This window comes from Talpa occidentalis, unplaced genomic scaffold, assembly GCF_014898055.3.
Source record: "Talpa occidentalis isolate TD23 unplaced genomic scaffold, MPIMG_talOcc4v2.1 talOcc4.13, whole genome shotgun sequence".
Classification (NCBI taxonomy): domain Eukaryota; kingdom Metazoa; phylum Chordata; class Mammalia; order Eulipotyphla; family Talpidae; genus Talpa; species Talpa occidentalis.
In genome coordinates, this window is record NW_023601322.1 from 56,552,619 (window position 1) to 56,624,707 (window position 72,089).

A 72,089-nucleotide genomic window follows, 5' to 3' on the forward strand; every position below is an offset into this window, starting at 1 on the left:
AAGGTGGGATTCAGGTCAAAATAAGGGGGGTGAAATTTTATGGGGATTATAACCAAAAATGAAAATGCATACATTGTGCAAAAATGAAAAATGATGTAAGGATTATATAAAATAAAATATATTAAATACAAAATTGAAAAACTGCAATGATTTAATCTTTGTAAGAGAAAATGTAGAGAAAGTTATTTTCATTTCTTAAGAAATGTCAGATGTAAGTTATGTCTACTGATATTTTTTTTTAAGATTTATTTATTTATTTATACAAGCACTGGGTATAGTCAGAAGTGCGGGAGGGTGAGAGAATTCACCAGAGTCAGAGCGGGTTGCAGAACAGGCAGACTGATGAAGCACACTGCTGAGGGGAGCAGCGGGCATGGCAGGAGAGGTCTGCGTGACATGTGGGACCCTCCCTGGTGGCTGGGGATCGAAATAGCGATGCAGAGGCTGCGGGCAGCTTCACAGCCCAGTGCTCAACTGCTGTGCCACCGGGGAGGCCCTCTACTGATCTTTCTTATTTCTATTGGAATTGTATTAAATTTCTACCTTTAACATATTTATGTGATACATGTATATATGATATATACACATATATATTTGTATGTATATAGATATATATCATATATACATGTATCACATAAATATGTTTATATATATGTATGTATGTGTGTGTATGTGTGTGTGTATATATATGTAGATATATAAAGTTTCTCCCTGAGTAGATGACTGTAACTCCTTAAGTATAATCAAGTCTACTATGACTTTGATTTTTTTCAGTGTCTAACACAGATGCAGGCTACAACCACCATAGAGGAGTCAGGAGAGAATTGGAGTGAGAGATATCTCATTGTGGTTTCGTTGTGTTTTCTGCACCTGATTTTCATGAAAGATTAATTGCTATGTGCATTTAAACTGATAGCATTCGGAGAAATAATTAGTATTGCCTGAAAACTATCAGTGACCATATAAATCCAAGTTTCACCCTGATATTTAGATTGATAAGAAGATAATTCATATACTGGGCATGAACAAGATGAGATCGTCTGCCTGAAACATGGTTAAATAAGAAATATGTATATTGTTATTTATATATCCATGTATATATTTACTTAAACTATATATTTATATAAAATAAGTAAGTATACACCTATATATACATATGTAAATGCAACAAACTATTGGGGAAATTAGAAATGATCATGTTCAAATACCAATATGTTTAAGTATTCAAATAAATACCAAAACTGGAAAATTAAAGTAATATATCTCATATCATAAGACAATTATAGTACATGCCATCTCTTACATACATTCTGCACAAAAATTCAGGTAGATATTAACTCTTTAATTTAATGGGATATGTATTTATTTTCTGTAACTGAGAAGGTTCTAAGCATTTTCAACATTTTTCCCTAAATAAACTTCACTATACCTGACAGAAAGAATTATTTTTATCCTCTTTTTAAGAAGACCAGATAATAAAACCTTGGACAGTGAGTTTTTTCCACGTCTGCAGTCAGTTGAGATTTGGGCTCCTTACCATATGCCCCTCAGGTCTCAACAGGAATAATCACAATGTGAGGAACCTGGCAAACTATTGGGAGTGTGTGACTTAAGCACACCACAATAGAGCCTCACATACCAGTTATGAAAGCTATGATTTAAATATGTGTGTAGATTTTTGTCCCAATTGTATATCAGTTGCTTTCTAAATCCTTCTTACATTGATACACACTCAAGATTTTTATAAGATTCCAGTTGGGTTCTCAAAATAAGAGGTTAGTTAAATTTGTATTTGTAGAACAAAAACTTTGGAAATTAAATTTTAATTTCTTTTTTCATTATTTTTTGTGTTTCTTAAGTAAGCACTCTGCAAATACATATTTTCAATATATATGTTGATGGATGATATATTTTATTAAGTTTTCTCATGACCTTAGCTTGGCAATATCAGTATGTTACACACTATTTTGACACAGTTGTGGTATATTCAACCTGGTAAATTTTAAATTAGAAGTGGTTGATACTCTCAGTGTCCCCATGGATATGGAATGTCTCCTGATTAGTACAATCAGTTTGGTAAATTCAAAAACTATGTACATACATATTCACATGCAGCTCAGTGAACATTCATTCATTCATTTCAGGGGGAAGCATGCCCTGAATGACAATTATCCTCAAAGCTCTCCTTGGAAATCTAGATGAAACGTCATGGAAAACATGAATTCGGGGGCCAACAACACTGGACAGTCTGATTTCATCCTGGTGGGACTCTTCAGTCAATTCAAACACCCAGCTCTCCTTTGTTTGATCATTTTTGTGATTTTCCTGGTGGCTTTGTGTGGAAACACCATCCTGATCCTACTGATATACACTGATGTCCGCTCCACACCGCCATGTACATTTTCATCAGCCAGTTATCTCTCATGGACATGACATACATTTCTATCACTGTGTCTAAGATGCTCATTGACCAGATCATGGGTGTGAATAAGATCTCTGTCCCTGAATGTGGGATACAGATGTTCCTCTATGTGACATTAGCAGGTTCAGAATTCTTCCTTCTAGCCACCATGGCTTATGACCTCTATGTAGCCATCTGCCACCCCCTTCGCTACCCTGTCCTCATGAACCATAGGGTGTGTCTCCTCCTAGCATCTGGCTGCTGGATTCTGGGCTCAAGGGATGACTTTTTGTTCACACCCATCACCATCACCTTCCCCTTCTGTCTATTCCATTAAATTCATCATTTCTTTTGTGAAGTCCCTGCTGTACTGAAGCTCTCCTGCTCAGAACCTCCCTCTATGAAATTTCATGTACCTGTGCTGTGTCCTCATACGCCTCATACCTGTGATGGTCATTTAAAGCTCCTACTACTTTATCCTCCTCCACATCCACAGGATGAATTCAGCAGAGGGCCTGAAGAAGGCCTTTGCCACTTGTTCCTCACATATGACTGTGGTCATTCTTTTTTATGGGCCTGTCATTTTCACTTACATGGTCCCCAACTCCTACCATACCCCTGAAAAGGACATGATGGGGCCTGTCTTTTACACCATTCTCACTCCTGTGCTGAACCCTTTAATATACAGTATCTAGAATAAGGATGCTATGGGGGCTCTGAACAAAATTTTGAATGTGGGACCTGTCTTGCAAGAAACTATAAAATAGAAAAATTCTGATATTAATGTGATTTTCCTTCTTTCTACAATCTTACAGTTATAATACTATACTATGACAGCATTGCTCTTTATTCTTCAATCAAGGTGCCTCATCTCATTTTACAACTTTTAGGATTTACTTACCTGTGCTAGAAAACTCTTCAATTGTCTAATCTTTCTCTATTCAAAATTATTATGCAACAATATCTTATTAGAATTTCAATTACTGAAGTTGATAGCTGCACCCAGACTCTGTAGAAGAAGATCCATTAGGAAATTCATAATGAGAACACTTAGAGGAAAAGGTCATGAGATGCTATGAAACTGATTTAAGAGAGAGAGAGAATGACTCCAGGAACATGATTCAATAGTTGGTGTGTGCTGTCTTACTCTTGCTAATGTTATGTAAGTGTAAATTATTTCACATATACAGAAAAAGCATCAGCTTTCCCCCATGTTTGAATTAGAGATTTTATTGTATTTTATAGCACTGTAAGCGACATCTTAAAAAAAAAATTGCTGATTTCAATGTGGTTGTGAATACTGAAATGATCCCATTATCTGCCTACATTTACTTGGGGCTACATTGCTCTACATAACCAACACTGAAGATCAGTGGAGGATAATATTCTGCGCTGTGATATTATTAGGGTACAGAATTTTATAAGGAATTTTAGAAAATATAAACTCAGAATGGACGGTAGATTTAGAGAAGACACCTTGCATATTGACATCTGACTTGAGTTTTGAAGAATGTAATTAGACAAAAGAGGCAGTAAATCAATTATTAAATATTTAATTGATTACATAAACTTATGTTATATTCTAGCCAAAAATTATAGCTAAATAAAATTAAACTATGGATGATATACAGTTGTCATTCCCAAGGAATTCGAGTTTGTGTTTTACTTGTATATACAATTAGATGCTACAAAAGATACAGAATGGATATAGCTTGATACTCATGTACAAAGATAAGGTACAGAGATAAGGACATGACAATTCATCAGATGTATTTATCTCATGTGTGTTTCATCAAAAATAAGGTCTAAGAGGAGACTCAGAGCTCTGTGTTAAAAGGTGACTAGGCATTATTTTCAAATGAGTATAAGAGGTTGGGGCTAAAGTGACAAGATGCCATGGAAAGTGCATAGTATAATCAAAAGCCAGGTGATTGATCAAGTAGGACAGGTGTATTTTCCAATCACTCTTCTTTCCTGCCATGTCTTGTCTTATTGTGACCCAGAGTTTTATAAACTGACTGAAATGATCAGATATTTCAGAATTGTTATATTGGTAATAACCATGGGGGAAGTACACAACTGGAGACAGTGAGATCAGGTGGGCAAGGATGCTGAGCTGAACAATATTAAATTAAATGGAATGGACATGTTTTAACACCAGAGGGGAATGAGGTGGAGTAAGAGGTAGGTATTTTGAATAAGTGAGGGCTTGTTAAGCCTGTTTCCTAAAATCACAGAAACAGTTGCAGATCTACCATTTTCTAATGGACTGTGACCAACTTGGAAAGACTCATTTTCCTTCTTGACATTATGAGCTCATGGTTGTAAAACAAGGCTCATGTAGTATTTTGGTAAACTATGTTTGCATTACATAAAACATAATGAATAATATATGTTCCGTATACATTTAAAGCAAATGACAGTAGTGCATATCATTTGTTAATTTGCTGGACCATAATACAACATGAATTTTAAGGTTATGTTGTAACACCCAAAATATAGGAAAAATATATAAAAATAAAATAAAACAGGAAAAATGAAAATATGGTGTAGGACTATATTCTCCCAAAGTATTTTTTTAAAGCATTTCTTTTTTCTTTTATTTATTTATTTATCTATCTATTTATTTATTTATTTATTTATTTATACAAGCACTGAAAACAGTCAGAAGCACAGAAGGGTGAGAGAATTCATGAGAGCCAGAGCAGGGAACAGAACAGGCAGACCGATTAAGTACACTGCTGAGGGGAGCAGCGGGCGGCAGGAGAGGTCTGTGCGCCATGTGGGACCCTTGCCTTGCAGCCCGGGATCGAACTGGCACTGCAGAGGCTGCGGGCAGCTTTGCAACCCAGTGCTCAACAGCTGCACCACCAGTGAGGCCCCTCCCAAAGTATTTTTAATCAATGTATTTAAACAAATTTTTTTTAACATTTATTTATTTATACATGTAAGAGATGGGGTATAGGCCAGAGGTGTGGAGCATTCGAGTGGATTCACCAGACAGAGTAAGGAACAGATCAGGTGGACTGGCTGAAATACACTGCTGAGGGTGTCAGTGGGTGAGACAGGAGAGGTCTGCTGAACCATGTGGGTTAGCTCCTTGGCCAGGGATCAAAGTCGTGATGCAGTGGCTGCGAATAACTTCACAGTGCCAAGACTCAAACACTTCTTCCACCAGGGAGGCTCCATATTTAAACAAACTTTTAAGAAAATTAATTTATTTTTACATAATGTGTTGAAATTATAATTTTCTATTACCTCCACTAACAAGAATTAACAGTGATGATGCAGTTGTGAAGATTATTTGCCAATTCCATATATTTTCTAATACTGAATTCCTAAACAGGACCTCCCTGGTGACATAGCGGGTTGAGCGCTGCAATATGAAGCTGTCCGCAGCCTCTGCAGGGCAAGTTCAATTCCCTGCAAGCCAGGGAGAAACACACACGGTGTGGCAGACCTCTCCTGTCTCTCCTGCTTCTCCCCTCAGCAGTGTCTTCGGTCCATCTGCCTGTTCTGCTCCCCGCTCTCTCTGGTGAAATTCTCTCACCCTCCCATGCCTCTGACTTGTACCCAGTTCTTGCAAAAAATAATAAAATCTTAAAAAAAATTCCTAAACATAAGGTCTGAGACATCAAGGAAGTAAGGAGGAAGGGGAGGGATGCTAGGGAAGGAGTAGGAATGAGGTGAAGAACACAATGGTCTATGGTGGATTATGGATCTTTGGTGATGGGAGAGTTACAGTGACCACACCTGAAGAGGAAAATCCTATACCATCAAAATATTAACTAGGATGTAAAACAATGGTATTTAATTAAATAAACAAAGAAATAGAACAGACAAACAAAAAATACCTATACATAGAGAAACAGTTACTGCTTGAAATTTCTTGTATCTAAAGTGGAAAAAAAAAGAAACGGAATAGCTGCCGACAATTAGGAGCACTTGCTTAAAGTATCAGACAAACAATACTCTTTCAGGTATATCTGTTCATTGGAGAGAGTAGGTGTTGATGTCTCATACCACATATGTATTTTCTCTAATGTCTGTTTACAGAGAGGATAGGAATTGTCTTATGTATTTTGTTGCTTCCTCATTTGATGAATGCATTTTGATGAGTGTTATGTCTGGTGTATTGTTCCCTTGATCTTTATAAAGTGTCTATCCATGTCTTCTGTCACCTTTTTTAACTGGAAGTCTGACTTCTTTTGGTGGTCATTTCCTTGTAGAATTGTTTTTCAATCCTTTATGTTAAATATGTTTATATTTGGAAGTTAGATGTGTTCCCCAGAAGCAGCAGAAAATTGGATTCTATTTCCTAATCCACATGCTACTCTATGTATTTTCATTGGTAAGTTTAGTTCATTAATTATTAGGGTGATTATTGATAAGTGGAAGTATTTTATTGCCATCATGTTCATCTTTTTGTAGTTCCATTTAATTCCTAATTCAGTCTTTGAATTCCCCTCTTGGTTTAGAGCCTGAGGCTCCTTGTGATATTTCTTGGAGTGTGTGTTTAGTAGTGGCAAATTTCTGAATATTTTTTTTTTTTGAGGAGGTCCTCATTTTTCTGTCAGATAGGAAGGAAAACCTTGCAGGATAAACTAATCTTGGTGCACAGTTTTTGGCTTAGAGTTTTTTTTTTCTTTTTTTTTTTTTTAAATTGTCACGCCATTCTCTTCTCACCCATAGTATTTCTTCAGAGAAGTCTGATGTTATCCTGCCTTTCCTTATAGGTTATCTGTTTTTTTCGTTGTCAGCTTCATCATTGTATTTTCTTTTTTGGACTCTTGGAAACTTGCCATTTTACTGTAGAGTTCCTTTAATTAAGGCAGATTTCTGTCTGTTTAGTTTCCTGGTTGTGTATTTTAATGTGTTTCTTCTAGTGTCGGAAATTTTCTTCAATTATTTTCTTGAATAGCTTTTCAGCTCCCTTCTCTCTCTCTTCTCCTTCTGGGATCCCTTGATTCTTATATTTCCTTTCTCCATTGTATCAGATAGTTCCTAACATGTTTCTTCATTCTTTTTCCTTTTTATCTCTGTCTTTCATGCTTTTTTTTCATATCTTCATCTTTGATATTACTGATTCATTTTATCATATTCTATTCCTGTGGCTTTTACCAAAAAAGTTTACCAACACCATGGAGCTTTTTGCATCCTGCAGTTCCTTTATTTTCTTATTTAAAGTTTCATCTCTATCTTCTGTTTGTTGGTTATGTTTATCAGCATTCTTTCCCTTTCCTATATTTTTTCAGATATCTCTGATCTGTTTTTCTTTCTTTCTTTTTTTTTTTTTGATTTTCTTTATTATGGCAATTCTGAGTTCTTCATCTGACATTAAAAAAAAAAAATTCTTCTGTTTCAGTGTTGTTGGTTCTGAAGATTGACTTTCTTCTTTGGTGTACTGTTTTTCTTGGTGTACTGTTTTTCCTTATTTGACCATTTGTATTTTTCTCTCTCCACTGTTTGCTTTCAGGTTTTCTATGCAATATATGAGGCTATGGACTAGAGTAGCTGTGGCCTTTCCCAGTGCAGGTCTGGGTGAGCATTCTGGATATCTGGTCTGTGGGGGCAATTGGGGCCAGTGGGTGGAAGCTTCAGGGGGCTTTTATACAGATGAGGGTAATACACGTGGCTTACCCTATATTTGTTTTGAGATAAAAAAAGTATGACTTCAACCTTGAGTTATCTCAAACAAAACAAACAAAAGAAAGAAAAAAGATAGAAGGGAAGGAAGGAAGGAAGGAAGGAAGGAAGGAAGGAAGGAAGGAAGGAAGGAAGGAAGGAAGGAAGGAAGGAAGGAAGGAAGGAAGGAAAGAAAGAAAGAAAGAAAGAAAGAAAGAAAGAAAGAAAGAAAGAAAGAAAGAAAGAAAGAAAGAAAGAAAGAAAGAAAGAAAGAAAGAAAGAGAGAGAGAGAGAGAGAAAGAGAGAGAAAGAGAGAGAAAGAGAGAGAAAGAGAGAGAGAAAGCAAGCAATTTACATTTCCTGAGATTGAAAAGCCTGGGAAATTGAGTCCGCAGTTTAAAATATATAAATTTGAGGTGTCAACTTGTCATGAGGCAATATTGGGAAAATTCAAGTCCTGATAAGGGCAATGGAGAGAGCTGAAGCATCTGTTTGGTGGTTTCAGTATGCACTTGGCATTCACAGCCATGATACAGAATGAAGTCCCCATGGAATGAGAGTTTGAAGAGGAAAATTCAAAGACATTTAGGCAAAGGGTAGAGGCCAAGGGGATGGAAGACTTTCCAGAAAGGGTACCAAAAGAACAACCTCTGGTGAAGAAGTAGTAGAAATATAGTAGTATTCTGGAAATTGAATGATGTAGGGTGAAGTAATCCATGATACACACTTCTGATTATTGATCAAGAAAGATAAAGACTGAACATTAATCATTGGATTTGAAAATGCTAATGTCATGTTGGCTTACAGGGCATGTTTGCAGAGGAGCAAGGGGGGACATAGTCTGATGGGAATATATTCAAGATAAAACTGGGAGAGGAAATGTCTCATTAAAAGTGTTTTTTCGGGATCAAGGACTATCAGTGATATTTCATGTCATCCCATATACCCAGAGAGAAATATGTTTCTGTTTTCACAAATTTACTTAAGGCCTGTGGAAGGTCAATTCAGAGGAAAGATTCTGGTGGTTCAACAAATTAGATCCTAATTTTACTAATGAGTTGATTTCCTTATCCTGCAAATTTCTCCTCTGTTCCTTTTCATTGCCACTCTCTCCCCTCTCCTCTAGTGACAAACTCATTGCCTCCCCCAAATTCCTGGAATACATCCACATCTTACTTTCTGGACCTCTATTGCACCCTGTCATGACCATCACTCTACATCCATTCACACACATACTTGTCACAGATGCTAACTATTCCGCATTGTCAGCTTTGCATCCCTCCCTAGAGAGCCCTTTATTTTTTTTTATAGAGGCATGTTTGTTTATTTATTTATTTCTTTATTTATTTACTTGTTTGTTTATACATGCACTGGGTAGAGTCAGAAGCGTGGGAGGGTGAGAGAATTGAACAGAGCCAGAGCGAGGAGCAGAGCAGGCAGAAGGACCCAAGTACACTGCTGAGGGGAGCAGCGGGCGGCAGGAGAGGTCTGCGCGCCATGCGGGACCCTCCTCCAGTGGCCAGGGAGCAGCCGGGGATCGAACCAGCGCCGCAGAGGCTGCGGGCAGCTTCGCAACCCAGTGCTCAACCGCTGCGCCAACTGGGAGGCCCCTAGAGAGCTCTTTATTCTCAGTGTTTTCTTAGCCAAATCCTCTTCTAAAGTCTCCCTTTCCAGGCTGCTCAACCAATTTGTTGTACATCTTCTGACTTGCTAGCAAGACATTGGAAGGCAGAGATGGTGTGGGTCATTTTCCCTCACTTTGACTCCAGCTTTTGCTGGTTTGTCAACTTCAGTGTTTATTTAATGAATGAAGGAACTGCTTTCTCTGGAGCAAATTGTTTCTCTTAAACAGTACAACTCACTGCTATTATGAGTGTTGTTATGTTAAATTTGTGTCAGTCTTGCTACCCTGAGAATAGTCAGAGAGATGAGAGCATTGAAGAATAGCTCTTTATCATCATTTTGTTGATGATGGAGACCTTGAAGCCAAGATTCCAGGCTCTGTATCCACTCACTGGCGTAGGTCAAGACATACCTTCTGTTTCCATGTATATTTCCAGTGGCCATTTGTGATTCTAAACTGTGGAAACACCCTCAGTGGCTTCATAGATGACTCTCTCCTGTCCAGATTTTATCCTATGCAGCCAAGTCCCCTGTTAACATAAGTTGGTTCTCTGTAGAACAACAACTCTCAGCTAAGTAGCCTGGACAGGGTACTTGCTATTCTGGGGTTTCATTATTTGTCCCAGTCATCATTGTTCCTGCTGAGAAGTTACCTCCAGATTTTTTCTGACTGATGCACCTGGAAAGAACCCTGAGATCTGTGATCAGTGCAAGACACTGAGTATCCAAAGCTTTCATACAGGGCAAATGCATGTGTTGGTTTCCTATGTTCCTCCTGCAGCACTAGATGAGAAGAGGTCTCACTCCTGCCTAGACTGGAAAAGGTATTTTTAAATGCCTTAATTATTCTCCTCATTAACCCAATAGTTATTCAGCAGCATGCTGCTCAATCTCCACATGAGGTTTATTTTTTTCCTGTTGTTGATTTCTAGTTTAATGCCAATAGGCTCAAAGATCCTTGATATTATTTCAGTCTTCATTATTTTATTCACACTTATTTTGTGATCCAACTTGTGTCTATCCTGGAAAATTTACCATGTCTATTCAGTTATTTGGAGGGTGCATCCTTCCAGTAATGCCATGTGATCTTATTTCTTACTTAGATTATTGTTTCATTGTTGATTTTATGACCACTTGATCTTTCCGTTGATGTGAGTTATTGAAGTGTTCTACTTCTATTTTGTTGCTGTAAATATCTGCTTCGTTTTTGTTAATAGTTTTATTTTAGTGCTCCACTTTTATCTATAGTTTATATACAAAAGAGAGTATTCCAGGATATAATGTTATTTGCTGGCAGCAGTAACATAGTCAAAATACTCCATTATAAAAACTGCCAGCAAATAACCTTATATCCTGCTGCCTGGTGGGAATACCTTTATAAGTTACCAGATTTTTCCTCTTAGCCCTATTCAGTTTACTTTCTTTATCTAGAACTATTTCTTTTTCCACTACTATTTGTCATGGTGAAGGTCTCCTTACATTTAGGTATCCAGGTGTTCTTTTAACTCCATGGACTGGTATACTTGCTGTCCACACCCCTCCCCTTCTGGGATAACCTTTTTTCTTATGTGGCTTTCTTTTTTTACAAAAAAATATTTATTTTATTTATTTATGCATTCAATTACTGGGGTGTAAGCCAGTGGTACAGGGGTGAGAGGATTCACCAGAGGCAGAGTGAAGAACAGAACAGGAAGATTTACTGAAATACACTGTTGAGGAGAACATCAGGAGAGCACTGTTGGGCCATATGTGGGTTAGTTCCCTGGCTAGGGATGGAACTCAGGTCTCTGCTGTGATTGCACTGAGGCTTAACCTCTACACCACCAGGGAGACCCTTTGTGGCTTTCTTAATTTTGTTGGATTGTTCTCAAATTGTTTCTTCATTTTTTTTTTTAAATTTCAGTTCTTTTTTTTTTCCTTTGGGTCTTTAGTATATTACCACCTTCCAGGTCACTTATTTTATCACCCAATCAATCTCTCAGAGTTTTCTTTTGAGTTTTTTATCTCATTCATTGATCATTCATTGAACTCTATATCAATTGAATTTACTTTTTATTGAAAGTTTAAATATCTACCAGCATTTTTATTTCTGGTTTCACTAATTTACTTTTCTGAATTCTGTTGTATCTCTTTGATTAGCTTTCTCAGTTCTCTTGTATTTATTTGACTTGCCTTCTGAATTCTCTTGTGTTATACGTTGACTTACCATTAAGAGTTTTCTTCTATCTCTTTGAATATTTTTCTGACAACAGTTTTGTATTTTTATATGGGAAAGTGTTTGGAAGGGTCCAGGTGTGGTGTGGATGAGTTGAGGTAGAGCTAGATTGTATCTGTGGCACTTGCAATATCCCTCCTCTTTGGGGTTTGGGATGCAAGACTTGCAAAGAGACAGTGAAAGTTAGAATGCCTCCTCTGCTATAATCTTTATAGGGGACTCAGCCTGTGTGGAATATCCCACGTCCTCCACAATACTTACCCCTCTTTCAAGGATTTGTGCTTCCACACAAACTCCACTCCCCTGTTTCCAGAATCCCTGACTGAGCCACCAGTGTCACCCTACTCCAGATCACAGCTTCCTCTCCCCACCCACCTCCCATTCAAAGAAGTGTCAACCATGTTTAGGTCTGCAGTGGTTTCTACTGTCCAAGAGATAATCAATCCCATTCCTATTTGCAGGACTTTATCTTCAGTGTCCCTCTGCTTTGTTTCTCTATTACCTCACTAAATGGGTCCAGACCCTGCAGTTGCTTCTGCCGGAAACTGTCATATCTATGCCTTTTGATGAGGCCTGACCCACTGCTTGCCAGGGCTTCCCACACCTTGGCTGTTTTATAGGTCCTGTGCTCACTGGGGTCTGTCATACCCTACCACAACAGGGCAATTTACACTTATATATTGTTTTTTGGGTAGACTGCTATGCCACCTGTGGATCACTTCACCTACATAGATATTGGCTTGGTCTATTCCACAGCTCACTGGGCCCACCCCTCTGGATATTGCTTCTAGCATGTGTTATAATTGTTTTTACTTCAGAACGTATTGGCTTTGTTCTGGTGCAATCTAGCTGTGACTATGTGCAAAGATGAGCCTGACTTCTTCATGCTGCCACCAACTTGCCATTCTCTGTCTTGTAATTTTGAAGACTGTCCCTCAGTAGTAGTTTCTCTAATTGTTCCCTCATGATTTAAAATAAGACTATAATTTTTTTAAAGATTTATTTATTTATTTATACAGAACTGGGGTACAGGCTAGATGTGCGGGAGGGTGAGAGGATTCACCAGAGACAGAGCAGGGAACAGAACAGGCAGACTGATGAAATACACTGCTGAGGGGAGCATCGGGCATGACAGGAGAGATCTGCAGTGCCATGTGGGACCCTCGCCAGTGGTCCAGGATTGAACCAGTGCTGCAGAGGTTGGGGAAAGCTTCACAGCACCCCACCCCAAGACTATAAATTTTTACAAGGAAAATAAAACAACTAACTGATGGTGTTTTTGTTCTTTTGTTTGTTTGTTTTGGAACAGGAAGAACAAGATGTTAAAGATGTTAAATTGTTCCATTTTGGTGATCCAAGTCTTGATCACTTGCTTAGGTGTGATCTTTCCAGTTTCTTGCTCTATAGGTGGTATAGCTGTATATGTATGTATGTATGTATGTATCTATCTATCTATCTGTTTATCTATCTATTTATCTATCTATCTATCTATCTATCTATCTATCTGTCTATCTATGTATCTACGCATCTATGTATCTATCTATCTATCTCTCTGAAAGGAATATTCCTCTGCTTGCTTTTATGAACTAGGTCTAGTTTGCTTCCAAGACCCTTCACATGTGTTACTGAGGTCCATTACAGCCTATTTGTGACAGTTCTGACTGCTGGTCCTGTCCAAGGGCTTGCTGAGTTCTGCTTAGGTGCCTACACAGTGAGGATATTCCCAGTTCCTTTTCCAAAGATCACTAAGACCTAAAAAGGCCTTATGTGGTGGGTCTGCATTCAAGACCCTCCCCAGAGCTTGCTGAGGTCTCTGGGGAGTTTACCTTGGTAGATATGCTTGCAAGTCCCATCATGGAGTCCTCTGAGGTCTTTTGAGGTATACTGTCCATGGAAAAGCTTCCAGGAACTATTCCTCTGTCCATGTTTTCAGAGGCCCACTGTGGTGTCTGCTTCCAGATCCAGTTTGTGGCTCTCTGAGGTTTGCTGAGAGCAAATTCTGGTGGGCCTTCTTCCAGTGTCAGTCTGAGAAGTCGATGGGGTCTGCTCAAAAGCTGTCTCATACTAACTTTTAATAGAGAAAAAAGTACCAGTTTCTCTAAACCTGCTCTTTCCTGACCATCATTTATTGATACAATGGTCTGAGATTTCAAGATTGATTTCTGGAAGTAGAATTTAATAATCATAGACTTTGTAAGAAAAAAAAAAACCAAAGTGTATGTAGTATAATAATAATGATAACAGCCACTTGAATACATAAATTCAAAATCTTTATCACAATCAGTCAAATTTATATTTTGTTTACTAATGTGTACATGGTTCCTATTGTAATAGTAGGCACTTAAATTTTTGTGTTGAATGTTTCAGATCAGTAACCTCAATTTTCCAAATCAAATTATGATGTTTATTATATGATATTTAGATGACACGTACCATTTTCTAAGGTCAAAGGAAATTTATCTCAGAACTCATAGCTTGATGTCTGCAGAGAAAAATTGAACATACTAGAAAATGCCAATTGTCTGGTTATATACATGGAGTATAGCATCATGAAGGTAACTTATTGCACTTCTTATCAATATCTACCTTGACTATAGTTCTGTATTCTAATTACTCAAAAATACACACACAACAAAACAAATGAGTGAAAATTTAGATTGTAGTGAGGAAATGATGATAGTGGTGGAGATGATATAGGTCATTTTTTACATATATATGACATATACACACATTTATATATATAAAACAATATACACATGCAATCATACATATCAAAAGAGATAATTTACATAAAGGTATGAAATAGACACATTTCCATAAGTGATATGAAACTTGTCTTGGATGTTATTTGGCAATATAGATTTTTGTGTTTTGATATAGAAATCCCATCTTTTTGAAAACTCTCCCTAATAAGTAGAGTTGCATACACATGTATCTGTATATATCTACTACATTGCTACTCCTAATAGCAAAATATGGACTCAACTAGGGAATTAGTTGCACTTGTTTCTGCTTGTAATTATTTACCATGTGATTATTAAAATCACATTGCAGGACTGTGAAGTTTGTTTTGATATATAATGAAGTAAATATACTAAATAATATAATCTAACTCCCTTTCACTCATAAGCATATTGTCTAAATGTAACATGGTTATTTAATGGGTGAAATGACATGTGGAATTGATATTTTAATTTCCTTTTACTGATCGTTACTTTTTTTTTTTTTAAAGATTTTATTTATTTATTTATACAAACACTGGGCACAGTCAGAAGTGAGGGAGGGTGAGAGAACTCACCAGAAATAGAGCAGGGAACAGAAAAGGCAGACCAATGAAATACACTGCTGTGAGGAGCAGCGGGTGCAGCAGGAGAGGTCTGCGCACCATGCAGGACCCTTGCCGGGGCCAGGGGTCAAACCGGAGCTTCAGACGCTGTGGGCAGCCCATCCTCTGTGCCACCAGGGGAGGCCCTGATCATTACTTTTACTCTTTCAGGTAGTCACAAGAAGTGTTCATTACAGATTTCAAAGTCCGATGTCTCCAACCCACCCAAAAATTTTAAGTGTATGAAGCTTTTTTATTAACTGACACATGTTTTGCTTTCTGTATTAATGAAATATTTTCATTAGTTTTAAAGATTTATTTTTATTTATTTATGCATACAAGAACTTGGGTGTAGGCCAGAGTTATGGGGGTGAGAGAATTCACCAGCAAAAGAGTGGGGAACAAAACAAGAGAATCTACTGAAATACACTGCTGAAGGGAGCAACGGGTGAGACAGAAGAGGTCTGCCACACCATGTGTGTTAGCTCCTGGGGATCAAACTCTTGCTGCAGTGGATGTTTGATAAAGCTGAGAGGCCCTGAAGTATTTTTCAAATGAATTGATCCCTTAAAAAATAAGACAAAACTTGTTTTTCCAATCAAAACTGTCCTGCTCTTTGTGAATCATTAACTTCCAAGCTCAAGCTAGGATAAATCACTTTCATCAGAGTAATTTCTGGCCATGCATTCAAAGAAGGTTTAATAATCATTTCATAAACTGGATCTTTACACTCATTATAGTGTAAGCAATTTCATCAAAAACTTTCCTGATATATATTTTAAGAATTTGTTTACCAAATATGAATGATTTTATTCATATAAGAAATAAAACAAAGGGCCAGACAAAACCAAACAAACAAACAAAAAAAACAAACCTCAGAATGTGAAATCAAAAATGTCAGAGACTGGGCCTCTCTGGTGGCCTAGAGGTTAAGTCACAGCACCTCAATGGCCCTCCAGAGTTGTCTGAGTTGGCTCCCCAGCCAGGGTTTTCAGCCATATGGTGAAGCAGATCACTCCTATTTTGCCCGCTGCTTCCCCCAGCAGTGTATTTCAGGAAATTTGCCTATTCTGCTCCCCACTCTCTCTGGAAAATCCTCTCACCCCCTGCACCTGGTCTATACCCCTGTTCTTTTTTGTAAAAATAAAAAAAAATCTTTAAAAAAAATTTGAAATGGAAGGGGAAGATGGAGACCAAACTGGGGAGGGTGTCCAGGGAAATGTGATGGAGGATTATGGATGCCTTGGCAGTGGGTGTAGTGTAGTGAAGAGTTGTAAATCTATGTGCCAATGTTGACTCAATTAAAAAAAAAATCACCATGGGCAGACCGGGCACACAGGGATTACGTCCCGCATCACCACTTTAGAACAGGGACATTTCTTCAGTAAAGACTGCTTGAAACCGGCAGAAGGCTCCTGGAGGAGCCAGAGGTGAGCTGGGAAGTTTGCCCATGCCAGGCCCCTTCTGGCCTGCAGTCCGAGCCCAGAGGGGGAGCGGGAACCCACTGCTGGGGCAGACCAGACTCGCAGAGAAGTGAGAACTCTCATCGCCTTTTTAGAACAGGGACCTTTCTTCAGTAAAGCCTGCTTGAAACCGGCAGATGGTTCCTGGAAGTGCCAGAGGTGAGCTGGGAAGTTGGCCCAAGATGCCTGCCAGTAACAGCAACACAGTGTCCCAACGTATATGGCAAATTAGAAAACAGACTGTAGGGGGTAGAAAAACCACACGCAACCCAGCAACTCCTCAGGAATAAAGCACACCACAAAAAGAAAACAACCCCCCAGACTACAATAACAGTAACTTGGAAGACCTCCTGAGCCTTCCAGAAAGAGAAATTAAAATTGCCATGATTAAAAACTAACAGAAGTCATAAAGGAAAACAATGATAAGGGAAAAATAATCAACAATCAGAAGAATGAAATTGAGTCCCCAAAGAGGGAAGTAAAAGAAAAGCAGGAGATCAAAGAATTAATGGAGGCACTAAAGAACTCTGGGAAAAGCAATGAAAGCAGAATGATGAAATGGAAGAACGAATAAGTACTCTTGAAGACACAGGAAAAAAAGAACCAAAACAGAAAAGGAAAGAGAAGTACGAAGGAAAAAGACCAAAGAAAGACTTCGGGAACTATCTGACTCCATGAGGAAAGGAAATATAAGAGTTATAGGAATCCCAGATGGAGAGGAGAGAGATGTAGGAACAGAGAAAATATTCAAGGAGATAATTGAAGAGAACTTCCCAAATGTGAAAAAGGAGCTGAAAATTGATATACAAGAAGCAAAAAGAACACCAAACTTCCACGACGAAAGAAAAAATACAGCAAGACACATAATAGTAAAGCTCCCAAGAATGCAGGACAAGGAAGAAATAATGAAGCTGACAAGAGAGAAGAAACAGATAACATTCAAAGGAAAACCAATCAGACTGACATCAGACTTCTCCAAAGAAACACTACAGGAAGGAGAGAGTGGAAGGACATAGTCAACAGACTTCAAGAAAAGAGATGCCAACCAAGAATACTCTATCCTTCAAAGTTCTCCTTCCTCTATGAAGAAAGAATAAGGACCTTTCCAGAGAAATAGAAATTCTGGAATTTCATTATGACTAAACCCACTCTCCAAAAAATACTACAAAGAGTCCCAAAGCCAGAACTTCAGAGGGATGGATAACAATGAAAGAAGGTTAAAAAAAAAAGTTATTAAAAGAATAAATAAAATCAAAGCAAAGACAAACACAATAGCAAATACAGATGTTAACATATCAATATTAACTCAAAATGTAAATGGAATAAACTCTTCAATAAAAAGACACAGAGTTGCAGGCTGGATTAAGAAACAAAATCCAACCTTTTGCGGTCTCCAGGAAACCCATTTAGCCACAAAAGATAAATATAGACTCAAAGTTAAAGGATGGAAAACAATCCTACAAGCAAATGGACTAAAAAAGAAAGCAGGAACAGCTATACTTATATCATATAAAACAGATTTCAAACTCAAAAAGATAAAAAAGAGACCCCAACGGTCACTACATTATGATCAAGGAGACAATACTTCAAGAAAAAATAACAGTCATTAACATATAGTCACCAAACGCAGGAGCACAAAATATATCAGACAACTATTGTCATCTCTGAAAACAGACATCAGAGAAAACACATACATAGTGGGAGACTTCAACACACCACTATCAACAATGGAGAGATCAATGAGACAAAAAATAAGTAAAGACACTAAAGCTCTAAATAAGGATCTAGAGCGCTTGGGCTTAACAGATATCTATAGAACACTAAACCCAAAAAAAATCTTACTACACATTTTTCTCAAGCACACACGGATCATTCTCCAGCATCAATCACATACTGAGACACAAGAAAAACATCAACAGATACACCAAGATTGAAATCATACCAACCATCTTTTCTAACCATGAAGGCATCAAACTAGAAATAAACCATGAAAAGAAGGCAAGCAACTCTCCTACCTTATGAAGATTGAAAACCACACTTCTGGAAGACCACTGGACTAACGAGGAGATCAAAGAAGAAATGAAAAAAAACCTTTGAATTGAATAACAAGAGGGCACAAATTTCCTAAATGTATGGGATGCAGCAAAAGCAGTAATAAGAGGAAAATATATAGCAATAGAGGCTCACATCAAGAAATAAGAAAGAACTCAAAGAAACAACCTAATCTCGAAGCTCAAAGATCTAGAAAAAGAACAACAAAAAAACCCCAATACCAGTAGAAGAAAAGAAAAAAAACAAAGCAGAAATAAATGAAATAGAAACTAATAAAGCAATCCAAAAGATCAATGAAACCAAGAGCTGGTTCTTTGAAAAAATAAATAGAATAGACAAACCCCTAGCCAGGCTCACAAAGGAAAAAAGGGAGAAAGCACAAATAAACAGGGTCATAAATGAAAGAGGAGAAATCACAACGGACACAGCAGAAATCAAAGAATAATCAGTAACTACTATGAACAGTTATATGGAAACCAGTTCAACAATCTAGAGGAGATGGACAAAATCCTACAACTCTACAATCACCCAAAGCTAGATAAAGAAGAAATAGAACACCTAATCAGACCAATTACAAGCAGCGAAATTGAAATGGTAATCAAAAACCTCCCCAAAAACAAAAGCCCAGGACCTGATGGATTTACAAATGAATTCTACCAAACATTCAGAGATGAATTAGTGCCTATCCTTCACAAATTCTTTCAAAAAATTGAGAAGGAAGGGATAATACCAAACACGTTCTATGAAGCCAACATTACACTAATACCAAAACAGAACAAGGACAACACAAAAAAGGAAAACTACAGGCCAATCTCCCTAATGAACACTGATGCAAAAATCCTCAATAAAATTTTAGCTATCAGAATCCAACAATGTATCCATAAGATAATTCACCACGACCAAGTAGGATTCATTCCAGGGACACAAGGATGGTTCAATATCCGAAAATCAATCAACGTTATCCAGCACATCAATAAAAATAAATATAAAAACCATATGATCATATCAATAGATGCTGAGAAAACTTTCGACAAAGTGCGACACCCATTCATGATAAAAACACTTGAAATTCTTGGGATACAAGGAACATACCTCAACATCATAAAGGTCATCTATGACAAGCCAACAGCCAGTATCATTCTCAATGGTGAAAAGCTGAAAGCAATTCCATTAAGATCTGGAACAAGACAAGGATGTCCACTCTCACCACTGCTTTTCAATATAATACTGGAAGTCCTAGCCCTAGCAATAGGACAAGAGAAAGACATACAAGGAATCCAAATAGGAAAAGAAGAAGTCAAACTATTACTATTTGCAGATGATATGATAATATACATAGAGAATCCCAAAAACTCCACAGAAAAACTAATTCAACTCATCAATCAATTCAGTAAAGTGGCAGGATACAAAATCAACATGCAAAAGTCAGTAGCCTTCCTATACACAAACAATAAATCTAAAGAAGAAATAAAAAAAATCCCTTTTATTATCAAAACAAAAAAAAATCTAATAATTGGGAATAAATATAAAAAAAGAGGTAAAGGACCAATACAAAGAAAACTATAAAACACTGTTAAAAGAAATAGAAGAAGACACAAAGAAATGGAAAAACATCCCCTGCTCATGGATTGGAAAAATAAACATTATTAAAATGGCCATCCTACCAAAAGCAATACACAGATTCAATGCTGTTCCAATAAAAATTTCAATGTCATTCTTCAAAGAAATACAACAATTATTGATGAAATTCATATGGAATCACCCAAAACCCCGAATAGCCAAAGCTCTCCAGAAAAAAAAAAGAAGGAATGGAGGCATCAAACACCCAGACTTCAAACTATACTACAAAGCCATAATCATCAAAAGTGCATGGTAATGGAACAAGAACAGATACACAGACCAATGGAATCGAATAGAAAATCCAGAAATAAACCCACAGATTTATGGTCAACTAATCTTTGACAAAGGAGCAAAGAATATGCATTGGAGCAAAGAAAGTTTGTTCAATAAATGGTGCTGGGAAAACTGGGTCGCTACATGCAAAAGAATGAAGCTTGACCACTACCTCACACCATACACAAAAATCAACTCAAAATGGATTAAAGAACTAGACATAAGATCTGAAACCATAAAATACGTAGAAGGAAATATAGGTGAAACACTATGTGATATGAATATCAAAGACATCTTTACAGACACATCACGCAAAGCAGTGATAGTGAAGGCAGAGATAAACAACTGGGACTACATCAAATTAAAGAGCTTCTGCACAGCAAAAGAGACAATAAGAAAAACTAAGAAAAGCCCCAACTACTGGGAGAACATTTTTGCACACAACACTAATGATAAAGGACTGATCACAAAAATCTACAAAGAGCTGATGAGACTCAACAAAAACAAAGAAAACAATCCTGTCAAAAAATGGGCAGAAGAGCTAAAAATAAATTTTTCCAAAGAGGAAATGCAAATGGCCAACAAGTATATGAAACAATGCTCAATATCACTTGTAATCAGGGAAATGCAAATCAAAACTACAATGAGATACCATCTTACACCAGTGAGAATGGCACATATTAAAAAAAACTAGCAACAACAAATGTTAGCCAGGTTGTAGAGAAAAAGGATCTCTCCTGCACTGTTGGTGGGAGTGCAAACTGGTCCAACCACTATGGAGAGCTGTGTGGAGATTTCTGGACCTACTAAACATAGAGCTTCCATATGATCCAGCAATTCCACTCCTAGGTATTTACCCAAAGGACACAGAAACATCAACTCCAAAGAACACCTGCACCCCTATGTTTATAGCAGCACTGTTTACAATAGCTAAGCTTTGGAAACAACCCAAATGCCCAAAAAGAGATGACTGGATCAAAAAGATGTGGTACATATACACCATGGAATATTACTCAGCATTCAAAAAAGATAAACACATGCAATTTGAAGCAACATGGATGGAGCTGGAAGGGATCATGCTCAGCGAAATAAGCCAGAAAGAAAAAGAAAAATACCAGATGGTCTCACTCATAGCAGGAATCTAGAAAACTTAAATAAGGGACCAGGAAAAAGAATATCTATAAGAAAGTAAAAATCAAAATCAACCAAATCAACAAACAACTATGAACCAGAGACATTCTTTGGGGAGTGGAGGGGGGAGGGGAGGAATTGGGGTCAAAATAAGGGGGTCTCAATTGTATGGGGAATATAAAAATAAAAAAAAATCACCATGTAGTCTCTATAACTGTGTGTTATCAATTTTATACCATTTTTGGTGGAGAAACTATCAAATTTGATTTATTTTACAAGTTAATGAAAATATAATGTCAAATATTTTTCAAATGTTTCTTAGCCATTTAGATTTCTTGTTTATGAAAGTATTATTTATCCTTTTTATTTATAACCTAATTCAAAATTGCATGTATCCATCTTTTCTTAGTGATTTATAGTAACTATATATGGATAACCTGTCTAGAATAAATGGCCTATTGTAGCCTAATGAGTTCCCTTTTTTATTTTTAAAAAACAATAGAATGTTAGTTTCTGGAAATGGAATTAAATTCCTCAAAACACACCCAAAAAGTTATTTCACACGCTGAGTGAAGAAGAGCACACCTGCAAATGTTTGATTTCATTAACTTGAGTGGTTAACTGAGTTGAAACTAGGGATATTCTGTCGAGTTAGTATCTGAGCCATATTTAAAATAGAACTACACCTCGTGACTTAGCTCCTATGACCTCATTGTGGTGTGTTATTTTGACCCTACTGACAGAAAAAAAGTTTTGTATGTATTAGGTGCAAGATTTTTTGCTATGACTATAAGAACATTAAGGACCTTATTGGAAATTTCTCCACACAGTAACATATCAAAATATGTAAAGAGTCACTAGATAGACCGGGAGAAATAGATAAAGATGAAATGAGTCTAACAAACTGTTGGGAAATGCATAATGGGAGGAAAAGTATGCAAAGTGAGCTGAAAGAACTGACTGATTGGGGCCTCCCTGGTGGTGCAGCGGTTGAGCGCTGGGTTGCGAAGCTGCCCACAGCCTCTGCAGCGCCAGTTCAATCCCCAGCCAAGGGTCCCACATGGTGTGCAGACCTCTCTTGCCACGCCTGCTGCTCCCCTCAGCAGTGTACTTCGTCAACAACAAAAATATACATTACACAAGACTATAATAAAGTATTGTGAAGTTTACTGCTTTTATTGATGATTGCACAAGTTGTTTTGTGTAATTTAGTGAATGCTGCCTATTGAGAAGTTTCTTCGTGAAAGAGAAAAACGAAAATATTAGAACTCATGATTGTTGTTGGAGAAATTAAATGTACACATGAAAAATTGCTCTTTCTTTTCTTTGGTGTTATTACTAATTTGCTCTCTAGGGTAATGCGAGACATAAGGTGTCTGATGATGAAACATTCAGAACACAGATGTTCTCAAGCTGTTAATTAAAAATAACTGGAGAGAAATCAGTCTAATCACTTCAGTTTTAGAGTATATTCTTAACTTATCATTAGGTAGTTTGTGTAAAGATTTCAGTATCAACCCAAACAAGTTTAATCAATATCTTCCATGAATTCTTACACTATCCATAAGAAGTCTCAGGATGGTTATGATGTAATTCTCTAGGTTATTTAAACTCTCCCCACTCTGGTCCCCCTGTGCTGTGTGCCCCCAAGTGTTTGTGGCACAGAGTGTGAAATCCATGACTCTAGTTAAGTGGTCATCTTGAAATACTCCTAAATAACATTCTTTTTTTTTATTGTGTGCCTTTCAATCCAGATCTTCTTTCATCAATTCAAGGAAGGAAAGAAGCCAAATGCATTACATTTGATTAAGGAAGACAGGAAAATCAAGGAGGGTCTATCTTATCTCTTTACTTGCTAATGTTTTATCTCCTACAAAGTTCTTCATAACCAATTTTGATATAACTGATATTCCTCATTCTAAATGTATTATACCTATAAGTGAACACCTGTCATCAGTTTCTTCTGCCTCCACTTTCAGGGTAAGAAAGCCATTTAAATTTATTGGATGATGTATATGGTCTTGGGAAGAAGGGATAAGAAAGATTATTAATTTGAGATAATTCATATATTTTGTGCAAATCTATCTGCCACAAATTTGTTATCTTAAAAGTTTAAAGTGCAGGAACATAGTGATGAAAAAATAATTGAGTTGAATAGGAATGGAAAATAGAAGTATTGGTGGAAATGTGAGAAATTAGGATGCATTCACTTAGAGAAGATCAGAAATGTATGAAGAAAAACCCAGGAGTTCAGAGGCAAATCATTTTGACTGAATTGAATAAAGTCAAAACAATGAACAAAAACTTAGTTGTCAAACCTAAATATACAGGCTACTATTTGAGATATTACTAGTATCGTTGTATTTTCTTATTACACTGAAAGATTAAATTTTCAGGTAAAAATATAATATTTCCAGTTAAGTGGGGTTAGTAGCTGGGCATAAATAATTATAAAAATTCTTGAGGAAGACCTCAAATTTTCTGTTGCTTCAATTCTAAAATATCTGCTCACTTACTTAAACATCAATTTCTTGCACAAGTGCTTATATGAGGCTAACAGGTAAATGTTCCTGCCAGCATTGTGATGCAGCTGGTCATTTTACCATGAATGATTTTATTTCTTATATTTTATGAACAATTTTGGACACATAGGAAACATCATCTGGAAGATGAGCACACTCTTCATGGGTGGTTGTGGATGTTGGTTGGTCAGATATTCAGTGGTTACAGTGTAAGCATAATGACCATGTTTGAAGTAGGAAAATATTCAGTTTAGGAATCATTAAATTCTAGGAGTAAGCTATTGATATGTAGATCACCTAGTATATGCACACCTGTATTAAAGGTTGTGAATATAAAGATTATTTAGAGATACCCTCAAATAGCTCACATTGTAGTTGGGAAATCAGCAATAAACATAAATGAAAAGAGCAGGCAGACTTCCACGAGTGTGGAACGTGCTGAAGATGTGTCACAGAGGCAAAGGGAACAGTGTCTCCTCTGATCAGAATATCACAGAGAGATTGACAGTATCTTTATGGAACTCTGGCCATCAAAGTCTAGTCTCTTTATTTGGAAAAGCATATAAACCAGTTAGTAGAATGCTCATTCAATTCAGTACAGATTTTCCTTTAGCCTAACAGTGATCTCAGTGTCATTTGTTTCTATCTCATTGTAAAACTTGCTAAACCTACTCCAGATGATTAGAATTTTCTAATACACAATATATTTCTGTAGAAGAGGAGTAATTTGTATTTTACTCAAAAATACATTACATAATTATGATCAATGGATTGAAGGTAAGTTGCATAATGTTTAATTTAGTCAATGTGATACTATTGATTATTTAGTTTATTTCCAATTTGTTTTCACTATAAAATGCAATGGTTATGGTTCATTTATTGTACTTGCATATACTCACATCTGCATATTATTTATTTGCTTAGAATAAATTCAAATAACTAGCTAAATTGTAGGTGTTTATAAAATATGTTTCATCAATATTGTCAAACTCTTCCAGTAATTTGCACTCACACTAGCAATGCATGACAGTGCATAATGAGCTCATGTCCTCACATTGAATAATCTATTATTATCATCCTTTAAAATTCTCCTTTCTGTTTACAAAAAACTCTATTAAATTAAATTCAAACACTTAGAAGTGCAATAATTTATTTAAGATTTTTAGTCACTTGGCCTAAAGATTGTGAGTTTAAAAGGAAAATTTCTTTTTTTTATTTTATTTAATTTTTTTTTTAAGATTTATTTATTTATACAAGACTGGGAGTACAGACCAGATGTGCAGGAGGGTGAGAGGATTCACCAGAGACAGAGCGGGGAACAGAACAGGCAGAGCAACAAAACACACTGCTGAGGGGAGCAGCGGGAGAGACAGGAGAGTGCTGCCTCGCCATATGGGATTCTAGCCAGCCGGTCGGGATAGAACCCACGCTGTAGAGGCTTCAGAGAGCTTCACAGTGCGGCGCTCAACCACCTGCACCACCAGGGAAGCCCGGGAAAACTCTCATTCTTTATCTCTAAATTGCAATTGTTTTCTTTGTAGGGGTTGAAAAGTTTCACTGCTATTCATGTTAGGTTGTCACCTAGGGCTCTAACAAAAGGAAAACATTTTATTAACATATGCAATGTACATACAACGTACAACATAAGGAGACACTGCAACGTAAAAGTGACTCGAAATAGCATCTTAGAACTACAGCTTGCTTAGCATCTTCAGTGCAGAATGATAGGTTAGCAAAGAAATGACAAGAAAAAGGAAAATGCTCTTAGACTCCAAGAGCAACAAGTTGGAAAATTAAATATATGAGGGAATGAACTGATGGTGTATATTCTCTGATCTTGTTTCTGGACTGATAAGAATCTATCTCCAGGTAAAACAGAATTTATTTTATGCCGTGGGCAATAAAGGGAGGTCTTTTTCTGAGTTTGCTGTTCTTTAATTGCCTCAGTTCAAAAATAACTTATGTCAAAGAAGACAGTTTAGGATGACATATTCTTTGTTCTTCACCTCCATATACATATGTGAAATTTGTCTTTCTGTTTATTTGAACTCTTATCTTATTGCTGCCTACACTTATGTGCTATGATTTTTATGGGTATTCTTGGGAGAAGAATGAGAGGGAGACTCTTTATTACTAAACAACCTTTTACTACCCAGTTCCTTAGCCTCTGTAATTTACATTGGTTCCACAGGAAGTACTATCAAATGTTAAAATTTTCCCACTCTGAAAAATTAATACATATTCATTCTTTCAGATCAAATTTAAAAAAAAAAAAAACAGGTTTCTCCAAAAAACTTCCTATTGGAATTTCATTCAGAATTCCATTTTAACAGTTTTGTGCTTTTCTCCAAATTTGGTACATTACCCCCTATTTGATCATGTGCATTGATGTTATATACATATTTGATGCATTGGTTGATATTATTTGGGCATCATGAACAAATAAGTCTGATGACCACCAGAGGGGGTTCCTGTAGGAAATATATGAAGCTGAGAATGGAGAAGAGACTAGGCTTATGCTTCAGGAAAGGGGCACTCCTGAGTCAAGTTATTTTCTGGGAGAGAAGTGACAGGAATTTACTAAAAAGCAGAAGCCTGAATGTCCAGGCCACCTGAAAACCAATTTAGAACTTTTATCTTTAACTAACAAACAATACAGAGCCTCAAAAGGTTTGTGAAGAAGGAAAGCTGGTTTATATGAACAGGTTTGCAGGTGTGTTGTTTAATGAGCTGTTGAATTTAATCACAATCTCAAATACTAATAGTAATATAAAAGTTTTAATCTACAATTATGAGTTAGATTGGTTTATAATTATGAAGGTTGTGTTTTGGAAGTTATACAGGATTATAAAATAAATTAGGATTAATTTTATATCTTTCTCCACATTACAAACACTTTGAAATTATCTGTTCTTACGTTTTCCTATAATGCTTTCTGAACTAGGAATTTTGGAGGAACATAGATCTATTAAAATCTTTTAATTTTTCAAATTCTGGGTTATGGTTAAGTGTAATTTTAGTGGTTTAATTATGTATTTTATAACAGATAAAGCTGTAAATGTACACATAGTTATCTCTACTGAAGTTTCCAACTATATTAATGTAATAGTCAATACCAAAAATATTTTGCTTCTCTTCTCATACATGTATTTAGATAAATTTTCTTATTCTTAGTGATGTTTTGTCCTCCCCCACCCTCAGCTGTCATTGCAAGAATCAGAAGTTGGTCTATTTTTTTGGTTTGTTTCAATTTCAAAGACTCAACTTTTTATATATCCAGTATACTTATTTTAGAATCCATAAACACTAGCTTAATTTTGTATAATCTCTTGCATTTATTTATAATGACTATTGTTCTAAGTTTAAGTAGTCACAACACATTTTTCATTTAAAATACATTATTGAGTATTGAGTACTATAAAATTTTGTCTGTGTACCTCTTTGGCTATATCCAATAGATTTCATTTCCACTCGATTTAATTAGAAATATGAGTTTCTCAGTCTTCAATAACCAATACAAAATACTAATAATAGTAGCAATTGTCTTCTGAGAAAAAAGTAGAAGTTACAATTTCCATAAATGAACCTTGATTGAGTCCTAGATCCAAAAACAACCAAAACCAAATTTTGGAACAAAAAAAAAAAAAAGAAAGAAAGAAAGAAATGTGAGTTTCCTATTGGCCTGAATAATATTTAGGCATATGTTTATGTATTTCAATTTTTTTGAATTAGAATAAAACTGTTATTATTTTAGAATTTTAGTATATTTTACTAAAAAAAAAGTCCTTTCAAAACTACCTGCATATATTGAGAACATAAAGATTTTTATTTAAAATTTCCATGATAAATCTATTCTTTTTGCCCCATTTATAATAATTCCTTAAATTATATTCTGAACATACTTTTTGTGGAAAGTAAAAAAAGTATTTAATTTTTAGTTTATAATTTTAAATTTAAGAACATGAACATAAATAAGCAAAAAGTATTTCCTATATAAATTCCATTTGCCCATATTTCATTTATGAATCTTCTTTTTTAATATATTTTAAAAGATTTATTTATTTTTTTATACAGGAACTGGGGTATAGGCCAGATGTGTGGGAGGGTGAGAGGATTCTCCAGAGACAGAGCGAGGAACAGAACAGGCAGACTGAAGAAATGCATTGCTGAGGGGAGCAGCAGGCGAGACAGGAGAGGTCTGCTGCGCCATGTGGGATTCTCGCCAGCCAGCCAGGATCAAACCCGCACTACAGATGCTGCGAACAGCTTCACAGTGCGGCGCTCAACTGCCTACACCACCAGGGAGGCCCAGATTTATTTATTTTTATACAAGAGCTGGGGTACAGGCCAGAGGCACTGAAGGGTGAGAGGACACACCATGGAAAGATTGGAGAGCAGAGTAGGCAGACGAGCGAAATACACAGCTGAAGGTAGCAGCGGGCACTAGAGGAAGGTCTGCCACACCATGTGGGCCTCTTCCTGGCTGGCCGGAATCCAACCCACACTGCAAAGGCTGCAGACAGCTTCACAGTGCTGTGCTCAACCTGCTACACCACAGGGAAGGCCCTCATTTCTGAATTTTCTTTAATGGCGTTTTATGTTTTAAGTCCCTCACTCTATTTTTTTTATTTTGCATCTTTGCATTTTTTTTTTTTTTTTTTTTTTTTATTATTTTTGATAGAGGCATGCTTTATTATTTGTTTGCTGGTTTGTTTGTTTGTTTTGTTTATACATGCACTTACAGTTTTGTACACTGCTTCTGCGCGCCATGTGGGACCCTCCTCCGGTTTTTCAACCGCTAGGCCCGCATCTTTGCATTTTTTAAGCATTTCTTTCCCTTTTCTACTGCTTTCTCAGAGAATAAATGTATACTTTAAAAGAGGTGTTATACCCCCATGATGTTGTAATAACATAACTGTTTTCTATATAAATGTATTATATTTTGTAAGATCCTACCTGTTATATTTGTAGGTTTTTTTTTTTTTATTTTTCATTGTCTCCCAACACACAGATGTGTCTCATTTTAATACTGCTATTGATTTTGCTAGTGCTTTTCAGGATTGCTCTTATCTTTATCATTCTCTTTTCATTTTAGTCATGAGAGAAAAACTTATTTTCTAGAGCAAGCATTGAGAAAAAAAATCAAACTTTGTTTTTAAAGATTTATTTATTTATTTATTTACTTTTGAAAGATTTATTTATTTACTTTTGAAAGATTTATTTATTTATGCATACAAGAGCTGGGATACAGGCCTTAGGTGTGGGGGTTGAGAGGATTCACCAGAGACAGTGGGGAACAGAACAGGCAAATTGAACAAGGTACACTGCTGAGGGGAGCAGCAGGTGAGACAGGAGAGGTCTGCTGTGCCATGTGGGTAGCTCCCTGACCAGCTGGGAATTGAATTCATCAAACTCATGCTTCAGAGGCTGCAGACAGCTTTACAGGCTGTGTCTTAACCCCTTGTGTCACCAGGGAGGCTCCCAAAGATTTTTTTATTTATGCATACAAAAACTGGGGGTAAGCCAGAGGGGTGGGGGTGGATGATTCACCAGAGACAGATTGGAGAGCAGAATAAGCAGATGTATTGAAATACACTACTGAGGGGAGCAGTGGGCTAGACAGGAGAGGTCTGCTGAACCATGTGGATTAGCTCCGTGAGAAGTTGAGGACTGAATTCATGATGTAGTAGCTGGCAGGAAATTGATAGTGCTGTCTTTAAACCCTGCACCACCAGGGAGGTCCCTGTCAAACTTTTGATAATTGTTTTCTTATGTATCATTGATTCCTTTCATTAGACTATGTACTCCAAGAGAGGGAACATCTTGATCAATCTTCAGCTATTAGACTAATGTATCACAATATATAATTGAATGAATGAGTAAAGGATTTAATGTAAGTTATGTTCTGGTATTTTCTAACTTTCCATTGTATGCAAATGAAATCTGTTTATTATGTAAATTTCATTTTCAGATCTTATATATCTTTGTTATTAAGAATTATCTTGAATTATATGTAGTTTTGCGATCATATTTATATGATTTTAAAAGTATGTCCATTTAAACTTAATTCAGTGTTCATTATCACTTATAGTATATAATTTTTCTGTATATTTAGTCTCAAAATTTCTTTCAGCTACACAAATCTTGGAACACATCTTAGTGTTTATTACTCATAATGTATCTCAGAATGACTTCCTTTTTGACTGACATGTTACTAACAATTCAAATGAAAATAATAACATTGGCAATTATTTTTACTAAACAGTACATTCTAGGTATTGATCTAAAAACCAACGTGTTCTAACTGATGTTGTCCTTGCAACTTATATCATTTTGGTTGTTAGAGAACAGATGGGAAATCTGAGCAAAATGAAGGAAAGTTGATTGCATATATTCATACATTTGGGTGGCATAGAAAAGATATTCTGGTTCTTTAATCCTTGCTTTTATTTACAACATTATGCCTCCTGTTTAGACATTCCTTCACTTTTATTGGATTTCATCTATATCAAAAAGATCTCTGTGACTAGTCTGAATTTTATTCTGTTGTAGGTGACTTGTTTTCTTTTTTCTTTTATATTTTTGATTGCTTCTAGATTATTTTTTCCTTCACATTTTCCTTCCACTTTCTCTTTCTGTTTTCCACATCATATTGATTTTCTTCAAATAATTTGCCAGGGTATTATTAGAGTATGTATCATTTTAATTAAAAAATCTAATTACAGTTCTTTTTTGTTTCTTTGTCAAATGTGTTCTTCTCTTTGATTGCTTTTTAATAATTATCTTCCATTTGTGGGATCACCATTTCAAAAGCCACCGGTTACTTATAGTTTTCTTTGAGGATGTTATAACTTCATATTTATCACTTTCTTTGTTATCTCTGTCCTTCTACAGACCTTGAGAGTTGCTCAAGATCTACTCACTACATTTGTGTTACCGTCTCATATGATCAGCACAGTTCTTGATTCAGCTTTTCCTGAATTGGCAAATAAGATCATACAGTTTCTTCAATTTTTGTTTAAAGATCAGAAAATGTTAAAAAGTGAAAATTTGAATGTGTCTATTTCTAACTTACTCCTATCTCAGTTCTCCAATTCATTGTGCTCACATCTTTAATTATAGATCACAGAACTGACAAGATAATTCTTCCTAATCCAAAAATGTTGTTTTTAGACTAGGAAGCTGTCAATTTCTATGCTTAAAGTCACATTGGGTATTTTTCTATTATATAGTAGCTCAGGGCAGGCAAGGTTAATATTATGTCCCAACAATTCAAAAACATATAATTAGACTTTGAATAATGGTAAAATTACTGGGGAATTTTGTGAAGCATCTTCTTATTTTAATTTGCATACTTCTTATGCTTTCATTTGCATACTCCCTCTGTCTGAGACTTTGCAGAATTTTCTCTTTTCCTCTAACCTACATTTTTCTCAGTCACTTAAGTCAGGACTTAAGACTGACAAAGTCAGAATGCTCTTGAGAATGTAATTGGGTAGGACACATATTAAATCAGATGGGATCCTAGGACAAGAGATGCAGCCCATACCGCTCCATACTAACCTGGATGGTGGTTGGCCAAACTTCCATGTATATATAATGAACATGTTTAAATGTGAAACTGTTACAACTGTATCTCAATTCTACTGATAATATTTAGAAAATAATGACTTCTTTACCTTGATTCACATGCCTTAAAATCTGACCCCTGACACTTCAGAGCCCTCGCCAATCTCTATGCTTTGCTTGAATGTTCTGAGCATAGACTGCATTTTGCTTTAGAGATCTTAAAATTGCTATTCATTCTGCAAAATCTTCACATGGATGCTTTTTTCCATAGGTCATCATTACTTTTATCCTCATAGCTCTTACTATCATCCAGAACCACCAACATCATTTATTTACTCCTTTCCTGTCCATAACTGGACCCATAGGTCACATGAGACATTTCCTCATTTGTTTACAACCACATCCCCAGAGCTTAGAACACCGGTTGTTTTCCATTTAAAAAAGGGTGGTGCATGAATGACTGAGCTCTCAGCAAATGAAGAAGGAATTAATAAGGATAATCAATGATGACATGAATAATGATGTGGTGATCCATTTCATTTCATTCTATTGTCATTTTCAATTGTATCTACAGTTTAATGGTTATTTCTAGATGAATTTTAAAATTGTTGCAAAAATTTCCAATTCAATAAATATCTTATACATTTCAAATAAGCAGTCCAATCTCCAAATTAAGAATTCTTTTAGAGGCTCAGATGTTCTACAATAATAAGTAATCTCCTTTAAAGCATGCGTTGATTGCCAAAGTTCATGCATCTTCACGCCATGAAACTAAACTTTGGAACTACTCCTTAATGAGAATGTATGGCCAAGAAAAAAGTGGCAAAATCTCCCACCCTTACATATACATCTCTTGCATATGCATATGCATCTCTTGTCCTTACCCTTACAAATTTTTGATTAGTTATAAATATAATTTCAATTTAACAATACATCTGCATATATTTTAAATGAATATATTATATTATTATTGTTATTATTATTATTATTATCATTATATTACAGTTTTCATTAACCCATACCTCTTTTTATATACTTCCAGGTCCAACTCAACACCATGGATGTAGATAATAAGACCATTTCCAGTGATTTCACCCTCACAGGGCTCTTCACTCACAATAAAGTCTCAAGCTTTCTTTTCACCATCATTTGTGCCATATTTTTCATGGCCATGATAGTTAATGGAGTCATGATCTTCCTGATCCACATAGACCCTCACCTCCACACCCCCATGTATTTCCTTCTCAGTCACCTTTCCTTCATCGACATGATGTACATCTCCACCATTGTGCCTAAGATGCTGATCGATTATCTTGTGGGCAAGGGAACCATTTCATTTGCTGCTTGTACAACCCAGTACTTTCTTTATATGGGCTTTGTGGGGGCTGAGTTTTTCCTGTTAGGACTCATGGCCTATGATCGCTATGTGGCCGTCTGCAATCCTCTCCGCTATCCAATCCTCATGAACCAACGGGTCTGTTGGATGATCTTGGCCAGCTCTTGGTTTGGAGGTGCTTTAGATAGCTTTCTCCTTACCCCAATTACCATGAGTCTCCCATTCTGTGCTTCCCACAAGATTAATCACTTCTTCTGTGAGGCACCCACTATGTTGAGGCTGGCCTGTGGAGACAAAGCTGCCTATGAAATGGTGATGTATGTGTGCTGTGTCATGATGCTGCTGATCCCCTTCTCTGTAGTGATCGCTTCCTACACCCGGATTCTTGTCACAGTACACCAGATGAAGTCAGCAGAAGGGAAGAAAAAAGCCTTTACTACCTGCTCATCACACATGATGGTTGTGACATTGTTCTATGGGGCTGCCCTGTATACATATATGCTTCCTCAATCCTACCACACGCCAATAAAGGACAAGGTCTTTTCTGCCTTTTATACCATCCTCACCCCCTTGTTAAACCCTCTTATCTACAGCCTGAGAAACAGAGATGTGGCAGGGGCCTTAAAGAAGGTTTTGACACGATGTCCAGGGCCCTCTTGTGTGACACGGGATGAATTCTGACTGTCAAAATCTCTACAGATGTTTAGAGGTATATAAATGTTGATACTTGGGTTTATTCCTTGGATAAAATGGATAATGCTTGGAACAACTTCCAACGCCAATTATGCTGAAAGGTGCATCAGCAGTACTTTTGTCAAAAATGTGAGACCCTTGTAATATAATAATCATTCATGAATGATGCCAGAATACCATAACTACCGCTGGTGTTTATTCCTTCTTTGTGTCCACGCATTCCAATTCTTCTCTTATGAGGACTTCTCTGTTATGCAATTCATGTATGTATATGTTCACAAGTGTCTGATTTTATTACATACACTACTCAAACTCTCATAAATGAGTTAGAGATGTTGAGTGCATTATATAAAGGAGCCATCAGTGGCATTTACATGAAGAGTAAGTGTGTGGTCACTTGAAAATTTGAACAATACCATAGTGTCTTGAAAAAGACCAACATTTAGATTATCTCTTTTTTGAGTAGCAACTGAAAACACCCCACCTTTATCTGAATTTGGAGCTGAGAAAAATTGTTAGGGGGAAAAGGACGTCCTAAAGCTAATTCCTTACAGGCTTTGTGGACTCCACCCCCCACTCCAGACCAAAGCCAAAAGACACTGGGAACTCCAAATCCCATCACCACCAAAGGGAAGGTGGCTGGGACCTGAGGGTGGGGTTAAGTAGCCAGGTTTGGTAAAACCGGACACGTGGGCTTTGGAGAAGATCCCCCATTTTGGCTCTCCGCCAGCTCTCAGTTCCGCCAGCTCTGAGAGTGCCTTTGGGTTTCCAGGTCGGCGGATCGGGTAGGACGCATTAATGACTTTATTTCCCTATTTTCTCCCTGAGTTGTACATTTCCTTAATTCCCTTTCCCTTTTAAGTACACCTTTTATTAACCTTTTGCGTGTGCCTGTAGTGGAGTATTAGTAAGTCCCTTTTAAGCACGCGGGTGAGGACCCACAGCCAGGCAACCCGTTTTATATCGGGGTTGCTCCGTAACAATGTGAGTTATATATTTTGCAAAATTGGAAAAACTAATCCTGTATTAGACAAGTATTTTATGACTCTGTATTTGTTATGTGGCAAATAATATTAGAAGACATAGTGAGAGGCAGGTAAATAAAAAGTGGTTGATTAACTCACAAATTCAGTAATCACTTTTCAGTTTCTTCTCCAATTCATTACAATTATTGGACTTCTGGAATACTTCTTTAGATGTTATTGGTGGTATGGTTATTTCTATCAATGTTTTTCTTTCAAAGAAATAATGATCAAGACATTTCCCTTCTCTGCAACACTGGGTTTTTCATTGGATACCATTACAAAATGGGAATATTAGCTTGTTTCAGACTTAGAGATAGAAAATAGAATTTTTTTTTTAATCTGGGGATAGGAAGATATAAATGTTTAGCCTAAAGCAAAAGCATAATTGTAAAATCTTGGACCATATGCCAGACTCTTTGGGCCACCAATGATTGGTGCTATGCCAAGCTTTGTGTTGCCACCAGTGACACCATTCTGACTAGGTCTTGTTGTGCTTTCTTGATGACAAACAATGGAAGAGCTGAGTGAAGTAAACACAGCCATGCCTTTCATCACACTTAAAAAGTTGGTGGTTGATGAAAATTATTTAAGTAATTGGAATAATCGCATTGCAACCTTGTGGGTTGGAATGGCTAGATTAATGGAAAAATGAACCTACTTCCTTCGGTAGAGCTATCGGTTTCAAACAGGGGCATACTTTCTGAGACTCTCTATTGGGAGGGCTTAATCTATTTTAATATTGCTAGACTGGGAATCACCACATGCTGGTTGATAGGAGGGACTGTTTCAACCACACAAGGCAGACATGTACAAAAAAAAACTTAATAAATCAGAAGAGGAGGAGATGAATAACATTGAAACTGGGAACATCAATTTCAACTCCAATTTTAAAGACAATGTCCCTCATGCATGTGTTTGTGAGGCTTCATTTCCTCTAGTGTGAAATTTGAGTTAATGTAATTTTTTCATAAGATTTTAAAAACTAAATATAATAAATGTAATATATGCTAGTCATGATGTTATTATAATTAAATAAATGTAACCCTCCTCTTAATAATATGCTGTTTTTCTTTACATTTTCTACCAATTCTCTTTTTTTCTCTATTACTCATACACACATTAATAGTTTTTTGTTAACTCTGCTAAGGAATGAGGACTGATAATGAGTAAAATTAACAGTCCAAATACCAGAAATTAAATATGAATTTTATTAGGATGATTAGAAAATAATGTATACTTACTAAAACAACTATGATATATCATTGTTGTAATATTCCAAATACAGAAATTAAATATAAATTTGGTTCTCACCTCTTCAGAGGTATGTTACCACACAATGCCAAACACCAAAGCAACAACAATCCTTGACCATAATGTATTATGACCTCTTCCACCTTTGCTAAACACATCCATATCAGATAGATTGATTTCTGTGGTCATACAGTAAAATTAATTTTTGATTGTTTAGTTATGTCTGTTTAGTTATGCTGAGATGAGCAGCAGGTGAGACAGGTGAGGTTTCACTTGTGCCTGTTGGTCATCTGTGCACTTTCTTCAGAGACATGTCAATTTAATTTGCCTTTTTTTATTAGATTATTTGGTTTTTTATTGAGTTGTATGAGTTCTTTGTAGATCATGAATAGCAGCCCCTTGTCAGGTGCATGATGTGCAAATAATTGAAAAAATTTGTCTCCCTCTTTTTCATTTCTGATAAGACATTTATATTTACATGTTACATTTATAACAATGACAACATTGGTCAGACACATTAGAAACTGAGAGGGACAAATAAAAATATATAGCACAATAGGAGGAAAAATTACAAAGATAACTGGACAGAAAACACCAGCTTGCACAGATATATATGAAAAGAGGGAGAGTGAGGTGGTTGTGAGCAGAAATAACCTCACAAAAACAATTCCTAAGCCCAAAAAACAACATACATACAAAAACAATGTCAAAGCAGATTTTCACATCTTCACAAGACTTTATATATATAAGTACTCCTAGACTCAAGCCTTTTACTGGCTCCCTCCCTGTTGCTGCAGGGAGCTAGCTTATCTCTTGCATATCTTGCATAAACTTTCTAAACTCAGTCCCCAGGGTCCATCTCCTTTTTTTTTTTTTTTTTTGTAATTTAGTTTGTATAATTTATGTAATTTGTAAATTTGATCTACCATTTATGTAAATAAATGTAAATACATAACTATAAAATTTCAGGAATTCAGCTTTATACCTAGACATATGCACATTTGCACATGAACAGCCCCAGCTCCAGCCCCAGCGCCACAACCACATCAGTTCATGCCTTCTACCCTTCTCCCCTCCCCTAGCCCCCCCCCTCTGGTAACCACCATAGTTTTCACAGTCTAAGTTAATTTTTGTGTCTTTTGCTCATTTATTTTCTTGGTTTCTTTGCATTCCGCAAATGAGTGAAACTATTCAGTAGTTGTCTTTTTTGACTTATTTCCCTTAGCATAGTCACTTCAAGTTCCATTCACATGTCTCAAAAGGCAATGATTCATAATTTATAATAGCTGATTAGTTTTAGTTTTTTTTTGTTGTTGATATATGTATTTTTTTAAATATTAAATTTTATTTTTATATTCCCCATACAATTGCAATCCCGCCATTCTGACACCAATCCCTCCCCTCCCACCCCCCCCCCCCCCAAAAGTGTCTCTGTTTCATAGTTTTTTGTTGATTTTGATTTTCACATTCTTATAGTTATTCATTTTCCTGATCCCTTATTTAAGTTTTCTAGATTCCTGCTATGAGTGAGACCATCCGGTATTTTTCTTTTTCTTTTTGGTTTATTTCGCTGAACATGATCCCTTCCAGCGCCACCCATGTTGCTGCAAACTGCATGTGTTTATCTTTTTTGAATGCTGAGTAATATTCCATGGTGTATATGTACCACATCTTCTTGATCCAGTCATCTATTTTTGGGCATTTGGGCTGTTTCCAAAGCTTAGCTATTGTAAATAGTGCTGCTATAAACATAGGGGTGCAGGTGTTCTTTGGAATTGATGTTTCTGTGTCCTTTGGGTAAATACCTAGGAGTGGAATTGCTGGATCATATGGAAGCTCTATGTTTAGAAGGTCCAGAAATGTCCACAAAGGTCTCCAAGGTGGCTGGACCAGTTTGCACTCCCACCAACAGTGCAGAAGTGTTCCTTTTTCTCCACACCCTCGCCAACATTTGTTGTTGCTAGTTTTTTTTAATATGTGCCATTCTCACTGGTATAAGATGGTATCTCATGGTAGTTTTGATTTGCATTTCCCTGATGACAAGTGATGTTGAACATTTTTTCATATGCCTGTTGGCCATTTGCATTTCCTCTTCAGAGAAGTTTCTTTTTAGCTCTTCTGCCCATTTATTGACTGGATTATTTTCTTTGTTGTTGTTGAGTCTCATCAGCTCTTTGCAGATTTTTGTGATCAGTCCTTTATCATTAGTGTTGTGTGCAAAAATGTTCTCCCAGTTGGTGGGGTTTCTCTTTGTTTTTGTTATTGTCTCTTTTCCTGTGCAGAAGCTCTTTAATTTGATGTAGTCCCAGCTGTTTATCTTTGCCTTCACTATCACTGCTTTGGGTGATGTGTCTGTAAAGATGTCTTTGATGTGCAAATCACGTAGCGTTTCGCCTATATTTCCTTCTATGTATTTTATGGTTTCAGATCTTATGTCTAGTTCTTTAATCCATTTTGAGTTGATTTTTGTGTATGGTGTGAGGTAGTGGTCAAGCTTCATTCTTTTGCATGTAGCGACCCAGTTTTCCCAGCATCATTTAGTGAACAAACTTTCTTTGCTCCATGCATAGTCTTTGCTCCTTTGTCAAAGATTAGTTGACCATAAATCTGTGGGTTTATTTCTGGATTTTCTATTCGATTCCATCTCCTTAATCTTCTTGGACAGAAGATAAGAACTTGGCCCTGAGATTCTGTGACTCCACATTACCATGACATTTTGGGAAGCTCCTCTCAGATTGACTCTTGAAAAGGTGAGTGTAGGGTAAATAATTGATGACATTTCTTCCCTCCTGCCATTAGATTTGATGATGGATCCCTGTAGTCCTGAATGCATGACTGATGGCGGGCACCTAGAGTAGGGTGGGATTCACCTGAGCTGAGACAGGGCTTATAAGGGCAGTGTCACGGAGCAGAACCAGAAGGAGAATAAGCAAGAGAGAGTAATGGAACCAGCAGAGAAACAGAGAACACGAGAGAATGTCAGAGAGCACAGGAAGAGTGAATACTCCCTGGGGTCTGGGAGGTCTGCCAGCCTCCTGACCCCCGGCACCCCTGTCTGCTCTATACCCAGTGAAATCCCAATAAAAGCCTGAAAAAGCCACCGAGGGCTCTAGGACTCTCCTTTACCTGTCTGCTCTAGTCATAGAAAACTTGCTCTGGGCCATCCTGCCACTATAGTGAGTAAAACACTGACTGTCGCCTCTCCCTCCCAGTGAGGTTGGCTAGTTTCTCCCAGCTGAGGAAGTGCCAGCCCTTCTCTGTTTCAAGTTCCTCTTCTGTGCTCTGTCTGGCTCTGGATGGTCTGCATGATGACAGCCGTGGGACACACTCTGCCATGCTAATTTCTTTCTTTCTCCCTCTCACCTGCCCTCCTGTCCTTTTCACATTTTTTTTTCAGGCACTTGTGGGTCATTTAAAGGTGTTTAGTGTGACTCTGCTCTTAAATCTTGGATGACAGACTTGATGTGCTGGCCTTGATTCACCACCCAATCTCCAGATTGGGAATGTGGGTTAAGGAAGGGTCACTTTCCTTTCAGCTCTTACTCTTTGTGAATCTCGCCATGTCTTCCATCTCCCCACTCATTACTTCTGACCTGGTGGAACGTTTCCCTTCTATGACTCTTTTATCTCCTCCCTCTGCTTCTCTGCCCCAGATCTAGTGTCTCCCTTGCAGACCTAATCTCTTCCCTCTTATCTTCCTTTGAAAAAGAATTCCTGGGCCTTCCTGGTGTTGCAAGGGTTGAGATGCAACCTATGAAGCTATCTGCAACCACTGCAGCATAAGTTCGATCCCTGGCCAGGGAGCTACCCACAGGGTGCACCAGACCTCTCCTGGCTCACCCATTGCTCCCCTCAGTAGTGTAATTCAGTCAGTCTGCCTGTTCTGTTCCCTGCTCTATATATGGTGAATCCTCTCACCCCCACACCTCTGGCCTGTACCCCAGTTCTTGTATACATAAATAAATAAATCTGAAAAAAAGAAAAAAAGAAAAAGAATTCCTCCTACTCCTTGCAACTTCCATTTCTCTGTCCTACCTACTTCTGGCTCTCATCAGCACTCCAGATAGACAAACCCATACTCTGTGCCTGGATACCCCAATCCTCTGTAATGTGACAAAGATTAATGTTCTTTTCTAGTGTCGACTACTGAAATTAGACACACCTCCTTTGTCATGACCTTCCTATTGTACTGTACACCTTAGAATTAGTCGTAGTGAACTGGGACTAAGCCCTTCTGAAATCTTGCTCTGTTGGCCTTTTCTCACCAATGACTTCCTTCTAATGAGGAAATGGCTGCCCTGGTAAAGGGTGTCATTTCCCTGGCAAAATTCCAGGAAGCTTTACTGACATTAGACATGGTCCCCCATGAATCAGGGGAGTCCCTTTTCCAGCCAGGGGATCTGGTGCTGGTGAAGGCCTTCCCCTCTTTAACCGCTTCCTTAGTGTGTGTGTTTGTGTGTGTATATTTGTGTCATGCATGTGTAAAGTTCTTGCAATTTGATTTCCCAAAATGTTAATGTTTTACAATAGGATCTTCTGGGAGAACACTAATTTGTTTTTTGAAAAGATTTGTTGGTTTGAAAAATTATGAGTAAAATTTCTTACTTCAGTAGTATTTTCTTCTAATATCGTTAAATTCTTAGATATGCCTCTTAAAACCTTTTAAGAAGTTGTACTTTAGGAGTAACTGGAGAAACTTTAAATCCCTTTTCTAGTCCTGGTTCAAGAAGATACAAAGCAGTTTAAGGAATTTTCCTGATTCTCCCAAGTTAATCTGAAGCCTAGAGGCTAAATTCTCATTTTCTGGTGAATATTCTGGATCAGTGAATAACTGACAAGTAGGGGGGCAGAAAATTATGATGGGTTCAAAATAGAAACTGCAGCTTACATGAGAAATTTGGTTTTATAAAATTTACAGTGATCCTGTTTTGTGATAGAAGTGAAACAGCTCACCTTTTAGACATAATAATTAGCAGCAGGTTAAAATACTTCTGATAGGGTTTCATCATTCTGATATCACATGTCTGCAGGAACTCATTTTTCATCAGCAACAGGCAACCTGAACCCAAGGGAAAGAAAGTCTTCCACATACTTGGCAAAACCAACTGTAAAACCCATTAACAATCAGAAGTTCCAATGCTGGCACCTTAGAACTGGAGAGGTGGGGAGGAAAGACTGGAAATCAACTACAAGTGTAAGAAAGTGAGCTTGAGTATGAATCAGGGTTTTTGGGAGCAGGCTCAGAGTCCCAGGACCCCAGGTAAACTCTTTCTCAGTTCTTGCCTTCAGTGAGGAAAGAATTCAACTTTGAGACCAAAGTTTCAGAAAAGCAAGAGATTTATTGACAGGGCAGGAGAGGTCTCTGATCAGAGAGGAGTTCCAAGTGGGTAGCCACTGCAGGGATGAGAAGCAGGTGTATATAGGTATAGTGGGCAAGGAGTAGGGGCTTGATTGTTGGGTGTCTCTGAGTTAGGCCTCTTGCTGATTTGCTGGGCCCACAGGGTCTTCCGGGCTACTGAGGTCCATTGAGCTTGTGGGGTCTCATAGGCTACCTAGATTCTCTGAGTTTGCCCATGTTACCTGGCTTACCTTACCAAAACTAGCTTTGACTTATTGTTTTAACATCGTGTTATTGCTTTGTTGATCTGGATATTCCACCCTTTACTGGGTTGGTGGGGTTTGGGGGGTACCCTCCTGGTCTGGGATTGTTCTCCTCTCAGATTGATAAATTAACCTAGGGTACCTGGGCTTAGGGTTTGGTGGAAGTTTCCATCCTGGTTCTAAAGGTGTGTTTCTCAATCATCTTGATAAGTGGATTTGGGAATGTGGGCTACTCTACTCCTGACTGACTGCCTATACCCATTTTCTAGCTTCCTCCTTCAATTACAGAATGTTAATAATGCAGGTGAGTTTAAGAAAAAGCAAATTTTCTTGTTGCTAGAATCTCAAGCGCATGGGTCTGTATAGTGTCCCTGGGATCTGATATACAATTATAGAGCACACTCTCCACTCACCCCATACAGCTCACTCAGGGGTTGCAAGTTCACATGGGGTCCGGTGTGTCCTGATGGTGGTCGCTCTGATTTTCCTTGTACTTGAACATGACTCTGCATTTTTCTCACTGGGAGCACTGCTGTACCTCCACCTCTGGGGCTTGCCCCAGTGTGACTCTGTATGGATCAGGCCATTCCCACAAATTCCCTTGCCCAAACCAAAGTCTGAGGAGTCCAGACAGGAGTATGGATAACTCCATCAGACAGGAGTAGTTGTATTCCTGCTGGGGACCATACTTATGGAAAAGTATATGCGGGAATCTGCATCCACTGACATGTCCAGGTATCTGCCCTTCTACACATGCTGGTAACCCTTATAGCCAGTTGTCTAAATCTCTGCGGGGCTGATGCATACAATCTCCTCAGTGTCATTGGGGAAGCTGCTGGTAGAGCATTGTCATTGTTATTTCAATGGTATACTGATTGTAGAGGTAGCCCAGGGTATATATAAATCCTCCAGGGCTTGCAGGATATGAGAGAAAAGATTGCCTGAGTAGGTCGTTCATTCCTCTGAGAAGATTTAGAAGAAGTGGCTAGCTGTTGTAAAACATCATCATAACCAAGCTTCATTACAGATGATGGAAGGGGATATTGTAGAGCCTTCTATATGGTCTTCCATGCCACCCTCAATTCGCTTTCAAATGCTCCAGCAACAGCAGAGCTTTGGAAAATCAGCCCAAACTTACTATTATCAACCTTTCAATGATGAAATGTTGGGTTGTCTTTGGTGTAGACTGTCTTTCCCCACACCAACAGTTATTTATTTATTTGTTTGTTTGTTTATTTATTCAATTATTTTTTGGCTTATGAGTGTGTTGGTGGTGGTAATTTTATGGGGACAGCACCTGAGAAGACAAATCAAACATTGTATAAAAATGAACAAGATGTAAAATTAGTAATAACAACAGTAACAGCATTTTTTTCTTATATAGCACTCCAATGCCACCAGTATATCTTTCTGTCATTTGGCATCAATGAAAAAGTCACTTTACCCATTGCCTGTGGGGTACATGACCTTACAGATCTCCATGCAGCTGAGCACACGACTATCCTGTGGGAACCATCTTCCAATGGAGTTACTTCTGATCATAACCACAGATTCGACATGTACAGTATAACTGGCATTATAGGGTATGTTTATTCAGTTATTGTCTTGTTCACTTATACATCGGTCTCAAAATTGGCAGCATTGCTCCCTTCATCTTCCTGTCTTCTAACCCCGCTGCTTCACAACTCAGGAGAGTGCTTGATTTTCTGGGGGTAGAGGAGTGACTAGAGGTAAAGGTTAGTGCCATAGAGGGCAAAGGGGAAGCAGGGCAAATGGAATCATATTTGGGGCAAATGCAAGCTGCTGGAGGATTGGACTCCACAGTGCTTAAGGGCTAGGAGAGTAGGGGGCTCCAGAGAGTTCTAGTGGGCAGGAGATCATTTGGGCAGGGGATCATTTCATTTCATTTTAATTATGTATATATATATATAAAATTAAATATATATATATATATATTTCTTGTGCATAAACTTAGTTTAATGTTGAACACATTTCTTTACTTTGATTTATTCCTGTCCTTGTAGTTGCACCCCTGAAGACATCACTGAATCCAGCGTCATGGAATGTTTTTCCTGTGTTTTCTTCTATGGAATTTATGGCTTCAGGTCTTATATCCAAATTTTTATTCAATTTAGAATTGTTTTTGTGTCTGTAGTTAAATAATGATCTTGTTTTATGTTATTTTTGTTTTATTTGTAGTTGTTCAGTTTTCCCAAAATCATTTATTGAAGAGGCTTTCTTTCCTTTCTTGTGTGGTCTTGGCCTCTCTGTAATAGATAAACTGTCCAAATGTGTGTGTGTTGCGGGTGGGGTGGCGGGTGTTGCAATTTTTCATTTTAGTTCATTGCTCTGTATTTCTGTTTTTGTCTTAATGAAAATTTAATATTAAAATAATGAAGTTACAATATGTAAAACATCAATAAAAAAGACAAAATTCTGGCAAAAACTATGGAAATAGAATTGGTCATCTGGAATATTGAATCAGTGATTTTGAAGGTGAAAATGTGCGAAGAATTCAGGAGAAGAAGAAAAAGAACTACAAAGTGAAAAAAATGAACACTTCAAGAATTATCCAAATTTGTAAGGAAAGGCATTATAAGAATAATTGGTATCCTGGGCCTCCCCTTGTGGTGTAGCGGTTGAGCACTGGGCTGCGAAGCTGCCCGCAGCCTCTGCAGGGCCACTTCGATCCCAGGTCGCCGGTGAGGGTCCCACATGGCACGGCAGACCTCTCCTGTCTCGCCTGCTGCTCCCCTCAGCAGTGTATTTCGTCAGTCTGCCTGTTCTGTTCCCCGTTCTGGCTCTGGTGAATTCTCTCACCCTCCCACGCTTCTGACAGTACCCACTGCTTGTATAAATAAATAAATAAATCTTTAAAAAATATATTCTCTTTCAGATATGAGATAGAACTAAAGAAATTCTCAACAAACAGGAGTTTCAAACACCAGAACCCTCCTCCAAAAATGCTGACAGGTGGACCTCCCTGGTGGCACAGGGGTTAAAGACACTGCTATCAAGCAATTGGCAGCCACTGCAGCACATGTTCAATCTCAGGCCAGCCAGGAAGCTACACACATGGCACAGCAGACCTCTCCTGTCTTGCCCACTACTCCTCTAAGCAGTGGATTTCAGTAGATCTGCCTGTTCTGTATCCCACTCTCTCTGGTGAACTTTCTCACACCCACACTTCTGGCCATACCCCAGTTCTTGAGTGCATAAATAAAATGAATCTTAAAAAAAAAAATGCTGAAAGGAGCTCTATCCAAACTGTGGTGCAGGGCCTCCCCAGAGGCGCAGAGGTTGAGCACTGGGCTGCGAAGCTGCCCACAGTGTCTGCAGCACTGGTTCAAACCCCAGCCACCGGCAAGGGTCCCACATGGCTTGCAGACCTCTCCTGCTGCGCCCACTGCTCCCCTCAGCAGTGTATTTCCTCAGTCTGCCTGGTCTGCTCTGGTGAATTCTCTCACCCTCCCACGATTCTGACTGTACCCAGTGCTTGTATAAACAAACAAACAAACAAACAAACAAACAAATAAATAAATAAATCCTCAAACTGTGGTGCAGATGATCCAAAAAGAATTGAAAAGAAATAGAAACTAAAATTAAGGATAAATGTCAGTAACAAAACTTCATATATCAATACTCACTGTAAATGTAAATAGACTGAACCCATCATTAAAAGTTCCAGCGCAGGCCCTCCCTGCTGGCACAGGGTTAAAGACTCAGCGCTATCAAACTATCCCAGCCACTGAGGTATGAGTTCAATACCAGGCCAGGAAGCTGAGCCACATGGTCCAGCAGACCTATTCTGTCTCACCTACTGCTCCCCTCAGCAGTGTATTTCAGTAGATCCACCTGTTCTGCTCCCCACTCTGTCTCTGGTGAATCCTCTCACCCCTCACCCTGTACCTCTGGCCTATCCCCCGTTTTTGTACACATAAAATAAATAAAAATAAATCTTAAACAATTAAAATGTCTAGTGTATCTGGTTGAATGATAAAACAATCTCAGTTTCTTCTGTCTCAATGAAATGCACCAGTGCTAAAGACATATACATAGTCTCACAGTAAAATATTGGAAAATTATCCTAAAAGCAAATGAGACCCAAAGGAAAGCAGAGATAGTCATATGGATATCAGATAAAATGGATTTCCAGCTAATAAAGATAACAAGAGATAGGGATTGATACTATATAATAATTAAAGTATCAAAACATCAAGAAGATATAACATCAATATGTATGCACCAAGTGAAGATCAAAACATATAGGTGATTATTAAGAAATCTGAAACAGACACTTGGGAAAACACATAGATGACAGAGAACTTTAACACTCTGCTTCAAGTCAGAAGCGCAGGAGGGTGAGAGAATTCACCAGAGCCAGAGCAGGGAGCAGAACAGGCAGAGTGACGAAGTACACTGCTGAGGGGAGCAACAGGCGAGGCAGGAGAGGTCTGCGCGCCATGAGGGACCCTCGCCAGGCAGCAGGGAATTGAACCAGCGCTGAAGAGCTTCACAACCCAGCACTCAACTGCTGCACCACAGGGGAGGCCCTGAATACACATTCTTCTAGGGACACGTGGGGCATATGGAACACATTGAGTCACAGGACAAGTATCAACAAATTCATGAAGATTGAACTCATACCAAGTATCTTCTCTGACCATAAAATAATTAAACTAGCAATCAGCCACAAAAATAAAGGAGGGAAAACATCTAATATGTGGCTACTGAACAACATACTACTGTATGACTCTTGGGTCACACATAAACAGATACTCATAACTAATAATTCTAAAAGTGTGTTAAATTGCAACAAACAAACAAAATAAGCAACATAAAATTCCAAATCAATAAGGCAATTGAAATGCACAAGTTGGAAAAGAGAAAAATACCAGAGAAAAATACCAACGCAGCAAGATACTAAACTTCAGTAGAAGAAAACAATGTTTTAAATTTAGTGATTTTTTTTAAGATTTATTTTATTTTTGTATAAAAGAACTGTGGTGTAGGCCAGAGGTATAGGGGGTCAGAGGATTCAGAGACAGAGTGGGGAGCAGAACAGTATGCAGACTGACTGAAATACACTGCTGAGGGGAGCAGTGTGTGGCAAGACAGGCAAGCTTTGCTGGGCCATGTGGGTTTCTCCCTGGCCAACCAGGGATCGATTTCACGCTGCAGAGGCTATGGATAGCTTCACAATGCCGTGCTTAACCCCTTGCACCACCAGGGAGGCCCTAAATTTAGTGATCCTAAGTACAACTCATGAGGTTTAAATGTATGTATTCGTGTTTATCTATTTATATTTTAAACAGAACGATTAGATCAATGAAGTGGGAAATATCATAGAGTAAGAAAATACACTGATGATACAACTTAAACATGAAATCAACATTGTATAAATATTTACAGTAATTCACTAATTAGTTCTGATTGAAGAGAAAATTATTAAAGAATGCTCCAAGAGTTTACTCAACATTAAATATACCAATATCTTTGTATAGATGGTCATTATCACGTGATGACTTAAAGCCATATTTAAAATATCATGTACCGATGATCCACTTTATAAAGTTGAGCATATACATATAGTAGAATACTCTGAACAGTGACTATTACCTTACATTTGGACAGTTAGTTCACATCACGGACACCTCTTATCATGACATAACTTATGAGCAATAAAAATTGTCAAATTGTTTGTAAATACACACACACAGTGCACTTGTAATATTGTAAAGATAAAGAGAGGAAATTTTCCCCTGCCCTCTATGTCATGGTGTCATGCTGATTAAGACATTAACTTATTATCAGATTGCTTTGCAGGAGAGAGTAAAAAAAAAAAAAAAATCATTATATATTTAAAGAGACTCCACATGGATGTAAATTCCAAAGTAAATGGGATAAAATGAGGGTGTATATCCCAAGTTAAGGAGTGGGGTAAGGACTTGGGGCTTTAAGAAGGGGGACTGACATGAGCTAAGTGTGACTCACTTGACCAAACAACAACAAAACAACAACAAAAAAACAAAACACATGCTCTATAATAACAAGTTTGTCTTGCCACGTAGATAGGTTTCTCTAAGAGAAAGTTTATGACAAATAAAAATCCTAATTCTGGGTATTACCCCCAACTTTCATTCCTCTAGGTAGCTACGGAAATGATAAATTTTTCTGATGAGGAGGCTGGTGTGTCTTTGTTGCCTTCAAGTTGAAATAATCCAAGTGACAAGTCTTGGGAAGATCTTTCCTTTAATTATCATCTATTTTGTTGGTTTCAACCAGGTTGCCCCAAATGACATGTTGATTATTTGGAATTAAAAGAAATTGATTGACCTCCCTGGTGGTGCAGCGGTTGAGCGCTGAGCTGCAAAGCTGCCCGCAGCCTCTGCAGCGCTAGTTCGATCCCCAGCCACCGGCGAGGGTCCCACATGGCACACAGACCTCTCCTGGTGTGCCTGCTGCTCCCCTCAGCAGTGTACTTCATCAGTCTGCCTGTTCTGTTCCCTGCTGTAACTCTGGTGAATTCTCTCACCCTCCTGTGATTCTGACTGTACCCAGAGCTTGTATAAATAAATAAATAAATCTTAAAAAATAAATAAATGAAAGTCAATGGTTTAAGGTTTAAAAAAAAAAGAAATTGATAAAGAAGACCTAAAAATATGTGAGGATTTTTTGCCGTCATTATCTATCTTTCTAAAAACAGGAAATAAATAGCCTGTGTTGGTCGTGGAGGTTGATCACCCAAGACAAAGGCAAAGGAAGTTTCTTTTCTATGCCTATGTCAGTAAACCCTGAAAAATTCCTTTTTCTTAAAATTTCAAAAGTCTTCCCCCTCTAAATGTATTGCACACTTTCTACAACTATCTTGAGTGACCCAAAGAAAGTTTCCATTATTCTGTGTAGTGGGCCTGGTCTCTTTGGCAATAATTAGTTTTCCATTCCTCTTGCTAATCTTGTATCAATTTGTTTTCCAGCCATACAGATCTAGAAAGCTAGAAGAAGATTAGCTTTCTCCCCAACCCAACAACATACTCTGCTTTTGGTGACTCTTTTTGGGTTTTATGGTCACTTGTCACATTTTGAACTTTTTAATATTTACCCCATGATGCTTATCTTTCTGATGCAATAATTATTTCTAGACTACCAATAAAATATTAAAATATATTACAGAAATTTGGGTATTTTATGTCTTTACATGACTTTACATATTAGTTTACATATTTTTCTCAGAGGAATAGCTGCTGGAGAAAATTTATGATGAAATCCTCAGGAAATAAGAGGCTAGTGTTTTGGAGTCCGGTGCTGAAATACTTTTATCAAAGCCCATGTGATTTTAGGGATGGATCTCTTCCACCCTATGAATACACTACTCATTAGCTGTGACAAATCTATATCATTAAAATCTGATGAGATCCGCAGGGAAGAGGCTTGTTCTTTCAAAAAGCAAATCACTTCATATCTTTCTCAGGAAACTAAACTTCTGTCTCTTCTCAATCTGGTGCTACCTGTCACATTGGGGAACCCAAATTCAGAACATACCAAGGAAATTCAGAAAGTTTTAATGGTTTGGATTTTTCTCCTCACCTTTTTACTTTTCCATACTTAAAGTTGTATGTCCTTCTGTAGATTTATATTGCAAAACATGCAGCTTAATGACTTGTGGCATGCATCTTTTTGTGCTAATTCCATCATGAGTTCCTAAGCCTCTATCAGTAAGTTCAAGTTTATAAGTCTAAATTAAAAATATACGTGTGCTGTGTTTCAGGCTATGAAGTGACCTGGACACATGGACGGTCAAAACTTGAAAGCTTTTCAATTGTGGATAGACTTGACTGTCAATCACTGTACAAGTTTTTCTCTCTCAACATAAACTGGAAGAGATATTAAATCCACTAAATTTAATCATATTCTCTTTAAATAACAGAGAACCTTTTACTTCCTGAAAATTCTCTGTTCATTCTCCATTTTTAAGTTTCATTAAGCTCCTGTAGTTTACTGATGAGTTTTGTTTTACTAAATATTATATGACCATCTCCACCTTTGAACAAGACACTTTAAGTGACTATCTGGAGAGGATTCAACACTAAGTAAGTGACAAAATAGATCTTATTCAATTGGAAGAGTTTAGGATATAATTGTATGTTTAGATGAGTTTCTATATCAATCATGTGCCTTCCATTCCTTTATGAATACTGAGATTAGTGTAAAATGTTATTAATATGTGATGTTTAGATAGCTTCCATGAGGAAATATATGAGGAATGTGAGATAATGAAGTTAATAAGGTAAGATATAGGAAAAATAAATCAGTCATTTTAAGACTTTTAGAAAAGTAAATGTCTGGAGTTCATAGTTTGAGGTTTTGTCTAAAAAGTGTAAACTGCTTGATTAAACTATTCAGTGAATTATCTTAGAACTCCTTGATACTTGCATCAGCTCTGCATGTTCCTCTCTAACTAGTCATAATGAAAATCCAGTTCTTTTGAAATTGTTCAGGGCTCTCAAAGGAGAAATAAATTTCTGATATTTCATCAGACCTAAGAATGCCTCATCCTAATGACACTTAAAATATTTGGTGAATAAGAAAATGACTGAGTTTCCATAGCATTTCCCAGTAGGGTCTAGAAAAGAATAAACTCTCTTTATATGATTCTCCATAAATGATCTAAACAAGAGTTACACAGGTGGAATATAAAGAAAGAGAGGCAGAGCTGTATGAAACTCTTGGGCTGAAAATTCCTGGTGCAATTTCAAACAGAGAAATAACTTCCCCATCACATCTCTTCAATTACATTAAGGAGCCACTTCCCTAATTCACTATTTCTTCAAATTACCTAGAATATTTATTACAAATCTCAAATAAGCTTCCTACTGAATAAAACAGTTCAGACAGTCTTCTACAAAATATTTGTTTATATTCTGCTTTTTTGTTATCCTGCTTTTACTGCTCTTTTGTTCCCCATGTTTTTAAATAATCTGAATATACAGAGGGGCTAAATGAAAAACTTGCACTTAGTTCTAGCTTAAAAGGAAGAGAACATGACCCAAGCTTCCTAAATGTGTCCCTTATCTCTCATACCGGTGTGATTGTCTTTATATTCTTGCCTTCTTTCACACATAAGAACACTGAGATTTGGTGAAGTAGAGGTGCTGCCTTGGGGATACATAGATATACTCCTCAAGACCCTCTATCTTGAAGCCCAGGACAGTCACTACTGCAAATAATTTGCATATCAGTTTTTCATAATGACTTTAAAAGACATGCAGCCCTCTAGATTCTTCAGATCTGCTCTCCCAGTGGTTCACAAGGAACTTTTTAATGCCCACCATACCACACATAGAATGAAAAACCACCAGAATCTTGGGTTTCTCCAGTTATGAAATGTATCCAGGTGTGTTATCTCTTCAGGAGTTCTAGTGGAAGGTAATGCAGTTGACAAAGAAATGTAGCACTGAGTGACTGCCCAGAGTGATGCCTCAAACTGTATGGACAATTGATGAAATTGTGTGAATATATTAGCATTTTATTATGATTGCATGATTCTTATTTCAATTTAATTTTAATCTTGATGATCCATATTTTTTAAATGCTCTGTAGAATTTAGGAAAACAGAAAGGATCTAGACCTATGTGTGAACATTTGTATCCATATTCAAAATTAAACACTTATGGATTTACCTAGCTTGAGAACCTTTCACGGAAGTTATAATGCATATGTAATGAGCTAATGTTGTGTTGGGGTTGATATATTAAAAATAATGTAAATTATATTTCCAGTTTATTCCAATCTGGAAAATTCTTCCTAGAGTAATCTGTTGAAATTTAGATACTGCATTTAAAAATAATAATAGGTAAAGTAATATCTGGAACTTGAGCATGTGATGGCAAGAAATTTATAGATGAGTGCATATTATAATTTGAAAGCATAGCCTGACACAGAAAAGGTAAAAAAAATAGCATATTCACAATAATAAAAGTTGAATTTTTATAAAGAAAAACTACTGTGGGCACTTTGGTGGTGGGAAAACTATGGTGATCACACCTGAAGTTAGAAATCTCATATTGTGAAAAATCAAACAAGTATGTAAATTAATTGTATATAATTAGTAAAAGGAAAGAAAGGGAAAAAGAAAGGGGAGAGAGAGAGAAGGAAGGAGGAAGGAAGAAAGGAAGGAAGGAAGGAAGGAAGGAAGGAAGGAAGGAAGGAAGGAAGGAAGGAAGGAAGGAAGGAAGGAAGGAAGGAAGGAAGGAAGGAAGGAACTGCCTTTGAGTGAGTGGATCTTTAGGGAAAATATCAACGGGAAGTTTAAGAGAGGCTTTACGTCCAAATGGGCACAGATCTTCCTAGCAGGTGGGAATGTTATATTAAAAGAACATGGAACATGCACTTCCATTTGGCAGAAAGTTCACCAGTGAATAGTCATATACAAGTAGGTGAGGGTTGCAATTTACTACTTAAAGGTTCATATCAATTGATTTAAAGGATAGGCTTTTGATCATCACAGCCTTAATTACTAATCACTGAAGTATAGGCTGTTGATCATTATAGTTCTGGGTAGATCATATGTTAAATTCAAATTAGATGGGAAAAGGTAATTTGTAATAATCTCTACTAAGCCAAGTATGTGTCCCCCCAAAATAGGAAAGTACAATTATTTATAAATGCCAGGGTGGAATAAACATAAGACCTTCTTTTAGTGCATGCTATAATATAATAAAAACAATTAAGTAAAGCCTTAATGACAATTTTACCCAATAAATCCATGCCATTTTTTTCCCAGAAATTTTTTGTTTTGATAGGTCAAGCAATCCATTTTTATCAGGCTTAAATGTGATGCACATATTTTTCTGAGAATTTATACTAAAGACCATTTCTTCTAAGTCAAGAGATCCATGAAGGGTTGGAGATACAGGTTATAACTGTTGGATTACTGCCACCAGGAGTGCCAGAGTCTATAGCCCTGAAGTGCAAGAGGTATGTACAATTCACATCCAAATATTGGATATGTAGATTGCTTAATGAGAGATTGTGTGTTCTTGCATATTTACCAACAATTTTGAAAGCTAACATATGTGTAAATAACATTGATATTTATCTTTACCTCTTCACCTTTAACCATGGACTGCTTTTTTTAATCTAATTATGTAATGTTGACTTACATTGCGTTTGTTTTTTGGAAGTGTAGGGTTCCCCACTTCAGGTGTTTTACCATAAAATGCCCACCACCCACAGTCCACCACTTATTTGTTTCATAGAGCAACCTTGAAGGTCATATTGTCTGAATTTCATGTAAATGGAAAATAAGACTCAAAGTTTGGGGAGAGAATCCTGGGTCACACAATCAATTTATGCCATGGCCAGAAGAACTCAATTTATTGGATTTTCAATTTAACTACTTCACTTCCAGAGAAAATTCCTATATAAAGTTCAAGTATTACTCCAGGCATTTTCTGATTATTGTCATTTGTACCAAAGCACAATGAAAACAATGTAATCTGTGTCAGGCAAAATTTCAACAAGTATAACCTCATTGTGTTCTCCTATAGTGAAATGATAGATAATTAATTTAACCAAATGAAGTGTGCTCTTTGATCTTGTATATGCAAAAAAGAGGCTAAGTTCAGCTAATTGTGAAATAGAGATACCTTTAGATTTTGTCTATTTTTTCTAGGTGTATAGAGTCTTGCAGAAAAAGTAAAGTAAACTAAGATAGCATAATATGCCTGACTTAGGAATGAATGTGAATGGAGAGTAAAGAAAGCTATCTGCCTTTGTAAAGCAGTGAACAATGTTCCCTCTGTTACTATAGACTTAGGTCTTGCTTAATGTTAGACCCAATATATGGGAGGTGTGAAAGCAGTTGAAATGTTTAATATTTAGGCTACTCCATAAGCTGGACAGTATTCTTTCATTTATGTAGTTTAATGTGCTCCATTACTGTAAATAAAATAGAGAAAGAAAAATGAGGCAAATTACAAATTATGATGAAAAAGGATGTGATGTCAGGCAAACTTATAAATGTGTCATCAAAGGTACTGAAATTTGCTTGAATGAGATAAACATGAAGGAGCCTCCCTGGTGGTTCAAGGGATTAAGACGCAGCCTAAGAAGCTATCCAGAGCCACTGCAGCACAAGTTCTATCCCCCACCAGGGAGCTACCCACATGGCACAGAAGACCTCCCCTGACTTGCCTGTTGCTCCCCTCAGCAGTGTATTTCAGTCAATTTTCCTGTTTTGTTCCCCTCTCTATCTCTGGTGAATCCTCTCACCCCCCACACCTCTGGACTGTACCTCAGTTCTTGTATGAATATTTTAAAAAATTTTTAATTTATTTATACAAGAACCGGGGTACAGTCCAGATGTGCGGGATGATGAGAGAATTCACCAGAGACAGAGTGGGGAACAGAACAGGAAGACTGACAAAATACACTGCTGAGGGGAGCAGCAGGTGAGACAGGAGAGGTCTGCCGCACCATGTGGGCATCTATCTCCCAGCAGGTGGGGATAGAACCAGCGCTGCAGAGGCTGCAGATAGCTTCAAAGTGTGATGTTCAACTGCCTGCACCACCAGGGAGGCCCTGAATAAGTAAATCTTAAAAAAAAAAAAAGATAAACATGAAAAGCAGTTCACCTTCTCAAAAATCATCAATCTAAATTATGATTTATGTTGTGTCCTCTCAAGACTATTTTTTACACTTTCATTAGTGCTTATATATCATGAAAAGTTTCAGATTCATATTGCTAACACATTTTATTTAGTAACTATGACAAAGTTATATTATTGACTATAGGTGTGAACACAGTATTCTGAGATTGTCTGGTCCAAATACCTCTGCCATTAACAGTTCATGTGACCATGGGGGCATTATTTTCACTGCTGATTGCTGAAAGGGGTTTTTATTGTGCCTCCCTTCTTAGGTGTATCACAAAACCAATGAGTCAATAAAAATGTAAATACAAAGCATTTGGTACAAGTTACTTTTCAACATGTCATTATCATTTTTATAGTATTTTTTCCTTTGAAATTGATTCAATTTCTCTTAATTTTAGGATGCTTTTAGGAATATGGACTGGTTAGTCAATTTAATTCCCAAACACATGGCTAATAATATCTCACTTTTTCATGTTTTATTTTTAACTACATTAAAAACCATCATAATTGCCAAAATGTATTCTATAAAATCACCTAAAATTATATGAAAAATGGTCATTTTGGTTTTTCCTTAATTACTAATCACTATGAAAAATTTTCAGTTTCACAAAATAATAGGTGACTTACAGGCCCAATGCATGTCCTTGTGCTATTTCTTCTGATTTCTTATTGCTAATGCTAAGTGTTGATGTTTAGTTATATTTCTAATGTGAATTTATTATCATCATAAATTGAAATATATCCCTTAAAATAAACAAAAATAATTACATGACACTGAATGTCTTCCATAGTTGATGACATTCTATGTCTGAATTTGCAAAAGTAATTTCCATTGCCCACTCTATTTTCTCCCATACAATTTTGCCTGCAACATGAAAGAGATGACACCAAAAAAGCAATCATAATGTAGATAGTGACTCACTACATAAATAGTAGATCATCAATATTTGCAACTACAGGGCATATATAGACTAGCTACAGCCATATGACATATTTTGAAAATTGTTGTGATGCCAATTATAATAAAGTTAAAGTTAATGATACTAATTTAAACACATCTAAGGTAGTTTGTTCAAACACGCGCACACACACACACACACAAGACCAGGGTATTTTTGACTGCTACATAGCATCCTTAGGTGTTATGGGCATCACTAGAGTATAATAGCATGAGCAGAATGTCACCTTATCTAATATATTTAAAGAAAATTTGATTTAAAATGATCTGTTTTACTTTAAAACATTCTAGAATGCATTAGAATGGATAAGTTTTCTTTAATCTTTTAGAAGTTCACTGCTTAGTGATTAACCCATATGTCATGTCAAATTTCATGCAAATTCTATCATTTAATTTGGATGATTTTAGGTCATAACAGCACCACCCTCGAACCAATGGAAAGCAACAATACATCCTCCACAGACTTCACCTTCAGAGGGCTATTCATCAACAAGGACATCTCAGGTCTTCTTTTTGCCCTCATTTCTATCATCTTTTTCACAGCACTAATGGCTAATGGTATCATGATTTTCCTAATCCGCACTGACTCACGCCTTCACACCCCAATGTACTTCCTCCTCAGTCATCTCTCCTTCATTGACATGATGTACATCTCCACTATTGTGCCCAAGATGCTGATCGATTATCTGCTGGATCAAAGAATCATCTCATTTGTGGGGTGCACAGCTCAGCATTTCCTCTACCTCACCCTAGTGGGAGCTGAGTTTTTCCTGCTGGGGCTCATGGCCTATGACCGCTATGTGGCCATCTGTAATCCTCTTAGATACCCTGTCCTCATGAGCCGTCGGGTCTGTTGGATGATCATAGTAGGCTCCTGGTTTGGGGGCTCTTTGGATGGCTTCCTCCTAACCCCCATCACCATGAGCTTCCCCTTTTGCAAGTCCAGGGAGATTAATCATTTCTTCTGCGAGGCACCAGCTGTCCTGAAGTTGGCATGTGCTGACATAGCACTCTATGAAACAGTGATGTATGTGTGCTGTGTTTTGATGCTCTTGATACCTTTCTCTGTGGTGATTGCCTCCTATGCCCGAATTCTGACCACAGTCCATCGTATGAGCTCAGTGGAGGGGAGGAAGAAGGCATTTGCCACCTGCTCATCTCACATGACGGTGGTGACCCTGTTCTACGGGGCTGCCATGTATACCTATATGCTGCCACATTCTTATCACAATCCAGAGCAAGACAAAGTCTTTTCTGTATTCTACACCATCCTCACTCCCATGCTGAACCCACTAATCTACAGCATGAGGAACAAGGATGTGACTGGAGCTCTGAAGAGAGCACTGGGCAGGTTAAAAAGTACATAGAGAGTGAGAGGGGATTACTTTTGATAATTATTTTTTGTTTATATGTTTATGGTTTGCCCTAGATGATTGTTGAGTGGATGCCTCAGTGGTCAGTGTGGCTATATTTTCAATGAAGAATGAAACTGGGCAGTGGAGTTCAACTTGGGGAAAAAATCAAGTTAAAAGAAAAAAATGTGTCCTTTTGTTCAACCTTCTTTTATCTCTTATTTCCCCTCTTATATTTCTTTGTCATCCTGTTTATATGTGTTCAAAATCAGTGCTCAGTGGTGTCCAGAAACACAAACTAAATGTTCTTGCTCTACAGTTTTACTTATTGGAAGCAAAACAAATTTAATGTAATTTTAAGTGGCATGAAGTATGTTTAATGAGTGGAGGAGGGAAGATAGTACTGTAGAGGAAGGTAAAAAGTCCCCAACCTTTCTAGGTTATTTTGACTGCCCAAATAATTAAATTGGCAGAAGACATATAGGAGAAAAACAATTTTTTTAACATACAGTTGGTCTCAAATATGTGATACCCTAAAGAAGTGACTAAAAGAAGTTTTAAACATTTTAAACAAAGAAGCAATAAATGAGTGAAGAATTTATAAAACAGAGAAATTTGGAGCAAATCATTAATTATTAAGAAGAACCAAGGCTTGTTTATACAGATTTCTAAGTCCTAAATCCCCACTTTGGTGGTAAGTATGTTTCTCTGTCCTCTGGCACAGTATATTTGGGAGATTAATTGCCTACTTTCTGGGGGGACAAGAGGTGATAGTCACAGCAACATTTTTGTGTTGTATCTAATATCTTTAATATACTTAAGTGTCTTAATTCAAAGTAATCAATATGTAAAAGTGGCATATTTTAATGTAGCCTGTCCTGGATCCTATCAGTGTTTTTGAGATTTACAATACCATGGTAAAACTCTAACTCACCATCGAAGAATAAGAGAAATATCATATTTTCTGCTTTTTAATATAATACTTTGATCCAGCTTTTTAAGAATATGATAATGTGAATATATGTATTCTAGTTTTTCAGCAGTTAGGAAGAGTCACTGAACATAGTCTACTCCAAAAGTCATTGTAAGTCACTACAAGCACTAGGTACTTTCAATTTTATGTAGCAATACAAGATTTAAGTCAAACAGCAAATCAATTGAAATAGATGTATGAAAACAAAGTTCATTGTCCAGGAAAACAACATAGTAGCACTGTATACCTGAAAGAGTTACTAAGATGTTGAAGAAACTTACACAATTATGAATTTTGTGGATTCTAAAATAATACTTCAAAGATGTCACCAAGTCCTGCATGTTAAGCACACAACAGCTGTAAAATAGGCCTTAGCTCATAATACATATCCATGATTCCTACTGGTCCAGGAATCGTGATTTATATCCCATTTGATTATATAAAGAGTTACTGATGGTTCAAAGGGATGACTTTCATTAAGTTAGTCATGATCATAATCGTAAATATATTGGTCAACCTGTCTAAAACTTAGTAATTTATGTCTTTTCAATGTTCAGCATTCTCATATCCTCATAACAAATAAAATATTTCTATCATTATTTCTAACTGTAGAGTAGCAGCTTGAATTAATGTTTTAGATTGCAGGATTTCCAAAGATGTGATTTCTAGAATACTGTATCTTTTAGAAAAGTTTCCTCATTCATTGATTCATTGTTTCATCATGACTGTACTATTTCTTGCCATTTTAACGACAATCTTTCTAGCAGGTATTTCACTATGTTGTACACCTTAAATTAAGGCAATGCTATATGTCAATTTTATTTCAGCAAAACTGGGAATACATAATACAAAATATAGCAAGTGCAAGAAATAAAATAGCACAATAGGCTAGATCAATGAAGGGACACTCAAGTTATGGTATTCAAGGGAGACTTTCTTGGGAGGCTATCTTTAAGCGGGAAAGGAGACATGTGTATGAAGATTCAGGTATCCCGCCTTCCAGCTTAGAAGAATATCAGGAATATATATACTTAAAAATAGAAATTATGTTCAGAAGACTGAAGAGTGAATTGAAATCAGCAATGGGAGACATGGTCAAGTACAGATCAAGAGAGCAAGTGGACTCCATGTGCCTTAGGATAGAATAGGAAATTTATTTACATTGCAATGAAAAGTCATTGATGAATTTGAAACAAAGAAAAGCCAGATAATGACCAACATGCTGAGATTATTATTCTGGCTGCCTTAGAAAGAATGGTTTGTTAGGAAAATCATTAAGCTAGGGAGACCCTTTTGGAGACTTCATGTGTTTGGGGAAGATTTCTTGCTAGTGTGGGTTAGAGTTTTAGTAATGAAGATAAGAAGTACTATAATAGAGTATATATTTTGAAGGAAGGCATGGGTAGTAAACATTAGGTAATGAGTAGACTATGGTGTGTGAGAAAAACATGAAAATCAAGAACGATTCCCCAGGTGTTGAGTCTGAACAATTTAGTAGATGGTGGATTTTTTTATTGAAATAGAATGAAGCAGGATTTGTTTATAGAATTAAGAGGTTTTTTTTTTTTTTTTTTGAGCAAGTTAAATTTGAAGTGTCTGCTGAATATCTAAGAGAAAAACTTCAGATTAGAAGGTAGCTATTTTAGTCTGGATATAATTTGAGCTGTTAGATGTGAAGACAGACCTTAGTAGTCATTGATAGGCAATTACATGTAAAAATGTGGTGAAGCTCTGCAAGCTAGGTGGAAGAGAGCAATACAGAATGCCACTGGAAGGTCTAATTTTCTTGTGAACATCTTTTCAAATATGTTATCGCATTTTCATTATTTTTGCTGCCTAGTGCCTTACTTTTTTACTACAGACACCTGATTATTTCTTGATTATTTTAACATAATCCTAACAGATGGATTTCTCTAGCTGTACAGACAATTTTCACTTCTATCTCATTCACTGGAAACACAGAACAAAGGTCATGTAGTGTGCAGTCTATTCACAATGCTATTTTCTTAGAGACTCTCACTTTTGGCTTTTTGAGGTCAGCAGCATTCCAGAGGACTGTGATATCCAGCTAAACTGTGAACACACACAGATTGTTTGCATGTTTTGGCCAGAGTAGACCAGATACTCCTGGCTACCAATTTGCCAATGAGTTTTTCTTTTTTAAATATTCATCATTTTATTACTTATGCATACACCCATAAACAACATAGTTCATTTTTGCAGATTTTGAACTTCAAAAATGCTGTTACACTGAATTTATTGTTTTGATATTTGCTTCTTTGGCCAATTATTTTACTTGTGATATTCATAATTGTTTTTCTTTTTGGTACAGAAGTAGTTTTCTCATTTTTGATTAGCAGGGGGTATTTTACCAAATGAATATATCCTAGATGTTACATATATCCATTCTAAAGTTTTATAGGTATAGGTTTTGTTTCTAGATTTGGGTTATTGGAAACATTTATATCTATCTATCTCTATCTATCTATCTATCTATCTATCTATCTATCTATCTATCTATCTATCTATCTATCTATCTATCTATCTTCCTATCTGTGTTTGGGGTATACCTAAAGTTGGAATTTATGGGAATTAAAGTACATACTTAAAATCTGCTAGAATCTAGGTTTTTAAATGATTATAGAGATTTATAGTCTTTCCAGAAGTGCAGTTCTTCATTTGGTCAAAATTTGGCATAGAATGAAGTTTTTATTAGCAAATCTGTTGAGTATGTAAGTCTTCCCAATATAGTTTTATACATCTTTATATCTTATTTCTAGTGGTTTAAACATTTAAATATTTAAACATTTAAATACTTATATATTTCTAGTTGTAAACATCCCTATTTTTTGTTGTCTTCTCATACTTCTCAGCCCCTGATTCAGTTTGTTCCAGGTACCCAAAATTAAGAGTATGCCACTAGAAATATACCCAAACCTACTTTTTATTGGTTTGGTCTATTAAAATTATTATTTTTAAATGCCTATTCAAGTATTTTTTATATTTCCTATTAGATTTCTGGCTTTACCGAGATGAATGGTTTTAATAAATGTGCTGAATTTTTTTTTTATTATGTGATATATATTAAAATAAGCATGTGACTTATCCTTATACTTATTTGATTGTATTTCAATTGTCAACAGTTTCGTTATGTCACTGCTTTTTTTGCATCTTGCTTAAGTAATTCTTCAATGTCATAAAGTCATGAAGATACTCCACTATCTTACCTTATAAAAGTGTCAAAGCTTCTGGGCCTCCCCGGTGGCGCAGCAGTTGATTGCTGGGCTGCGAGGCTGCCCACAACCTCTGCAGCACCAGTTCAATCCCCGGCCACCAGCGAGGGTCCCACATGGCGCACAGACCTCTCCTGCCGCCCGCTGCTCCCCTCAGCAGTGTACTTTCGTCCTTCTGCCTGTTCCGCTACCCGCTCTGGCTCTGGTGAATTCTCTCACCCTCCCACACTTCTGACTGTACCCAGTGCTTGTATAAATAAATAAATCTTTAAAAAAAAATAGTGCCAAAGCTTCTGTGTTTACACATTCTTATCATTAGATGTATGGTATACAGAAGGCAAATTTTCAATGTTGTTTCAATGTTGTTTATGAAAAAGAAAATTTCCCATTAAAAAAAATTATTGGTAAGTTTCCCCTTTGCTTTGTGGTGACTTGGCTGTCCCTTTACAATCACAATGTTCAAAATATTTTTTCTAGTCTTGATGTCCCTGATTCCTAACCTCACATTCTCTCTCATGAACTCTCTATTCAATATTGATCATATTATTTCAGTGATGTCCACATGCGTAAATCCAATAATTCTCAGTCTTCATTATATTTGATCATCAACTGAGAATGGTGTGTTTACTTGTTTTTGCTTCAAGTGTGCTATATTACGGCATTTTTTTTCCTATCACACTATTTGTTTTTCCTTCTAAAATTTCTACTTTTTATTTGCTTGTTTCATTTCTCCAGGCTCATTTATTAATATGGGAGTTCCCCTGACTTACTTACCAGCCACCTTCTAGCTTTTTCCATACCTCAGTCCTCAGTAAGCTGATCTAATGCTATATGTTTTATCTATACAGTATCAGTATAGTGATGACACCAGTTGAGACCTCTTTTCTGAACTCCCATACAACTGATATCTATTCTTCCCACTTGGATGTCTAATTGACTTTTCAAATATGACTCTCACCAATTGAATAGATGTAGATATTCCTAGGCCTGCTTCTCACTTCTTCTCCAATTGCCCTGATATTTTTCTTTAACACCTATACCCAGTCAGTGAGCAAATACTGTTGACTCTATCTCCAGTCTCAAGTCTCTGCTATAGTTGTCATTTCATTAGAAGTGGCTTCTAAAATACTTATGGTAAGTTGTAAACATCCCTACTTTTTGATATCTTCTCATAGTCCTCAACCCCTGATTCAATTTGCTCCAGGTACCCAGGATATTCTGTCCTTCCATAAACAAGACTGTTCCACTGGATTTTTTCTTTGTTAGAAATCTCTTCTCTTGGGTATCTTCATATCTAAATTATTTATCTTATTAAGATTTTCCTGGATGTTATCTACTTAAAGTGATCTACTAGGTCAATGATATTTTGAAAAGCAACAAGAAATACCTCACCTCAGGAATATCTTTACTTTTTATTCTATTTTTTTTCTTTTTTTTGTGACAACTTATTATATCATGTAATTATTTTGCATATTCTTAATTTTAATGTCTGTCTTCTTGTCAAAATGGAAATTTCAAAAGAAAGTAGACTTTATGTATTTTGAACACTAATATTTCAGTGATATCCAGAACTAACTACTCACAGTGGCAACTCAGTAAATATTTATCAGATGTACTGATGTACTCATTAGGATGGGTAACATAAAAAAGTACAGAATTTAAAAAAAAAGGAATGTGAAGGGTTTGTAGAAGTTGGAACCATTGTGCATTACTAGTAAGAATATAAAGTGTTGTAATGGAAAATGGTTTGGTAATCCTTCAAAATGTTGAACACAGAAGTACTCTATGTTGGAACAATTCTACTTCTGAATATTATACAGGAAAAACAAAATTTAAGACAGAGATAAAACCAATTATTTTATACCAGTAGTCCTAGCAGCAATAGCTAAAAGGTGAACAATCCCAAAATCTATAAGCAGCTTAATAGATATGCAAAGCATGGTATAAACAATGTGATATTCAACCTTAAAAAGGAATGTAATTCTGATTGATGTAATACCATGGTTGAACAATGATTGATGTAATACCATGGTTGAGCATTATGTTAAGTGAAATTAATATAAGAACAAATGTCACTAATTCCACCCATGTGAGTTACCTAAAATAAGCAAATTTATAAAGACAGAAACATAGAACAGAAGTTACTGGGGACTGAATCAGGGGAATGATGAGATATGTGCGTGTATGTGTGTGTGTGTGTGTGTGTGTGTGCGCGCGCATGCACATAATACTTATTTGAGATGATGAAAAAGTTCTGTAACTAGACTGTTATGATGAATGCATGACATTGTGAAATTACGTTAACACTTCTTAATTGTACATAACATAAAAGGGTTAATTATTCCTATATACAAGCAATGAGCCAGAAGAGGAAGAAATTAGGAAAATTATCCTATTTACCATCAACCCAACAGAATAAATACCTAGGAGTAAACTTAACAAAGGAGTGAAAGACCAACACATAGAAAACTAGAAGACATTACTAAAAATATAGAAAAACAAAAAGAAATGGAAATACAGTTTCTGCTCATGGGTTGGGAAAATCAACATTGTCAAACTAGCCATTCCACCCAAAGCATGTACAGATTCAATGCAATCCTAATAAAAATTGCAATGACATTCTTCGAAGAGTTGGAATATGGAACATGGAAGACCCTGAATAGTCACAACTGTCCTGACAAAAGGAAGAAGAAGAATGACAGGATCATATTTTCAGACTTCAAACTACACTAGAAAGCCATAAAAATTTAAACAACACGGTATTAGAACATAAACAGATAAATAGACAAATGAAATAGAATTGGGAGCTCAGAAATAAATCAACAAATCTATGGATGGTTAATTTATGATAAGGGAGATAAGACTATACACTGGAACAAGAAAAACTTCTTCAATGAAAGATGTTGAGACAACTGTACTGCTGCATGCAAATGAATGAAATTAGACCACTATTTCACATCATATTCAAAAATTAACTCAAAATGGATAAAAGACTTGGATATAACACCTGATAATCCTAAAATACATAAAAGAAAACATAGGCAAAACACTTAATGACATGGGCTTCAGAAATGTCTTGTAGATTCATTTCTAGTAGAGGAGAAACAAAGACAGACTATAAATTGTCGGGGACCAGCCTCTGGCAAAATGTCGTGTCAGGGGTTCCTGAAAGGATGAGATGGCGTCGGCGAAAACGAAAGGACTGAGGGGAAGGGGATGAGGTAGAATGAGGAGACACTGACACTTGGTGAGTTGCTAGTATCTTCTGCCGAGAGGCTCAGCAGGTTCTTTATTTATACATTTTTTGCAAGCAGTGAGATTACATTATCATGTACACAGAAACAAAGCAGAAACAATCAGTGCATCTCTATTTCCATGGGCTTTTGGCCACTACGTGCTCTCAGTAAGAAGGCAACCTTCAAGGTTAATAAAAAAACTAAGCCTTACACTAGAACTCATTGTTTCAGCTAAACAATAACCTAAGACAGTAGATAGCCGCCAGTCCGTCCCTATCAACAAAAGCCCAAGCAAGAAAAGACTCCTCTTATTTGCATGGCTTTCAGCTGGGGACCAGCTGCTACTCAGCTATCAGAACTTTTTCTACCTAGAAACTCCTTAACTCAAATAGCTTCATTTAAAATTTTCCCAAGAAACTTCAAAAGAAGGCAAAAGAAGGACCTACTATAATTATTGTATTGTAATGCTTGTCAGGCATGTTCAACAAACCATCTCCCATTGTCAAGTGGGCCAAACAGCCCAACAACTAATTTCTAAACAGATAATTTTCTGTGCCATTTACTTACAGTATGCTGATACATATAATTTATTGCCTAATATACTTTCTGATAAATTTTTCTCTCTCTATGACCAAGAACAAAAAGCAAAGGGATGCCAGATCTTCAGCCCCACGGTGTGAGGCCTTTTCTCTTAGCTGCTTGTCAGTATCCTATCTGGCTGGGGCAAGAATGCCCCCTGCAGCAATAAATTATTGGTAGTATATCAAAGAAAATAGTTTCTACACAGTGAAAGAATTAATAATTAAAACAAAGAGATCCTACTGAATGGGACACCTTTCTCCCTCCATATTGACACCAAATATCTATAAACAACTCATACAGGTCAACAAAAATAAAACAAATAACCCCATTAAAGAATGGGCAGAAGAGCTAAATAGACACTTAGAAAGCCTATTCTATCAAAACACTAACAAGTTTATAAACCACAAGTAGTTCAAATTAAAATATCTATTAATTTAAAATGGTTAAATGATAAATTGTATATTCTGTATGTTGTAGAATTAATAACAGAAAAATTAGATGCTAATCAAGTGGGTTTTTTTAATAAAATAACACACAAAAATTTTTAAATATGTATTTTATTTATTTATGTATACAAGAACTGAGGTGTAGGCCAGAATTGAGGGAGAGGGTGGATGAGAGGATTCACTAGAGACAAGATGGGGAGCAGAACATGCAGCTGAAATACACTGCTGACAGGAGGAGCAGGAGAGACAGGAGAGGTCTTCCGTGCCATGTGGGTCAGCTCCCTGGAGGGGATAGATCTCGTGCTGCAGTGGCTGCCAACAGCTAGATAGCATTGATACTTAACCCCTGAGCAACCAGTGAGGCCCCAATATAAAAATTATTAAAAATCCATATAAGGTATTCTGCAATTGAGAAAAGAATAATACAATAATTTTACATCATTTTGTAAGTGGAATAGTAGTGTTTTAGTAAAAAAAATGAATTGCTTCTTGGAACTTTTCAAATCTAATTAAAGTGGAGAAGTAATTAATTGATTCATATGACTGAGCAATTCATATCTTATATGCTGATACAAATTTATATATAGGTGTATATAGACCTTTTTCTTAAAATATTGTGCATATATATTATTTAATACTAATTATTGATATTTTAGTAGATAGTATAAAAATCATTAGGTTTTCAACTCCAAAATAATTTAAGAAAAGTTATTGCCCAAGAGAAGTTGAAATGTCCCAGTGTTTTATAATATATATTCATATGTATGGACTACAACATAGATATCACTGCAAATTCTCATGGTCTCACCTATTTCTCGGCTTCAATCTTCAATAGCTTTATTCTAAAATATCAGCTTCATGCTAGTAAGTCAGATGAGGCCTCATCTTCATCAGGTCTCTCTTCATTCCCTTTTGCATCAAAGGACCAAGAGGGAAGGTTTTCTGATTTTTGTGTGGTCTCAATCTGAGACAGAATCATTAAAAAAATATGGAAAGGAAGTGAGTGAATGGATGCAATTCCCTTTCTTCCTACTGAAAGATGGTGCTTACATTTTATCTGATCTGACTTCTCCATTATTCCTTGGAGGAAGCTTCTAGATACCTTGGTAGTAGCCATCACAGCACATCACAGGGGCACAGGCTGTCTTCTTCCATGGTTTTATACCTGCTCTCCTCTCTCCTTCCACTTGGCTCCTTGGAAAACACTTCTCGCGAAAATACATGGAATTTGGTATTTTTTGCTAATATCCATATTCTGGGAATTCATGGTAAGGCAGTACCTATATAAAATCAAATTGATAGCTTTATTTTAAATTGTATCCCAAGCCAAAGAAAGTAGAAGACATAGACACTTCACTAAAGTATCAATTAAAATTACTTGGTGGCCTCCCCTGCTGGTGCAGGTGATTGAGCACAGCGCTGTGAAGCTGTCAGCAGTCTCTGCAGCGCCGGATAGATCCTGGCCAGAGGGCGAGGGTCCCACATGGCGAGGCAGATCTCTCCTCTCTCGCCTGCTGCTCCCCTCAGCAGTGTGTTTCCATCAGTCTGCATGTTCTGTTCCCCGCTCTGTCTCTGGTGAATCCTCTCATCCTCCCACGTGTCTGGCCTGTGCCCGGGTTCTTGCATAATAAATAAAAATCTTTAAAAAAATAAAAAATAAAATTACTTGGACAACTATTAAAGAAAAATTGAATTAGCTTATCATTTCTTTATAGAAAATGATATTGTAAAAAGTGCAAATATAGTCCAAGGTCATTGGAAAAATTGTTAAAGTGGCATGGCAAGCAGTTAAGTGATAATAAAATTATGGTAGTGTCTTCCTGGATTTCACTAAGGCATTTGTTTTGTGAACACATCATAAATGTTATGGAAAATCATCTCTTCAGTAAAGCAGTAAAGCAGACAAAAGTACATTTCTGTCACTTACTTATGGTTACCTCCCAGAAGCTGCCTTAGGCTTGTGACAAGTTTTCAGGTCTCAGCAAACCCACTTTGGACCACTCCTGTTTCCATGAGGGGATGGGTAACTTTCAGTGTTTCTTTGGGAAGCTATATCCTTTCATATCTCTCTGTGCATACTAATTTTATTAAAGATTTTACACACAAAAAAGTATGCTTTGCCCTTGGGTCAGATGGTAGAATCTCTTTAAAAGATGCAAGTTTGGGGACCCAGGGTACCCCCTCAGTTTTTATACTAACAGTGCCTCTCAGTTTTTACACTAACAGTATCACTGCATAATTCAAATTAATTTCCAGGACCTATACATCCTGCTTCTCAAAATATTCCCCATACAATTGTATCCCCCTTATTTTGACCCCAATCCCTCCCCTCCCCGCCCCCCACCCTCCATATAGTGTCTCTGGTTCAAAGTTGTTTGTTGATTTTGATTTTCACTTTCTTATAGTTATTCATTTTCCTGGTCCCTTATTTAAGTTTTCTAGATTCCTGCTATGAACGAGACTATCCGGTATTTTTCTTTTCCTTTCTGGCTTATTTCGCTGAGCATGATCCCTTCCAGCGCCATCCATGTTGCTGCAAATTGCATGTTTATCTTTTTTGAATGCTGAGTAATATTCGATGGTGTATATGCACCACATCTTCTTGATCCAGTCATCTATTTTTGGGCATTTGGGATGTTTTGTTTGTGTTGCATTTCATGTGCTATTTTTGATATATTGTTAAGATTGACAACTTGAGGTTGGCTAAACATTCTTGCACTTTGAGATACTGTACTGTTCTGTTTCAGGGGTAGGGAATTCAATTTCCAGGTTCTTGTCACTTTCCTCTTCATGTTTTCCCAGTCTTGAAACCTGGGTTTAGGTGCTGCTGCTTCCAGATTTTGTGTTCTGTGTTGTTATAAGAAGGGGAAGCTTTAATGTGCACTGAGGTAAAAGCAATTGTTAAGTAAATCTTGGAGGCCAATAGCTAGAAATTTGATGGTTATAGGTTGTAATTCTTCCTCTAAGACTAAGTTGATACTTTTTAATGCACATTGGATCTTTTTCTTTTGTTGAATTTTATGCTTGGAGTGAACTTTTGTATCTTTGGGTAAGTTATAAAGAATGCTTTTTGGTTGGTTAATATTGTTTTGGACAATTTCTAACTTGCTTTTTTGTACCTATGAAAAATTCCAGAAAGCTCTCATTGTTATATGGAACAAAGGAAACATGGACACCAGGGCTAACAAGAAGCAGGTTTAATGCACCAGTGCTGACTCAGCCAATTTATATCCCAAGGCTGAGCCCCATCTGTAGGAAGTCAGGAGCTTATATACACCTTCAGTTTCTACAAGTTCCGGGTGGGTTTCCATTGGATGCTATACATGGTCAGATAGGATGTGGCTACATACCAAGAGGTGAGTCGTATAGTTGCATACCAAGGATGAATAAAGGGTCAGTAAAGGGTCAGTGGTCAAGGACCCCCACAGGTCCATCCTGCCTCACGGCGGTATATGGTCTAAGATTCATATCAGGGACTAAGTTGCATGCCAGGAACTGAGCAAAATGTTGTTACTAAGGTCCCCAGGTCACCATGCTTCCTCACATCTAAATTTAAAATTTTCAGAGAAGATTTAATTAAGGGGAAAAAAAATAAGATGGCAAAGGAATATAATGCATTTCCTTTTGAGACAGCCTAGTGAAATAAATTTCAAGGTAGGAAGATGAGTTGCCCCAAGTCCTTTCTGAACAGGTGAACTAAATCATGGAATACAGCACCTTGTCCAAACAATTTTGTCCATCACACAGATCACAAGGTGCCATGCTAGACAAAAAGTGTCAGCCCCTGAGTAATCTTTCTCACAATTTCCTGGAGGGAGAAGGTCAAGATTCTGCTTGTGCAGTTGAAATGTAACCTGTCTGCACAAGACTGGGCATAACCCAACCCAAATCAAACTATGCTGCTGCTTTTCTACTCCTGCTTAGTGGATCTACCCCTTATTTTTTTTAAAAGATTGTTTTTTATACAAGAGCTGGGGTACAGTGAGAGGTGTGGGAGGGTGAGAGGATCACCAGAGACAGTGTGGGGAACAGAATAGGCAGACAGACCAAAAACACTGCTGAGGGGAGCAGTAGGCATGATGGGAGTGGTCTGTCTTGTCATGTGGGAATCTCCTTGGCCGGGGCCGGGAATCGAACCTGTGCTACAGAGGCTGCAGACAGCTTCACAGTGCTGTGCCCAACCTGCTGCACCACCGGGAGGCAACAGATCTAGCCTTTATTTATTTATTTATTTATTTATGTATTTATTTAATTTTATAGATTTCTTACATAATTTCATTTTTGCACAATGTATGCATTTTCATCTTGGTTATATTCCCCATACAATTCCCACTCCCTTTATTTTGACCCTACTCCATCCCCCTCCCCACTGTAGTGTGTCTTTAGTTTATAGTTGCTTGTTGAGGTCCTCCCCAGTGGCGCAGCGGTTGAGCGCTGGGTTGCGAAGCTGCCCGTGGCTTCTGCGGCGCCGGTTCGATCCCCGGCTGCTCCCCGGCCACCAGAGGAGGGTCCCACATGGCGCGCAGACCTCTCCTGCCGCCCGCTGCTCCCCTCAGCAGTGGACCTCGGTCCTTCTGCCTGTTCTGCTCCCCGCTCTGGCTCTGGTGAATTCTCTCACCCTCCCGCGCTTCTGACTGCACCCAGTGCATGTATAAACAAAACAAACAAATAAAAAAATAAACATGCCTCTTTAAAAAAAAAAATATAGTTGCTTGTTGATTTTGATTTTTACTTTATTATAATTAGTCTTTTTCCTGGCCCCTTATTTAGGTTTTCTGAATTCCTGCTATGAGGAGCTGGAAGGGATCATGCTCAGCGAAACAAGCCAGAAAGAAAAAGAAAAATACCAGATGGTCTCACACCTAGCGGATCTGGCCTTTAAATATCTCATCCTGATCCTCCCTGGTGGTGCAAGGAGTTAAGTCTCAGCACTATGTAGCTATCAGCAGCCACAGCAGCAGGATTTGGATCCCTAGCCAGGGAGTGACGCACATGGCCCAGCAGAACTCTCCTGACTCACCCACTGCTCCACTCAGCAGCGTATTTCAGTCAATCTACCTGTCCTGTTCCCCACTCTGTCTCTGGTGAATTCCCCCGCACCCACACTTCTGGACTACACCCCAGCTCTTGTATGAATAAATAAAGAAAATAAATCTTTAAAAATAAATAAATATCTCATCCTACTGTGCCTAGCACCCTGTGAATTCTTTCCCCTGGAGAACAACGGCATATTCTTCCGTGTCAGTGTCTATAATATCTTGGCTAGTGTAGGGTAAATGGTTGTCAGGCTTTTCTGCCATCCTGCCATTAGGATCGATGATGGATCTCTGGGGTTCTGAATGCATGTCTGATGACAGGCACCTGGATTTTGTTACATTGTTATATTCAGTTGTATTGTTTACTTTTGTGGGCCACAGCTGGAGCATTTATATTCACCAAGAAAAGCAGAGGTTAGGAGATAATGTGAGAGAGCCGGATAAAGAGTGAAGATCTGGAGGGGGCTGGGAGGCCTGCCTCCTCCTGTCTGCCCACCCACCCTCACCTTCACACCCCCACCCCACCCCACCCCCTCCCCCTGCCTGCCATGTGCCTGGTTGCTGCACTAGAGGTAAAAGCTCAATAAAAGCCTGAAAAAGCCACCTAGGGCTCCAGGACTCTCCTTTACCCATCTGCTCAGATCATAGAAAACCAGCTCTGTTCCTTCCTGGCACTATAGCTAGTTTTTTGTTTGTTTGTTTGTTTGTTTTTTGTTTGTTTAAGAATAAAGTACATAAATCACTTAAAATCATGTCTCAGCTAAGCTAATGGCCCTGCTTTTGCAAATTCTCATCAGTTAATTGGTTCATTAATATTAAAGATGCCTTTAAACACATAGTGGCCAAGTGGGAACTCTAAAGCTTCCAAACTTTAGGTACCAAGTTCAAAACCTCAGGTCTAAAGAAAAAATAAATAGCCTAAGAAAGCTAGTGTCTATCTCTGTTATGCAATTTTCTGTTCCCACCTTCTTTACAATCAAAGTGCTATTCTTTAAACTGCAAGCTTAGGAATCACTTCTCATCTGAATAAAAGAAAAGAGAAGGAATAAGTAAAGTTAAATCAATGCAAATTCTGTGCCATAGGGTTAAGGAAAAATGTCAGGCTTTTCTGCCCTCCCGCCATCAGCATAGATGATGGATCCTTGCGGTCCTGAATGCATGCCTGATGGCAGGCACTTGGACTAGGGTGTGGGCATAGGTAGATGGGATTCACCTGGGCTAAGACTGGGCTTTTTAAGGGCAGCGTCATGGGGATGCCAGTAGAAGCCAAAAGAGAAACCAAGAAAGAAGTAGCAGAAGCCGAGAGAGAAGCAGAGAACGCCGGAGAGCCCAGATAGAGTGAAGACTTGCTGGGGGCTGAGAGGCCTGCCAGCCTCCCGGCCCCCCAGTACCCCTGCCTGCTGTGTTCCTGGTAAACCCCAATAAAAGCCTGCAAAAAGCCACTGAGGACTCTGACTCCTCCTTTACCCAGTCTGCTGGATCATAGAAAACCTGCTCATTGGTCATTCCTGCCCCTACATGTGCCTTCAAAAATATTGAAGTAGTCCAAATGATATTTCTTTAAAATAAGAGACTATGGTTGAAATTTCAGATAAAAAGTAAGAGATCTTTATATGTATAGGAATGTTTATGTGTGTCCCTGGGTAAATGGTAAATGTTTTTTCAGGCTTTTCTGCCCTCCCACCATTAGGATTGCCCTGCCTGATGGGATAACAAACTGCATTGTTGTTACATTGTTGCAAGCTGTCTTGTTTACTTCTGTGGGCCCTGGGAGGAGTATTGAGATAGTCACCAAGAGAAGGAGAAGGAGAGAAAGAGGCGGGAGAAGCCCAGAGTGAAGACTTGCCTGGGGCCCACAAGGACTTCCCGCCTCCTGGCCCCCTGGCACCCCT

General features: G+C 37.3%; 2 protein-coding genes and 1 pseudogene across 2 annotated transcripts; all 3 read left to right on the forward strand.

Annotated features, from left to right (window-relative positions):
* The first annotated feature begins 2,217 nt into the window (after window positions 1-2,217).
* LOC119242670 (olfactory receptor 2T4-like) lies at window positions 2,218-3,168 on the forward strand (annotated as a pseudogene).
* Window positions 3,169-32,876: 29,708 nt separating this feature from the next.
* LOC119242869 (olfactory receptor 2T6) lies at window positions 32,877-33,836 on the forward strand. The gene has a single exon (XM_037508314.1). The coding sequence runs from the start codon at window positions 32,877-32,879 to the stop codon at window positions 33,834-33,836; it is 960 nt and encodes a 319-aa protein (XP_037364211.1).
* A 21,937-nt stretch (window positions 33,837-55,773) lies between these two features.
* LOC119242671 (olfactory receptor 2T1) lies at window positions 55,774-56,706 on the forward strand. The gene has a single exon (XM_037508186.1). It carries the CDS (start codon window positions 55,774-55,776, stop codon window positions 56,704-56,706), a length of 933 nt encoding a protein of 310 aa, XP_037364083.1.
* The last annotated feature ends 15,383 nt before the right edge of the window (window positions 56,707-72,089 follow it).

Excerpts from the sequence above, each read along its gene's own strand:
- LOC119242869 (XM_037508314.1), top strand. The coding sequence starts at position 32,877 with ATGGATGTAGATAATAAGACCATTTCCAGTGATTTCACCCTCACAGGG.
- LOC119242671 (XM_037508186.1), top strand. The coding sequence starts at position 55,774 with ATGGAAAGCAACAATACATCCTCCACAGACTTCACCTTCAGAGGGCTA.